A 72089-nucleotide genomic window follows, 5' to 3' on the forward strand; every position below is an offset into this window, starting at 1 on the left:
TTTAACAAAATATAACTCTGTTGATTAACTATAACAAAATCATCTTTATCTCTTTAGAAAAGATACGTCCATTTAATGTGCATGCATAGGTATTAATTTTTATTTTCTGGATTTTTTTCTTTTAAATTTTTATTTTTTCATCTATTGTATTAATTTCCTCCCCTCAGAGACACCACCCAAGTAAAAGAAGTTGGATCTCCTTTCCTGTCTTCTACACCAACTATTTCACAAAGAATTTATCTAACACTTCATGACTTTTCATTTCCTTACCCCAATTACGCTTCATCATACTATTTTATGATTCTTATTGTATTAACAGTGTTATATTAATAGTACATTAAAAGTGTACAGCTTTCTTATTTACCTAAATTCCATAATCACTTTTTACCTTTTTTTCACTTCAGAGATCTACCAGTTTACTTTTGATCTTTTATTTTCTTGTAGGAAAAGTCAAGTGATACAAAGTAGCCACCTATTCTCATTACCAGTACTTTCTTTCCTCCTTTAAGTACTTTCCTCCCATAGTACCCCCCATCATTGAACATGTCATATATTCACTCAACTGATTTATTGCTTATCTCATTTCATTAAAATGTCCTATGGATATTACCTCCATAGGAGACAGATGTAATCTCTTTTGTTTATTGCCGTGTTCCTTTAGCCTAGAACAATGTAAGAAACAGAAAGGATGACCAGCAATTAGTTTGCATTGAATTGACTAACAAATACAATGGATACTGAGTGAATATTAAATTTACAGTGCATAATTTAGGGAATAATTATTTCAAAGACTGTGGGGGAAAGATGATTCTTTCAAATGCTCTGCTTAAATAAAGAACATGTAAGCTTCGCACTTCTAAGTTTTTTGTATTAAGTTCCAGATAAATTATATGATTATACTAAAATACTATCCTAACTTTTTCAGCCACACAGCTACAAAAAATTTAAATTTCAGTGTACCCATCACCTGAGCACTGGACGTTGTAACCAATGGGTAGTCTTTTATCCATCACCCCCTCCCACACTTCTGCCCACCCGCTGAGTCCCCAAAGTCCATTAGATCATTCATATGCTTTTGCATCCTCATAGCTTAGCTCCCACTTACAAGTGAGAACACATGATATTTGCTTTTCCATTCCTGAGTTACTTCACATGATACAGAATATACAAAATTTATTATCTTTGTACACTTCTTGTTTAAACATTGGGAATTGATTGAAAAAACGAGCGAGTGGGTTTTGAAGGTTTAGACTTATTTGTTCATTCAGTGAGCATTAATTGAGTGTTTATTATGTCCTATACCCTATTCTAGATGTTGAAGAAAATATAGCTCCTATTTCCTGAAATGTATCTTGTAATGAAGAGTCTCCCTTGCTAGCAGAATTATTCCTTCTCCTTTTCGAAGATTCTTTACCAAACTTTTCTAACAAAATAACCTCACAATAGGAAAGTAATATTACTCATGTCACATGTTCACTGTCTGTTATTTCTCTAAACTAAACCAGATTTGAGAGCATTCTTTGTGGATCAACTACAGTGTTAAACCTGGGAACTGAAAAGGTGCACATAGAAGTATGCAATTGCAGTAAAATGTATAATTTAGGAAAAAATAAAGAGAAATATATCTGTGAATGGCTTCTGAAAACTGTAAAGAATTAGGGTTGGACATGATTGTTGTTTGGGTTGAATTTGAGTAAGAGCGCATTTGCCTGATCTGCATTTTATGTGCTAGGTTAAGCAGATGGGAATGTTTATCATCACCCTTCTTGATTAGCTGACACATTTGGGATCAGTAGTGGGTCATGAAAACTAAATTTAATATGTCAGAAATTCCTAATCAAATGTATTTTAAAAATTCAAAAATATAGAGAAATAAAAATTTTGAGTAGAATTAACAGGCTTAAGACACTCACTATGAACTACGTCCTCTGAAGAACCCAGAGGTGAATTTATTCACCAAATCATTAAGAAATCTACCGCAGAGGAACATTGTGGTCTTCAAAAATTGTTTATTGATTAATTGTTCTCTGTAGGGAGATACTTCAGTTAAGTAATCTTTCTGATTTCAACTGAAATCCATGAACCCCAGGATAGCAAAAGCTGAGAAAATATTTCACAAAACGTTGCAGGCATATAAACTTGCTTCTCAAGTGCCTCAGATGGAACTGCTACCATCTTTTTTAGAGTAACTATATACTAGACAACCAGAATACTCACATTAACATGATAGAAAATATTAGAAACTGGCTCTGAGGTAATCATGAAATCCTAGTAAACTAACCACCTCTGTGGTTCACTGCTCAGAGTGGAACTACTTTGTCAGGTGATACATATTATTCCCTGGGAGTCTTTTAATCTCACCTAAAATTATTTTCTTGGTTTTAAATATATATTTATAACAACATCTGACAGAATTCTCGTATCAGTTTTAATCATTGTATGATCATTAGAGCATAAGAGGCCAAACTGAAGCATCTTTCTTTCAAAATAATAAATCAAAGTCAATACTCTCATATGGAGAATCATAGAGATTAGTGTTACCATCAGACATAAAATATGACTCTCTGTTTTTACTCTGAATAAGTAGGTTGACTTTGAGGGAAATATTATATCCTGTAATACATATCCTATCATAGGATAAATTTGGAATTGCCAATTCCAAATTTAACGATTTTTTTTCCTGATGTCTTCTTTGCCAGAGTAAATCAACCCAGCACTAGAATTTGATAAACAACTATTAAGCTGTCAAATGTGGGGTATTTTCCCCCTTAACTCCATGACTGGAGAACACTGGAAGAAGAAGGCTGAGAGAACGTTATGTGTATTTCCATCACATTGAGGTTTAGCCAACCCTTGGCTCCACGACATAAACATAGAATAAAAGGGCTTTAACTGTCTAGCATTACACAGGCTACTATGGCACACATTTTAAAAATATGTCTTCCTGCTTCTAGGACTAAAAGTATCTATTGGAGGAAGAAGGTAGGAGATTAATTTCATAAAAATTAGATTTATGTTATTTCAGTAAAATTTCTGTTGATCTAGTGTAGGTAACTATAATTCACTTTTGCTAACCAAATTTTCCTTCTACTAATAATAATGAGGGTGATGATGGTAGGCAGTCAGCATTCATCTGCACCTTTAAAACACACCAGACACTGTCCCAAGAGCATTTCAATAACTAATTTAATCCTACATTTAAAGTATGTACTTTATTAAGAAAGATTTTGTTAGTATGTGTAAATATTAAAGACAGTTTTACAGCCTCCCCAAATGTGCCTTTTTCTGCTGTGCAACAGAACAAGCCCTTTCATCGAAGTGCAATAAAGACTAGAGAGGATTAAAGATAGAGTTATCAGAAGCTGAAAGCTAACTGTTCATTGTTGTCTACTTTATCCAAAGACAACCACATTGAAATTTTCAGTCAAAGATGGTACCCTCGCTCTCACTCTTTTACTTTATTTTCTGTTAGCTTTTCAATTCTGCAGCTTTTATACTGGTCAGAACTTCTTTGAGTGATGACTGTGAATAGAATGCCAGCTTCTTATCAACAAACACTTACGAACTTCCAGCAGATGTTGCAAAAAGAGTCACTGATTTGTGCTACAATCAGCAGGGCAATTGTTTCATTTGGATTCTCTATGAAATCCAATGTATCCATTTTAGTTTGACTGACAGACATGAGTTTCTCTTCTGGTGAATTTTTCTGTACCATTCGAAATGCAAGCCTGATGGACAATGCTTTCACAAAAGACAAGAAATCATTTTTATCTTTCTCTCTCTAAAAATTGAAAGGAGCAATGTCTCTTGAATATTTATGTAAAATTCAAGGGGTTTGCATTCTTACCTGAATTTGGATCCATAGGAAAAATATATAGTCTATGCATATAAATCTGTTTCAGTCATTTTATTTTACAAAGCCTTGTTCTTATAACCATCATACTTAGTAATATCCAGTGAAAAAACTGTAGTGATTTCTTTGAAAATGTCAAATATGCTAAATATCAGAAATGCTTTATGCAAATAAGTATGAAACTGCCTATATAAAGCAATACAAGGACCCTCAACATTTGAAATTTATTAACAATTTATTCTGGTTTTATTTTCTCTTTTTAAATATTATATAAACAACTTTATTTGACCCATGCTTTGCCAGGAAGCAGTAAACCATGCTTCCTGAAAGTAAATATATCATAGAGTAAAATACTACAAAAATTGTAGAAATTAACTTAGAACATCCACACTTAAACAAGTAGTGCTTTCAAAATAGTCATTAGGCTATGGAAACACTTCAGCAAAAATCATTTTTATGAATATAGTCAGTTTGAGCACACTTCCTTTTAGACATTACTGGAGGAGTTTTTTTGCAGTATTATCTGATGACTATCTTCATCATTGTTGGAACTTAGTAAGTTTTATTTTTTTAAATGGAGTAATTTAGATGAATAATACCAATTTTATCAAATCAAACTGTAATATAAACAAATAGGATTGAAAATCCTATCTGTGCCGTGAAATGATTCCAAATGAGCTTCAAAATGAAGGTGACACATTTAAAAAAAAAGAAGAAGATTGTCTCACTCTTTCAAGAAACATAATTTGAAGAGGCCAGCTACTTCAATATATAAATTAATCTCATTAATACATTCAAGTTTCTGGAAGATGATGAATTATATGAAAATGATCATTACTGGAATACTTACTTCAAAATTCCTGTGATTTCTCATTGAAAACATTCCTTTATATATTTTTTAAAATTTTATTTTAATAGCTTTTGGGGAAACAGTGGTTTTTAGTTACATGAATAAGTTATTTTGTAGTGATTTCTGAGATTTTGTTTCACCCATCACCTGAGCACTGCACATTATAACCAATGTGTAGTCTTTTAACCATCTCTCCCCTCACACTTCTGCCCACTCCCTGAGTCTCCAAAGTCCATTAGATCATTCACATGCTTTTGCATCCTCATAGCTTAGCTCCCACTTACAAGTGAAAACACATGATATTTGGCTTTCCATTCCTGAGTTACTTCATATGATACAGAAAACTGACAGCTGTTTTAGTTAGAATATCTGGAGAAAAGGATTGTTACTTCATTTGCTTGGTCAGAGCAATACAACCAATAGGGTCTTAACAGAAAATAAATAATATAGTAAACATAAGTGATTAAAATAGTTCATACATTTTTTTCAGGAATCAGGGAAACCAGTAAAGGATGGTAAAGTATCTCAGTGCTAACAAATAAAAAAAAAAAAAAAAAGAAAAAGGTGTGGAAGTATTAGTTTGCTAGCAATGCCATAACAAATTATCACAGACCGAGTAGCAGAAACAACAGAATTATTTTCTCATGATTCTAGAGGCTGGAAGTCCATGATCAAGGTGACAGCAGGGCTGGTTTCTTTGAAGTTTCTCCTTTTGGCTTATAGATACTGTCTTCTCCAAGTACCTTCACATGGTATTTTCCCCTGTGCATGTCTCTGTCTTAATCTCCTTTTCTCATAAGGGCACCAGTCATGATAGATTAGAACCCACCCCAATAACCTCATTTAACTTGAATTACCTCTTTAAAGATGCTATCTCCAAAAACTGTTACCTTCTGAGGTACTGGGAGTTCGGACTTCAATATATGAAGAGTGAGAAAATCTGCAAAATTTAGTCCATCACAGGGAGTAATCACTGGAAACTACAGACAGCTAAAACTGTAGGAGAAAATTGCCTCACAGGAGTCTTGTGTAGAGGATATAGCCACCGCCAACATGTTTTACTCTTTCTCTCTCTTATTTTCTAGCTGGAGTGAAACAGATGTGACAGGGGAATCTAGTCATCACAGTTCATGAATGTCATACTCTCAGCAGATAGAACAAGGTGGAAAGGGGTAGAGAGAGCAGCAGCTGTAAAGAGACAACTCATTCACTACAGTCCATCTCTTTACCCTTTGTCGTTTGAATGAAAAACTCTCTCTCTCTCTCCATCACAGAAAAATCACAAGTTTTCATCAGCCATGATATTATGAAGAGTGATTTTAATACAGTTATATTCTCATTTGTAAATAGACGTAAACTCCAAATAATGTATATGAGTAAAGAAAGATTATAAAAAGAAATTTTAATTCACATAAAACACAGCTACTAGCATAGCATTTCTTAAATTCTCATGAAACTTAACCTTGCTAATCATAGCTTCCTTTTTATAGCATTCTTGTCATTTTCCTTCCACTGCCATCATGTTGGTTAGATAGAGTTCTTCTGGTGCAGTCATGGAAATCATCTTTTCTTCAACTTTAAAATATTTGATGACCTGTAATTATTGAGTGTTTAATGAGGGTAATTTTAGCTTTACAGAAAATATTTACAGGTAGTACAGAGAGATCCAATATACACTTACCTACTTTAATGTTATCATCTTACACACTATTGTACAGGTATCAAAAATAAAAATTAATTAATAGTATTAACTAAACTTGAAGTTTTATTTGGATCTAGAATTTTTTTACTAATGTCTCTTTTCTGTTTCAGAATCCAGTCACAAATGGTACATTGTATTTGCATTTAATTTTCATCTGTTTTAAATTTCCATTGTTCAATGACAAATGTTAAGCCTTTCCTTGCCTTTTAAAAGATTTTGACAGTTTTTAGAAGCTGTGGAAATACCCTCAATTTGGGTGTATATATATGTATTTTTTCTCATTACTGTGTTGGGTTATAGATTTTGAAGAAGAGGACTAGAATACATCAAAATGCTTTATCACTGATTATGTCGACCTTAATAATTTCAGTGTTTGTATGGTTTCCCCATTGTAAGTTACTATTTTCTCATTTCCATATTCTATTTTCTGAAGCAAGTCACTAATTCCAGCTCATTCTCAGGGAGGGGCAAATAAACTCCAACTCTTGGAATGGGGAGAAACACATTAATATATCATTTGAAAATATATTGTAAAAAAGTTTCTCTCATCGTCTTCATTTATTTATATATTAAATCATTTACTTTGACAATGTAAACCGATCAATATATACTTGTTTACTTTGGATTACAATTCCAACACCACATTTTCTACAGTGTTGTTCGAATTATTCTAACTTTGATCTCTGTGTGTTCTTTCAGATTGATCCGTGTGTCACTTTAACATATTTTCTTTATATTATTTTGTGAACATGTCCTTATTCTTTTTTTTTTCTTTTTTTTCTTTTTGGAGATGGAGTCTCATTCTGTCACTAGGCTGGAGTGTAGTGGCATGACCTTGGCTCACTGCAACCGCTGCCTCCCAGATTCAAGTGACTCTACTGCCTCAGCCTCTCAAGTAGCTGGGACTACAGGTGCACACCACCACACCGAGCTGATTTGTTTATTTTTAGTAGAGACATTGTTTCACCATGTTGGCCAGGCTGGTCTTGATCTCTGATTTCATGTTCCACCCACCTCGGCCTCCCAACACATCCTTATTTCATAGCACTCCATGATGCTCTGGGCTCATGCTGCATCTTTTTCTGTCTTATTCACCTAGTCAAATGCATTTAAGATCCATTGATGTTGATGGTATATGTACATGACTCAAGAGCTCATCTCTTGGATCACTGAATAGTATTTCATGGAATGGGGTGTGTATTTAACCCTCTGCTGAAGGACAAAGTTTCTCAAAGATGGGCAACTGAAGGGGCAGGGACTTGTGCTTCACTTTTGAGAAAGACATATTCCTGACATGACATACTCCTGACATGATATGACTCGCCAGGGTGGAGAGTTTGCGTCCCACAAGGATAGCATTCAATAGAGAATTCTAAAGTATTATAACTCAGTGGTTTTATATATATATATATATATATATATATATATATATATGTGTGTGTGTGTGTGTGTATATATATATATATATATATATATATATACGTAAAATAACGTAATGGCTAATCTAAACCATCTTTACAAAGCTAAAAGTATTCATCAGTATAAACACACACAGAAATGACACAGGTAATGAATTACCACTAAAATAATTTAAGAGCTATGGCAAATATTTTAAATATGTTCAAATAGTCAACATGTTCTTCAGAATGTAAGAGAATTATATTGTAGAGAGCCAAATGAGATGAGAGATTTTAGAGATAAAATTGACTATATCTGAAATGAAAATACGAGACTGATAGCAATTATGGACTAAAGCCTAATAAATTAGGGAACTCATAGAATATGCAATAGAAATGGTTAAAACTTTAGTGTAGAGAAAACAAAAGAGTTTTTAAAAAAGTAGCAACTCAGTTTCTTGTAGGTTGATATTACGCAATGCACCATACATATAATTGACATCCCCAAAAATTGGCACAAGAGAGAGAAAGAAAACAGTACTTTAGTATACTGACCAAACTCTTTCTACAGGTGAAAAGTAGTAACCAAGAGTTGAAATTCTTTTTAAATAAAAAAGGAAGGAAAACATAAAACAAAAAGAAACAAAACTCTCCAAGTAAGATAAACATAAAAGAAATGCAATTCTGTGGTAGCACATCATAATCATATTACTGACAAGAGTAATGAAAAGATACTCTTAAAACCAGCAAGAGATCAATAATATTAGCAAAGGAATGAGTATTACTGAGAACTGTTAACTAGGCAAATATTAAAGATTTTTCTCCGGCAACAAATAATTAAAAATTTAAAGCAAAAAATACTAGTTAGCTAAGGCCAGGCTTATTGAGCTCATTGAACCTGACCTTAGCTGTGCGTGTTTGTGTGTGTGTGTGTATGTGTGTGTAAAACACATGATAACAATAACACAAAGACTAGGAGGAGGAAATGCAAGCATACCTTAACAAGGTTCCTATACTATAGATCACATAATGTAGAACAGAATACCTTAACCACAGCATTATTGATATTTTAGAGCAAACAACACTTTTTCTTGGCATAGGAGGTTGGTGTCCCCTGTACGGAAAGAAACATAGCTACGTGCCTAGTTTCTACCAACTACATGACATCCTCCAGGTTGTGACAGCCAAAAATATTTCCAGATATTGCCAAATGTCTTGTTGTAGAGAAATACTGGCCTTCAGGTAGTATTATACACAATGGTGAATACTGAATGCTTTCCCCAAATTTCAAGAACAAAAGAAGGATATCTATTTTCATCAATATTGCACTAGAGGCTCTAGCCATGGCAATGAGGTAAGAATTTTTTTAAGGGCATTCAGTTTGTAAATGAAGAAATAATAATGTCTTGTTTGCAGATGGCATGATTACACAGAAAATACAATTGAATCTATGAAATAGCTACTGGAAATAATAGATCAGTTTATAAAGTTTGCAAAGATCAAGATCAATATAAAGAAAACAGTTGTATTTTCATATACTACCAAACAGATTGAATTTAAAAAGTAATTACTGAAAAAGTACAAATTTAGAAAACTTTTGGAGAAAATCTGATGAAACATATGTAAGATCTGTTCAGATAAAACTAAAAAAAAATTCTGTAAGAAATTAAAAAGCTATATAACTAGAGAAATACATTATATCATGGAGTTGAAAAATTCATTGTTAAGATACCAATTGTCCCAGAATTCCAGCAGGTATTTTTTTTTTTGTTGTTAGCAAGCTGTTTAAAAATTCATTTTAAAATACAAAAGATGAAAATATCCAAGTAATTGTGAGATGGAGCAACACTACCTGATTTCAAAATGCTACAATAATTAAGACAGTGCATTCAATAATGCACCAAACACAGACACATACAAATACATTAATGGAGGAGAACTCATCAATGGAGATCACATAAATCAATGGAGTAGAATCAAAATTACAGAAATAGAACCATGCATATATGGATAACTGGTTTTCAATGAAAGTACAGTAGAAAAAAAAAAAAAAAGAAAGGAGTCTCTTCAAGGAATTATGGTAATTGGTTATCCAAATAAACAAGAAAACCCAATTTATACCTGATACTATAAACAACATAAACTGAAGATGAACCACAGACCTAAAACTAATAAACTTTAAAAAAAAATACAGGCAAAAATATTTGCAACCTTAGGTAAAGCCAGATTTCTTAGAATTAATAACACATACCTGAACCATAAAACACAAAAATGATAAATTTGATTTTTTCAAAATTAAAAGTAGCTATTCTTTAAAAAATCACTGCTAAGGGAGTGAAAAAGACAAGCCAAAGACTGGGAGAAAATATTGAATCAGGTAAAGAATTGTATATAAAGTACTCCCCAAACTCAATTTTAAGGAAACAAGCAATCCTTGATGTATTATGAAAATGTTTTAACCACAAATAATACCAAGTAAAATATATGGTAAACAAATGGGAACATGAAAGATGTTCAATCTAATCAGTTATTAGGTAAGTGAAAATTAAAGTGAAAATGAACAAACACAGCATCTATTAGAATGGTTAATTTTTAAAAGACTGGTAAAGTCAAGTTTTAGAGAGAATGTTAAGAAACTTGTACTCCCATACAATACTAGTGTAAAATGCAAAATGTAGCATTCATCTTGAAAACTAGTTTTGCAGTTTCTTTAAAAGGTAAGTATTCATCTCCCATGTGATATAGTCATTCTACTCCTAAATATTTGTCCAAGATTAAAGAGAACACATGTCCACACAAAGATTTGAACATGAGTTTTTACAGCAACTTTATTTATAAATAGCCAAAATCTGAAAATAACTTGATGATATCAACTGGTGGACTCAAACTGGGAGGAGGAAATGCAAGATAAATAAAATTATGGTGTATTCATGTAATGAGATACTATTGAGCATGCATACAAAGGCATTATATAGAGATATAAAAGGTGTTGAAATACTGAGATTTGCAACAAAATAGATGAAACTCAAAGTATGCTGGGTAAAAGATGGCAGACATAGTGAATACATAACATATGAATGTTTTTATTTAATTATTACAATCATCAAGGCTCTCAGCATTTTAGTTAGCACATTTGGGGGGAAGTACTAGTGGTCATGTACATTTTAAATATAACTTCCCATATTATATCCACAGAATCCACAAATATATACAATATAGTATTTCCTACTTGTAGCAACCCTTTGAATTTCTTAACTTTTCATGATGCTTTTGTAGTTGACAGATATAGATGAATGATGCTGGGTTTTATAGAAACATGTTTCATTTCATATTCAATATTTTAATCATTAGATTACATATATATTAATTATGTATGTTTCTAAACACTGAAATTTATCAAAGTATGTACACAAATATAACAATACATAAATGTCCAAATGTTTATGCAGTTAATTAAAATTTTATTTTAAATTTACTTAAAGCAAACCATCAACAGATTTTTTTTCTAAAATAATGCTTTTATCTATATTCTGATCTCAACATAGAACTTTAGATAATGATTCTGTCATTCCATTAAATTACCTTACCTTATTCTGAAAAATGATAGATTTAACAAAATGATCACTATGGTATGATTCAACTGTCAATTTAAAACATATTCCTGGTTAGAAATTTTTCTAAAAAATATACACAACTATGTAATGTTCTAATATTTTCTTGTTATTTTATAATTTAAATTGAATATAGATTAACATATAATGTATATTATGTCTACATATCTCTATATAGATATGCATTTTTTTCTAACATGTACCTGAAATATATTTGACATTAGAAGATAATTAGTAAAAATAAGGTCCAGGACTAGAAAAAGTGCTTTTTGTGTACCATAAAATGTTCTTTCCAAGTGCAACCTATAGTTTTTTGTATTCAATTATTCCTAATTAATTAATTTTGTTTAATTATTACAATCATCAAGGCTCTCAGCATTTTAGTTAGCACATTTTGGGGGAAGTACTAGTGGTCATGTACATTTTAAATATAACTTCCCATATTATATCCACATAATCCACAAATATATACAATATAGTAAATGTTCTAGTTAATAAATTGCAAACTCTTTATCAGTGGTGATTCTGACATAAAATTTCTAGATTTATTCAAACTAAAATGAGGCCAGGAATGGTGGCTCCCGCATGTAAACACATTACTTTCAGAGGCCAAGGTGGGCAGATCACCTGAGGTCTGGAGTTCCAGACCAGCCTGGCCAAAATGGTGAAACCCTAGGTCTACCAAAAATACAAAAATTAGCTAGGCATGGGGGTGCATGCCTGTAATCTCAGCTACTTGGGAAGCTGAGGCAGGAGTATTGCTTGATATCGCTTGAACCTGGGAGGTAGAGGTTGCAGTATGCTGAGACCGTGCTACTGCGCTCTAGCCTGGATGACAGAGCGAGCGAGACTCCATCTTGGGGAAAAAAAAGTTGTGCTGTTTCTCTGTTAGTATCTCTCTACCACCCTAATAATCCTGACATCTTGGATTGTTTGTATACAACAGTAAAGTGTAACAAAATTCTAAGAGCTTTAGAAAGTCTTTAAGTTGTTCATAAAAAAGATAAGTGTATAAATTGTATGTTTCAAAGCAAAATGAATTAATTCTTAATTTTAAAACTGACACAATTTTTTTGAAGTATGGGCTGAAATTCAAGAACCCATGGATTTCAATTATGTGCTATAATTTCCCACTTCATGCTAAGTCAAGCATCATATTGTGACATTAAATATTTCACTAACTGAAATGCACGTTATAAATCCAGAAAGTTATTGAAAAGGTAAACAATAATACAAATAGCACAAACCATGAAATCTGTCTACTCAAAGGAATCTACAATAGAAACTTTATAATAAGTTGAAGCACAAGGAAACATCTTTCCATATTATTTGAATTCATTATATTTGATATACCTTATACTAGAGATGACTTATAAACATAATGTCAAATAAAATTACTTTTATAAAAACTGTATGAATTCAATGTTTCTATGCAATTTTAAAGATAATTCATTGTTAGTACCTATATCATACACTTTTGAAAAATTGCACAAGCTCTGTGTACCCATACAGAAGCACGCATACAATTCACTGCTTAATTATCTAAATGCTACAATATAAAGGATTTCTTGATAAAAATTAAAAATATAATGTTTGTATATGGCACCAGAAACTTAAATAGCATGACTGCTACATAAGATACATGTCACTGAAACAGTTCTAAAGTGAAATCCAAGTTTTCAAAATAAGAATCACTTTATTAGTTGTGGAAGTTTAGTTTTTCCAAGGTTCTATGAATTAATGAAGTAATAGGCTACACCCAAAGTTATATTTTTAACCATATTTCAGTATTTTATTCTTAGAGCAGACAATACAGCTTTCTAGAAATTATTTAATAATTATACAATATATGCCTTAATTGGCAACATTGAGTTTTCAATGAAGTTTTATTAAGCTTGTACTATTTATTTCTATATTCTATTTAAAAGTAGGTAAAGATAAATTGTATAACTTACAAAATAGTTTATGATGAATATGCAAAATAATTACAAACTCTTCACTATTCACATAAATTATTTTGTTCACCTAATAATATGTATAAAATAAGTAATGCTTTATTTATTTCTAAGATAATGGAATAATTTTATGCTTAGCTATGTGAGTATTTTTTCTGTAATTAAAAGCATCTTATAAAAATGAAAACACAAATGACAAAAAATGAAATAATAATTTTCAGATCTTCCAATGGCACCTATCTTTTTATATATTTCCCTTGAAGTGAAATAAAAAGACAATCAGCTTTGCTGATTAAACAATATGATTTGCAGAATATTCAGTCTTTAAGTTATGTCAATATGGGTTTTTTCTTATAAGTTACTCGTTGCTCAATAACACAGCATTTCAAAATGCTGTGGCTAAGACATATTTAATATTCTAGCTTTCGTTTTTATGGATTGCCAATGTAGTTTTGGTTAATCTGGGTTGTTTTTTAGTAGAAACTGGGTTTTCTCACTTATCTGTTCTCAGTTGCACATCAGTTGTTAACTTGGCATTCCTGATCTTGACTCATTTCTCTTCTATGACTGAGGGTGTGGCTGCAACCAGTTGGGTAATGTGAGGCTCAAGTTTACACAGTGTTCTTCTACAGCAGACTTAGACACATGGGAGAAAGGAATCCAGAGATACAGTGGAAGACTGCAAGGCTTGGAATGGGAACATCATCATTTCTGCTACATTATATTAGACAAAGGATATCACAAGGTATACCAGATTCAAGGGGAGGAGAAAAAAATATGCCACTTCTTAATGGGAGGAATGGCACGGTGACATTGTAAAGTGTATTCATAAGAAAGAAGCAAAATGGATGCCCTTTTTGCAACTTACGTCAGATGAAAATCAAACGTTTATATTAGTAAAGAAAATAGTTATAATTAGAACATATGGGAGAATACAACTTTTAGAAAACTTACCCTGTGTTTGTGAAAAAAAAATAAGCTTAAATTGAAAACAATGATTTGTTCTTAGATTTCTCTATAATTAATTAAACAATTAATGTGGCTATACACTGAAATCTATCCCAATCTCTACAGTGTTGTAACTCACACACCCATATGCATATACACACACCACTGGAAGTGCTGCTTTAAAATGCAGGTAAGCTTGCATGGTTGTTTAGTTATATTACGGGCACAGCTTAAGGTCTCACATTTTTGTTTTAATTGTGCTTTCCTGCTTTTCCCACTACATCTTTTTCTCTTGAAATTCAATGAATCTGATTAAATATTATATTTTATTTTTCCTTTACTTTTATTCCTATAAGTGGAAAATTGCTATTGAAGTTTTAGCTGGATATCTTTTATCTGTCAATTACTCATGAATAAATCACATAGTTAGGGAAAATATACATAGCAATAGGACATTAAAACCACATTTCTCAGCCCCCAAAAATAGGCTTCCTGATTTTATGCTGCTGTAAATTCCCTAAATATGTTCATTTCTAATTGACCTAATAGATTTTTAGTAGAATAATTGGGACTGGCATTTTATTTTTCTTGTGTTTCCATAAACCTGGAATTCTCAGGGATTGAAAGACTCTGAGCAACTTCTGTTTGTAAAGGCTTTGAGTGCATCAGAAAATGAAGAATTTAAAAAACAGGTGATACCAAAGTTAGGCTATTGTAGATGTCTTTCTATATAGCAAATAAGCATTTTTAACACAAAAATACAGTGCAACATACATACATAGTTATTCTAGCTGTGATTTCAGAATGTATAAAATTATGAATTTGTGGAGCACAGCGGCAGAGTAATTATTTAGAGTTTCAGTGTGAAGCCTCTTGATGAAGGGCTTCTTTCAATTCGGTTTACCTCTGTGGGTGGATATATAGTATAAGGGAGGGAGCTTGATCTAAGTCTGAACTCTAAGTCCCTTATAAATGTTTCTTTTGGCCTCTTTGTGATGGACACTGATTCCATCCATCTGTTTATGTTTTTTATCTTCTACCTAGACATGAAATGGGCATTTATTTGATGACTTTGCATGGTTTCTTGAAGGAAAATGTTGGAGGGATGTTTTCAGGGCCATCAAACCCATTTTAGTAAGGAAAGTCATTAGTTGAGCAAAATAAAACCTTCAAGAAATTTCAAAAGAAAGTTAAGAATAGCAGTCAATAATAATAATTGATGGCAAAGAAGAATAATTCTATCTTGACCTGCCTGGGGAAATTGGAGACTGTTTCCTCTAGTTGTTGACAGAAATTGCCTTAAAAAAAAGTGGCCCTCTATAGAATTTTGAAGTGAGAAAAACTCTTTATTAGGGGGTCTGTTTTTTAATTGACCTGGTCAGGCGCCATCTATCTCCAACTTTTCACAGAGCTCCAGGCTAGGAATGGCATCTAAGGTAAAATTGCTCCAAAGAAGAAAAAGACATTTCAGCTTCAGAATTTTGAAACTATAGTAGTTATGTATTTCTGCCTCACAATGTTTAGCCATAAACATTGCTGTTAATTATGGATTAAAAATCTCTGGATTAAAAAAATACATTTTCATAAATATCAGATACAAGTAACTTAAGCTAGCAGACAATAGATATATCTCTTAAAATTACAACTAAAAAATTCAGTCCTGTAGTTTCCTCACTATGAAGGATTGTAAAGATTGACTCTTAAGACCCAGAATTATATTCTCAGTGTGATGAAGAAGTTGTCATCGTGCATCTGATGTGGTTTTTATTTTTAACTGCATTAGGTACAAGTGAGGTTATTAGTTTCCGATTTGAGTAGAGGAAGGTGAATAGGAAAAATGAAGACATCAAATGATACAGCAAATTTTAGCTGATAGAGTTGGGGAGTAAACTTAATAGAGAAACATGGTTGGATTTGGGGTTTTACAGGGGTACAGTTATAATTTTGAAACAATTCAGTAAAATTGGTAAATTAAATATTGACTTTTTTCCCAATATGCTCCAGTTCCTTAAATGGTTTTTGTTTGTTACTAAAATAAGAGCACAATCTTTAATGCAGCCCCAGAGGTCCTTGATGATCTGTCTCTCACCAACTACTTCTATGTTAGCTTAACCATACTGATGCTTGTAAGTAGAAATACCTCGCTTCACTCACAACACAAATGATCTTGGACATATTCTTCAACAAAAGCATTGTACTTTCAATAGAGTGGCTTTACGAGCACTTCCAGTTTGTCGCACAGAATAACAAAAGATAGGTACTGAAGCATCATTATGTAATAAAAATTTTAAGTTTTATTTTTTTACTAGGGACATTCTTAATTGAAATCTGCATTTTTATTCTTTGGGAGTGAATAATAGAGAAAAGTAAAACACCTTCTACTACAATTTGGTGCCCTGTGTTTTTATTGTTGTTGTTTTGTTTTGACAAAGTCTTGCTCTGTTGCCCAGGCTGAAGTGCACTGCAACCTCTACCTCCCAGGTTCAAGCTATTCTTCTGCCTCAACTTCCCGAGTAGCTGAAATTAACAGGCACCAGCCACCACGCCAGGCTAATTTTTGTATTTTTAGTAGAGATGGGGTTTCACCATGTTGGTCAGGCTGGTCTGGAACTAACTTCTGACCTCAGGTGATACACCTGCCTCCGCCTCCCAAAGTGCTAGGATTACAGGTGTGAGCCGCCACACCCGGCCAGGTTTCCTGTTTTAACATATTCTAGGGTTCCAACAGTTTCCCATGATTGCCTTTGCATTATCATTGTAAATCTCAAGACAGTGAAATGCCATAATTTTGACTTCCCAAATTCCCTAAACAAAATCTCAGAGACCTTTCGGAGGTCCACAGATCACTGTCTCAGAATATCTGCATAAGGATAATTTTTACATGTTTACTGTTTCTGTTGCTCTACAATCTCCTAGCCTGTCCAAGAAATCTCAAACATATTTTCAGGTAAAAACTTATATTCATGCTAACAGAAATCTTCTCTGACACATCTGGTATCATCTTCATAGTACCAATGACTTTTCCTTTGAGATGCTCAAAATGCTTGGAATTTCCCATTAATTTATTATTTGTTTGAATTTTTCATCTTCTAAGAGACAATAGATCGTAAAAATCAAATAATTACAGCCCCAGGAAGTCCATGCATCAAATTACTGAGTTGGACAGTTTGTAGAATAAAAGTAAGCAGACTCATAATATCTAAGGGAGGAATGCATGATGCTCTTTTGAAGAACGTGCAAATTTTTCCCCTTTGTGGAATACAGACATGTTGAAAATTAAACTGAACATATCCTAGGACTCCAGTTTTGTCACCTGTGCCTCAATCTGAAATATTCTAAGGACATAGTCACTGACTTTGTATATATTTTGTTTTGCTTTGCCTTTCAAAAAATGTTATAGCAATACCTAGCACTGTGTCAGAAATATGTTGAACCTTCAGATAAGTTTAATTAATGAAAGAACACAGTTTTTGCTACCTGAAAAGTTATTAGAATATGAATACATAGAGAATTTGGTGTTTGAGAGGGTAAAATAGTGATTTCAGGCTCTTTAGTGGACTACTGATTGCGAATTGTAAGTGACTTTTGGGCTATGTGAGACATAAGTTAAAATCAGATGCAGAAAAGTGTCCTATGATGTATACACATGCAACACTACAGTGGAACCAAATTCATGGCTCAAAAATTATCAGGATGACAAGTGATAGCTGTGTATTTTCCCCGCCTCTATAGTAAATACACTTGATTCCAAGTGCTACAAATAGATGTTTCTGTAGAACTTGTTAAAGTGATTGTGGTTTTTCTTACATAGTCTTACTATAGTAAACAACACTGATTTAATTTTCAAATATTGAACCATTGTTGAATGCCCAGGATGAAAGCTAATCATTCAATATATACTGTTTTTATAATATTTTTAAATATGTGTTTTTAACTGACAACATAAAGTTATTTTTATAGTTATGGTGTACAACATGATGTTTTAAAATATGTATACAATGTGAAATGAATAAATTGCTAACCTAATTAACATATATGTTATCTCACATGCTTTCTTATAGCTATAACACTTAAAATCTACCCTTTTAAGAGTGTTCAAGTGTACAATATATTATTATTAATATCCACCATCCTTTACAATAGATCTCTTAAAATGCTTGTTCCTGGGCCGGGCGCGGTGGCTCACGCCTGTAATCCCAGCACTTTGGGAGGCCGAGGCAGGTGGATCATGAGGTCAAGAGATCGAGACCATCCTGGTCAACATAGTGAAACCTCGTCTCTACTAAAAATACAAAAAAATCAGCTGGGCATGGTGGCGCGTGCCTGTAATCCCAGCTACTCAGGAGGCTGAGGCAGGAGAATTGCCTGAACCCAGGAGGTAGAGGTTGTGGTGAGCCAAGATCGCGCCATTGCACTCCAGCCTGGGCAACAAGAGCAAAACTCCATCTCAAAAAAAAAAAAAAAAATTTTTTTTGCTCCTATCTAACCGAAATTTTGTAGCCTTTGACAAAAATCTGCCCAAACTCCCCTGACCCTAGACCCCAGAAACTACCATTCTACACTTTGCTTCTGAGTTCCACCTTTTAATATTTCACAAATAAGTGAAATCATGCTGTATTTGTCTTTCTGTTCCTGGCTTATTTCACTTAATATAATGTCATCTATGTTCATCTATTATGCCAGCAATGACAGAATTTCCTTCTTTATAATGCTAAATAGTATTCGATGTGTCTATACACCACATTGTATTTATCCATACTTAGATTCTTCGATTCACTCATACATTAATAGACACTTAGGTTAATTCCATTTCTTGGCTATTTTAAATAACGCTACAATGAACAAAGAAGTGCCGATATCTCTTTGACATTCTGATTTCAGTTCCTTTGACTATATTCCCAGATGTAGAATTGCTGATTCATAATGATGGTTCTATTTTTATTTTTTAAATAATCCTCTGTGCTGTTCTATGAAATAGCTGTACTAATTTTCATCCTTGCACATTTTCACCAACAATGAGAAAGGGTTTCCTTTTCTCCAGATAATTGCTAATACTTAATATCTTTGGTGTGTTTTTCCTTCAGAATACCATATGTTTGGCACTAACCAATTTGCTAGTGACTATGGCTATTTGGAGTGATTTCATTAGTTAATCTTCAGTCCTTTTTAAATAGCCATATTAACAGGTGTGAGATTATAATTCATTGTGGTTGTAATTTGCATTTCCCCGGTGATCAGTGACGTTGAGCATTTTTTCAAATACCTCTTGGCCACTGACATATCTTCTTTTGATAGTTGTGCCTATTTTGATAGGCACATTTTAAATCAGGTTATTTTTTTTCTTGCTAGTGAGTTGAGTTACTTGCATATTTTGAATATTAACCCCTTATCAGTTCAATGGTTTGTGAATAGTTTCCCCTATCCCATAGGTTGTTTCTTAATTACATTGGTTGTTTTTTATGCTGTGCGGGAGACCTCATTTTGCTATAATACCATTTGTGTATTTTGCTTTTTTACTTGTGTTTTTGGAGTAATGTCCAAAAATTTATTGCCCAAACCAGTTTTATAAAATTTTCTGTTTGTATTTTCTCCTCTGAGCTTTACAGTTCTAGGTTATATTTTAAGTATTTAAACCATTTTGAGATAATTTTTGTATATGGTGTGAGATAGGTGTATATTTCTATTCTTCTGCATGTAGATATGCAGTTTTCCCAACAGCATTTGTGAAAGAGATTGTTCTTTTCCACTTGTATGTTCTTGACATCATTGTCAAAAAATCAATGGGCAGTAAATACATGAACCTATTTCTGGGGCCTCTGTTCTGTTCCACTTGTCTGTGTGTCTCTTTCTATGCTAGTACCATGCTGTCTTGGTCACTATAGATTTGTGGTACATTTTGAATTCAGGTATTGTGATGCTTCCAGCTTTGTTTTTTTTGTTTGTTTGTTTGTTTTTGTTTTTGTTTTTTGCTCAAGATTGCTTTGGCTATTTGAAATCTAAATAAATAAATAAAACTAAAAATTTCAAAAAAACTTTTTTCATTTCTGTGAAAATATATTATTGCAGATTTAACAGGAATTACATTGGATGTGTTGATTTATTTAATAGTATAGACATTTTAACAATAGTAATTCTTCGAATGCATGAAAAGGGGCCATCATTCTATTTATTTGTATCTTCTTCAATTTATTTTATCAGTATTTCATAGTTTTCAGTGTACATATCTTTCACCTCCTTGGTTAAATTTACTTCTGAATGGGCTTTTGTCTTACAAGTATTGTAAACGGAATTAAAAAAAAAATTTTCAAGATAGTTCATTTGTAGTGTATAGAAATAGTACTGACGTTTGTATGTTGACTTTGTATTCTGCAACTTTAATAAATTTCTTTATTATATTTAACAGTTTTTTGTTGAAATCGTTAGAGTTTTCTATTTATAAGATCATGCCATCTGCAAACAAGGTCAATTTAACTTTTTCCTTTCCTATTTGGATGCTTGTATATCTTTCCCTTGCCTAATTGCTTTGTCTAGGACTCCCAGCACTATGTTAAATAGAAGTGGTGAGAGTGGACATCCTTGTCTTATCCATGATCTTACAGAAAAGGTTTTTGACTTTTCACCATTGAATATGATGTTATCTGTGGGCTTGTCATATATAACTGTTTTTGTGATAAGATACTATCCTTCTATCACTATGTTATTGAGAGTTTTTAGCATGAAAGAATGTTGAATTGTGTCAAATGCTTTTCTCATATCTATTAAGATGACGGATATAATTTTTATCTTTCAATCTGTTGTGGCATATTACTTTTATTAATTTGTATCTGTTGAATTATCCTTGCATCTCAAGAAAAAATGACACTTAATCATGATGAATGATCCTTTTAATGTGCTGCTTAATTTGATTTACTAGTATTTTTTGAGGATTGTTGCATCTATTTTTATTAGGGATATTGGCCTATAGTTTCTTTTTTTGTAGTGTCTTTGTCTAGCTTTGATATTAGGATAATGATAGACTAAGAATTAAAAGAGAAGACACAAATAAATAAAATCATAAATGAAAGCAAAGATATTATAACTGAAATCACAGAAGTACAAAAGATTCCAAGAGTCTAATGTGAACAATTATACACTGAAGGTTGGATAACTTGGAAGAAATAGATATATTCCTGGGAACGTACAACCAACCAAAACTGAATCGTGAAGACATAGAAGATCTGAACAGAGCAGTAATGTGTAAAAACATTGAATCAGTAATAAAAAGCCTCTCATCAAAGTACAGCCCAAAACATTCATATTGAATTTTAACAAACAATTAGAGAAGAACTAACACTATTTCTTCTCAAGATCTTCCAAAAAATTGTAGAGGAGAGAATAATAAAAACTCATTTTATCTTTATCTAATTTTTGCAATCAGTTTGCTTATATAATATTAGGAATTTTGTCTCCAGCTTCATAAAGTATGTTGATGTATGTTTTATTTTTCTAATCATTTCTTTGTCTGGTATTTTTATCAACGTAATGTTGACTTCATACAAGATTTGCAAAGTCCTCTTCCATTTATGGAAGAGATTACATGTAATGGTTATTTTTTCTTCTGAAATGCATCTTAAGTATTGTCCTGTAAAATTATCTGGGCCTGAAACTTTATATTTTGTAAATTTTATATTTGGTAACGTTATATTTTGGTAATGCTTTTAACTTTAAATTCAAGACTATTTGTGTTATCTATCTTTTCTTGTGTGAGCTTCAGTAGTCTCCTTTATTTTAAGAATGATTACATTTCATCTGAGTTTTGAAATGTGTTACATAACATGGCTTGTGGTGTCCCACTTTTATTCTTGTAGTAGTTTTGGAATCCGTAGTAATATTCCTTGTTTAATTTTGATGCTGGTCATATCTCTCTGCCTTTATTTGGCTTCTAGATCTTTTACTTATTGTCTTTTACCCAAAAAACAAAAACAAAAAAGGTTATGTTTTATTTGAGTGTATATTTAATATTTCATTTTTAAAAAATTCTCCAGAGGAATGATCTGGGAAAAAATTTGGAAATATGTAAATAGGTAATGAACAATAATAAATAATAACATAACAAAAGTTGTATAGACTTTTTGTATAGTTTTTAAAATGCTTTTTAAGTGTGTGTTTTCATTTTCTACAAAATGCTTTATATTTATTTATACGATCAAATACCAACAGGTCAGTAATACCAATAAGAAAAGAAAACTACAAACTTTAAGGTGTGAGCTCACAGAAGCATTGCCAGAACCTGAAACTCCATGAATTTATAGTAATACTTTCGATTCAATGTGTCTTTCTCTGAAAGAGCAAATGTTACCCAATAAGCAGAAATAGGTTTAGGACAAACTATACATGGGATTGCATTCTAATTAACTACACAGAAGATTAAAATATAGTCATGAGAAACATAGTTGGTCAAAACTGAGAATACAATTAATTGTGAGCCAAAATAATACAATATAAAAATGCAAAAAGGCATCACTTTATAATTAGTTGCAATAATGGCTGTGGAGGCTATACTTCATGTACTTTCCCCCCAGAAACCTCCCCAGGTTCTCTTGGTAAGGATCTGAGAAAGATCTCCTAGCAATGCTGACAAGGAATGGGGAAAAATTAGTCATTATGAAGCCCTTAAGATATTTCTTTAACACGTCTACTGTCCAGGAGGAAAGACATAACGAAAGAACAATACTAAATATTTATTCCCAGTGGGAAGATACGTGCTTCTCACTTCAACACCTTTAGCCTTTCTGCCTCGCCTAAGAAAGGAAAAAAAAAAAAAAATCAAAACCAAAGTACAAAGCATGGTCAATAGGGAAGAGAGTGCTAAAGAAACTGACAGGGAATTTGGCCAGAGAAGGGAGTAGAGGTAACAATAACAACAATAATTAATTAATTGATTTAAAAAATGTATACCCAAATAGAGGACAAGAAACACTTGTAAAGGCCGTGTTCCCAAAACACAGCTCCAGTTAGAGACTGAGATTTAATTAGAGGATTACAGAACATATCCCTTGCTAAACTCCACCAACACTAACAAAAGCCAGTTTAATTACACTGGATTACAGAAGAAATAGCTGTTAGACAAAGACTCCTGCTAAGGAGCAGTATAAAGGGAAACCCCAAAGGCAAGACTGGAGACAAAAACAGGCACACTCGCAAAATTTAAATTCTTTCCTAACTACAGCTACAATAAACATAAAATACAGTCCACACTTAGCCAGATTAACTTATGCAAGTCCTTACACTAGGGGCCTATTTACCACAATTCATATTACCTGATACAACATGTCCAGCTGACAACAGAAAATTACAAGGCATACCACAGGCCAAAAAAAAAAAAAAAAAAAAAAAAAAAAAAAAAAAAAAAAAAAAAAAAAAAAAAAAAAAAAAAAAAGGAAAGAATAGCATTTTGAATAGGCAAGCAAGTATTAACACCAAAATATAAAATATACATTTTGTATTTATAGAAAAGATATTTAAAATGATGTGCTCAATATATTAAGAGATCTAATGGAAAACATTTTTTCTGTATTATAATTTGTAATGGAATATTTATTTTTCTTACATTAATTGCGCAGAGAGATAACAGCTATAAGGGGGAAAACAAACATCAAAAGAAAATCCTGAAATCAAAAGTACTGAAATGGAAATTAAGAATGCTATTAATGAGTCTGTTATGGCTTGATTATTTCTGTCCCCTTTAAAATCCGTTTTAAAATTTAATTACCAACGCAACAGTATTTAAGAGGTAGTACATTAGTGGGTTATTTCTATATGTGGGTTCCATCCTCATGAATGAGACTTGTAACCAAAAAGAGCTGAAGATATCTTTCTGGGTGTTTTTTTCCTTTTCACCCTTCTGTCATGTGAAGAAACAGTGTTCATCCTCTCTGGAGGACACAGCAACAAGGTGATATCTTTGAAGTGCAGACTTAGCTCTTACTAGACGTCGAAACTACTAGTGCCTTAGTCTTAACTTTCAGTTTCTAGAATTGTGAGAAAACAAATTTCTATTCCTGATACATTACCTAGTCTCAAGTATTTTGTTTCAACAGCACCAAAAACTAAGACGAAGCTCATGAAGACTTTCAAGAAAACTGAGGAAAGAATTAGTGAGTTTGAATGTAGGTTAATATAACCTGAAACTCAAATGGAACAAATGAATGAAGACACAGATCAGGACATCCAAGAACTGTGGAATAATATCAAAGTTATATTTATAATTAAATACCAGGAAAAGAAGAGAATAAGAATAAAGCAGAAGACATATTTAAATCAATAATGATTGAGAACTCTCCAAAATTAATGAGACATCAAACCACACATCCGGGATGCTGAGAAAATGCTAGCAAGATGAATATAAAATCCATACATGCACATACACATACACAGACACTCACATGTATCTAAGCATAAAATCATCAAGCTGCAAAAATTTTTTGAAAATGGGGGAAAATCTTAAAGAAATTTGAGTACATCTTAGCTATAGAGAAGCGAGGATAAGAATGACAGTGGACCTCTCATTAGAAATCATGCAACCAAATAAAGAATGGAGTAACATTTTTAAATGTTGGGAGAAAAAAACTGCCAACATAGAATAACATACCTAGCAAAATTATCCTTCAAAAGTGAAGGAGCGCTAAAGGCTTTTTCAGCTGAACAACAACTGAAGGAATTCATTACTGGAAGATCCACCCTGTAAAAAATATTAATAGAAATTCTTTAGGTTAAAAAAGTAATATATAGGGGACACTTGGATTGATGTGTAATTTTTAAAGTTTTTCTTATCTTAATTGATCTAAAAGATAAGTATTGACAGCAATAATAGCAACAATAATTGATTCATCATTGCTCAGAGATGTTAGATAAATGGCAGTAAAATCCTCAAGCCTGTAATCCCATTACTTTGGGCGGCCGAGATGGTTGGACCACTTGAGGTCAGGAGTTTGTGACCAGCCTGGCCAACATGGTGAAACCTCATCTCTACTAATAATAAAAAATTTAGCTGGGCATGGTGGCAGGCACCTATAATCCCAGCTACCTGGGAGGCTAAGGCAGGAAAGTTATTTGAACCCAGGAGGTAGAGTTTGCAGTGAGCCAAGGTTGTGCCACTGTACTCCAGCCTGAACAACAGAGCAGACTCCATCTCAAAATAAATAAATAAGTGGCAGTAAATTCACAATAAATAAGACAGATGTACTAGTAAATTCTGCTATGAGGTATGCACACTACATGCACCGTGATAAATTTTTATTTGATATTGTATTTGGATTATTTAAACATATATGTTGTAAACCCTAGGGCAACCACTTAAAACTTTTGTGTTAAGTATAAATCACACACAGAAATAATAATGATAGAAAGTAAATTTAACTAGTATAATATGTTCAATTAAAATTAGAGAAAATAGAAAAAGAGGAGGTAAAAGAAAGAACAAATGTAATGATGATTGAAATTAATGTAAAACTCTCATGTATCCTGGGACAATTTTGAATTAATACAAATACATATATCAGAAAAATGTTTATTCTCAATAGATTGATTAAATAATAATTAAATAACTTTAGTATTAAATTGAAGCTGTTTAAATAAAAATGTTTTATAATGTTTAAAAATAAATTTTTTGCAAAATAATGACTATCCCTACAAATAAGGATGTTTATAAAATTAAAAAACAAATTTAACAAATTTCTTTAAACATTATTTAAGAAAAACATGATAAATACCTACAGGCATGAGTGAGTCAGATCTAGTTGTAGATGGATCTAAAAATTGTATTTTATTCAGTCCTATATGTAAACACCGTTAGGTATTCCAAGCCATTGTGGTATTTAGAGACGCACATCAGTTCAATGTTCACACATAACAAAATGCAACTTGCTGAAACAAATTATGACTTTGATGAAGCCACATTTTTTGCTAACACTTAATATTGCTTACTTTTGTTTTACTTTTGTTATGAAGTTTCTCCCTCTGTCATCCAGGCTAGAATGCAGTGGCATAAACATGGCTCACTGCTGCCGCTACCTCCTCAGCTCAAGTGATTCTCCTGTCTCAGCCCATGTAGCTGAAACCACAGGCTTGCACCACCATGTCCAGCTAATTATTTGATTTTTTTGTAATGATGGGATATCACTATGCTGTACAGGCTGGTCTCAAACTCTTGGGCTCAAACAATCCTCTCACTTCTGCATCACAAACTGCTAATACAGGAATGAGCCACCCTGCCTGGCTTATTGCTTATTTTTAACTTTTTTTTTCTCCTTAAAAGGATTTGTTGAACGCTATTCAGTGGAAGTCTCTGATAATTGTACAACCTGTAAGCCTGAGGGAGGTGGTAAATTCCTCATCCAACTTTGTCAAACAGACCTCTAAGGAAATTGATAGAGAAAATATTGAGCCTTTGCCATCATGCCTCAGAAAGAAATAATGGAGAAATCATGCTCACCTAGCATTTAGTTGGAGAGAAAAATATAGTATTAATATTGAAGTTTTTCTCAGAACAGGGATGGATGCTTTTCTTCAAGGCAAGAGGCAGCCGTGTTAAGTTAAAGGGAGCTAGGATGCATTAGAAGTAGGAAATACATGACGTCCCTCCAAATAATGAAGGGCATGTGGTTCTCCCCTTCCACATTTCAGCATGTCTGAATAATTTCTTACAGCTGTTCCTGCCTTATGAGCCATTAGGTTTAGAAAGCAATGAGAAAATAACAGAAAATAGCAAACTGCTGATTCATAAGCCACGTTTCTCAAAACTCAAGAATTTTTTTTTGAACATTCACTTGGTAACCTGTTTAAATCCTTGTCTGTCTTCCAAATGTGTGACAACAGAAAGCAAATGTGGTCTACCAGTCAACCTTATTTAACATTCTGTGGGGTCAAATACAAAAGTATTTGCTGATACAAAGTATTAATATGATTATTATCAATATATTGATATAGTATTTCTGTATTGACATATTGATATTACATCTCTTTAAAGATGGTAGAATGAAGCCTTGGTGATAAAAGATATGGGATTGGATCCCAATTCTGAAAAAGTTCATTCTATCATGTGTCTTATCATTCACTGCCTCATTTTATAGTAATGGAGTGAAAGGCAAACTCTTAAAATTATCTTGCTTTAAGAAGAACATTAGAAGATAAGTAACAAATTTACAAATAAAATATTTTTTAAAAAAATTAACACAGATCTAGTTTGTCTAGTTCTTTTCATCATCACATCAGGGTGTTGATTTTAGATCTTTCCTCGTTTCTCTTGTGGGCATTAAGTGCTATAAATTTCCTTCTACACACTGATTTAAATGTCCCAGATATTGTGGTACATTGTGTCTTCGTTCCCATTGGTTTCAAAGAATGTATTTATTTCTGTCTTCATTTCATTATTTATCCAGTACTCATTCAGGAGCAGGTTGTTCAGTTTCCATGTAGTTGTGCAATTTTCAGTGATTTTCTTAATTGTGAGCTCTCATTTGATTGCACTGTGGTCTGAGAGACTGTTTCACATTTGCTGAGGAGTGTTTTACTTCCAATTATGTCAATTTTAGAATAAGTGTGATGTGGTGCTGAGAAAAATGTATATTCTGTGGATTTGGGATGAAGAGTTCTGTAGATGTCCATTAGGTCCACATACATAGGCTCAAAATACAGGGATGGAAAAAGATTTACCAATCACATGAAGAAAAAAAAAAAAAAAAGCAACTGTTGTAATAATAGCCTCTGATAAAGCAGACTTTAAACAAACAAAACTTTTAGTTTAAATTCTGCTTTATCAGAGACTAGGATTACAACAAAAAAGAGACAAAGAAGGGCATTACATAATGGTAAAGAGATCAAAGCAACAAGAAGAGCTAACTATTCTAAATACATATGCACTCAATACAGGAACACCCAGATACATAAAGCAACTTATTAATGACCTACAAAAAGACTTATACTCCCACACAATAATAGTGGGAGACTTTAACACCTCACTGTCAATATTAGACAGATCAACGAGACAGAAAATTAACAAGGATATCCAGGACTTGAACTCAGATCTGGACCAAGTGGACCTAATAGACACTTACAGAACTCTCCACTCCAAATCCACAGAATATACATTCTTCTCAGTACCACATTGCACTCATTCTAAAATTGACCACATAATTGAAAGTAAATCACTCCTCAGCAAATGCAAAAGAACAGAAATCATAACCAACAATCTCTCAGACCACAGTGCAATCAAATTGGAACTCAGGATTAAGAAACTCACTCAAAACCACACAACTACATGGAGACTGAACAACCTGCTCCTGAATGCTATCTCCATCAAGCTACCATTGACTTTCTTCACAGAATTGGAAAAAAGCCACCTTAAACTTCATATGGAACCAAAAAAGAACTTACATAGTCAAGACAATCCTAAGCGGAAAAAAAAAAAAAAGCTGGAGACATCATGCTACCTGACTTCAAATTATACTACAAGGCTACAGTAATCAGAGCAGCATGATACTGGTACCAAAACAGAGATATAGACCAATGGAACAGAACAGATCTCCTCAAAAATCAAGCCACACATCTACGACCATCTGATCTTTGACGAACCTGACAAAAACAAGCAATGGAGAAAGGATTCCCTATTTAATAAATGGTGTTGGGAAAATTGGCTAGCCATATGAAGAGAGTTGAAACTGGATCTCTTCCTTACACCTTATACAAAAATTAACTCCAGACAGTTTAAGAATTTAATATAAGACCTAACACCACGAAAACCTAGGAAATATCATTCAGGACATAGGCATGGGCAAGGACTTCATGACTAAAACACCGAAAGCAATGGCAACAAATCCAAGACAGACAAATGGATCTAATTAAACTAAAGACTTTCGGCACAGCAGAAGAAACTGTCATTAGAGTGAATGAGCAACCAACAGAATGGGAAAACATTTTTGCAATCTACCCATCTGACAAAGGGCTAATATCCAGAATCTACAAAGAACTTAAACAAATTTACAAAAAAAAAAAAAAAAACCATCAAAAAATGGGCAAGGGATGTGAACAGAACTTCTCAAAAGAAGACATTTATGCAGCCAACAAACGTATAAAAAAAGCTCATACTCACTGGTCATTAGAGAAATGCAAATCAAAACCACATTGAGATACCATCTCACACCAGTTACAATGGCAATCATTAAAACGTCAGGAGACAACAGATGCTGGAAAGGATGTGGAGAAATAGGAACACTTCTACACTGTTCATGGGAGTGTAAATTAGTTCAACCATTGTGGAAGACAGTGTGGCAATTCCTCAACAAAGTAATTTACAGATTCAACGCTATCCCCATCAAACTACCAATGACCTGCTTCACAGAACTGGAAAAAAACACCTTAAACTTCATATAGGCCTGCATAGCCAAGTCAATTCTAAGCAAAAAGAACAAAGCAGGAGGCATCACACTACCAGACTTCAAACTATAGTACAAGGCTACGGTAATCAAAGCAGCATGATACTGGTACCAAAACAGAGATATAGACCAATGGAACAGAACAGAGGCCTCGGAAGCAACACAACATATCTATAACCATCTGATCTTTGATAAACCTGACAAAAACAAGCAATGGGGAAAGGATTCCCTGTTTAATAAATGGTGTTGGAAAAACTGACTAGCCATGTGCAGAAAGCAGAAGCTGGATTCCCTCCTGATACCTTACACTAAAATTAACTCCAGATGGATTAAAGACTTAAACATAAGACCTAACACCATAAAAACCCTAGAAGAAAATCTCAGCAAAACCATTCAGGACATAGGCGTAGACAAGGACTTCATGACCAAAACACCAAAAGCATTGGTAACAAAAGCCAAAATAGACAAATGGGACCTAATCAAACTCCACAGCTTCCGCACGGCAAAAGAAACAGTCATTAGCGTGAATCGGCAACCAACAGAATGGGAAAAAATTTTTGCAGTCTACCCATCTGACAAAGTGCTGATATCCAGAATCTACAAAGAACTAAAACAGATTTACAAGAAAAAAACAAACGAGCCCATTCAAAAGTGGACAAAGGATATGAACAGACACTTTACAAAAGGATATAGAAATAGAAATATCATTTGACCCAGCAATCCCATTACTGGTCATACACCCAGAGGATTTTAAATCATCCTGTTATAATGACACATGTACATATGTGGCACTGTTCACAATAGCAAAGACTTGGAACAAACCCAAATGTCCATCAATGATAGACTGATAAAGAAAATGTGGCACATATACACCATGGAATACTATGCAGCCATAAAAAAAGATGAGTTCATGTCCTTTGCAGGGACATGGATGAAGCTGGAAACCATCATTCTCAGCAAACTGACACAAGAACAGAAAACCAAACACCGCATGTTCTCACTCATAAGTGGGTGATGAACAATGAGAAGACATGGACACAGGGAGGGGAACATCACACAGTTGGGTCTGTTGGGGAGGCGGGGGGCTAGGGAAGGGATAGCTGGGGTAGGTGAACAGTGGAGGGATAGCATTAGGAGAAATACACAATGTAAATAATGATGGGGTGATGGATGCAGCAAACCACTATGGCACGTGTATACCTGTGTAACAAATCTGCACGTTCTGCACATGTACCCCAGAAATTAAAGTATAATTCTAAAAAATTAAAAAATTAACACAGATTAGTTTATTATTACTGGTTAAATTATTTGATATTAAAATGTGACTACAATTTTAAATCTAAATCAAATTACTGTATTAATTTGATATATGTTAACACCTACATAACTGTAACAGACATAATATTTTGAAAATATAAGCTACTAACCATAGTGCCTAAGAACCCTCTAGCTTTATAAAGAAGATTAACAACCAAGACATAGTACACAACCATCACGAGGTCACATATCTTGGCCTGGATTTTCTCATTTAGCTATCAGGATAACATGAGCGCTATATAGTCACTCTTCTAGCTCTATGAGCAGCTTTAGAAATAAAGGAGACAAAACTTTAGATAAAGTGTACGGTAGTCCTCTCTTATCCACAGTTTCATTTTCTGGATTTTCAGTTACCGGAGGTCAACCACAGTTAGAAAATACTGAATGGGAAGTTCCAAAAATAAGCAATGGATAAATTTTAAATTGTTCAGTGTTCTAAGTATTATGAGGAAATCTCAGTCAGCCCTGCTCAGAACATGAATTCTCTCTTTGTGCAGCATCTCCACTCTGCCTGCCCATTAGCCACTCAGTAGCCCTCTTGGTTGGTTATCAGATCCACTGTCCCAGAATCAAGTACGTGTGTTAAAGGAACCCATATTTTACTTAATAATGGCCCCAAAGCACAAGAATAATGATACTGGCAGTTGAGATGTGAAACTACAAAGCGGTTAAAGAGAAAGTATAAAGTGATTCCTTTAGGTGAAAAGGTGAAAGTTCTCCATTTAATAAGAAAAAATGTATACTGAGCTTGCTAAAATTTGCCCTAAGAACAAATCTTCTATCCATGAAATTGTGAAGGAGAAAAAAATTTGTGCTAGTTCTGCTGTTGCACCTCAAACTGCAAATGTTATGGTCATGGTGCATGTTACATGCTCAGTTAAAAAGGCTTCAATTTGTGGGTGAAAGACATGAACAGAAATGTATTCTGATAGAAGGCAGTCAGGTTCATTCTACCATCCCCAACACTGTCACTCACTACAGATTTTGGAACATATTTCAAGTGGATAAGGAAAGACCATTCTATTATTTTTTATTTCTGTTCCCTATTTTCCCAATAAGATGTTTACCATTTTTTATTTACTTTATCAATGAGACATTTTTAAATATACTATTCAGAGACAAGGTCTACCTATTGTCCAGGCTCGAATGCAGTAGCGCAATCACAGCTTACTTTAACCTGGAATTCCTGGGTTTAAGCAGAGGTAACATTTTAAGATTAATTTATGTGAGACAAATTAATTTGACATAAAGTATCCCCATTTTAGATTTTTAAAAATACAGACATGCATCACATAATGATGCCTCTGTCAAATATGTGCTGGATATACATTTATTTTGCTATAATTAGAGTTACCCTATACAGTTATAACATTTTTTAGTCTTAATACTGTATTTTTACTGAACTTTTTCTGTGTTTAGATATGTTTAGATACCGAATCTGAATGCTGTCAATTAAAACACCATGTCTTCCACTCACAAATCTAATGCCTTTTCCATTTTAATGTGCACTTATCATGCACTGTGGCTGTAACTTTTGCAGTTTGTTGTACAACAGCAGAACTTGCACACATTTTTTTCTTTTTTTTTTTCACACCATCATGGATAGATTTGTTCTTACAATAGGTTTTAGCAACATGGCATACATCTTTTTTTTTTTTTTTTTCTTGTTAAGTAAAGAACTTTCAGCTTGACATGACAGCACATGCTTGTAATCCTAGCACTTTGGGGGGCTGATGTGGGTGGATTGCCTGAGTCCAGGAGTTGGAGACCAGCCTGGGCAACATGGCAAAACCCCATCTCTACAGAAAATTAGCTGGGCCAGAAAGTGCACTACTGTAGTCCCAGATACCCCAGAGGCTGAGGCAGGACAATCATTTGAGCCTGGGAGATTGAGGCTGCAATGAGCTGTGAATGAACCACTACACTCCGGCCTGGGTGACAAAGCAAGACCCTGCCTCAGAAAAGGAAAGAAAAGAAACAAACAAAAAACAACTTTCCACTTTTTGCTTAGGGAGAACACTTTATAGCTTCTCTTTATTATGTCTTTTTTGCCAGCATCATGACTCTTGTGTTTGGGTTTCTAAATGGCTAACAGAAGGGAGCATCTGCAGTATGGAATCTCTGGAGAAAGGGATGATTCATGTCTCAGGACAGAGTTGGAAAACACTAGATTTCATCACTCTACTGAGCATGGTACACAATTTGTAAATTATGAGTTGTTTACTTCTGGAATTTTTTATTTAATGTTTTCAGAACACAGTTAACCACAGGTAACTGAAACAGTACAAAGTGAAATCATGGTTAAGGGAAACAACTGTAGAGCAAATGGCTGCTAATTCCCCACAACTATGAAAGGATTATCTCACAATTAAACTGTAGCAACAGAAAGTTTATGATTGCATACTTCTTGCGACAGTAAAAATTTGGAAGCAAACATAACCTCCACAATAGAGAAGTTGATTATACTTTGCCATGCAGTTATTGCCAAAGTATAGATAAAACTTCTTAAAGCTGCAAAATGTTTTCTATTGGTATCTATTGTTTAAATGATAATGTGTAGTGTGTGTACATTGTTTTTGTCTGGACATAGTCTGGGGAACAGTATCATGTGGGGCAAAGACCTGGATGGAGAAGAGCTTTTCATTTAAATACCCTTATAAATTTTCTACATTTTGAAATGAAAAGGAGTACCTAGACATAAATTGTGTTATTTTTCTATTTCTGCATACAAAATTACCACAGATTTGATGATGTCTTTAACAGCTTTTCACACACATAGAACAACCCAATCACTGTTTGACAGAATAAACAGAAGGTATATCTACACTAGAGAGCAAGAATTTGAGGCCATAGCAGATTTTTGCCAAGCACAAAATTCTGATCTTTTTGTTTCTCTTTCTCCCTGTCTCTCTTTCATTGATAAAATTTTTAAAAAGGCAAATGTGACTCTCCATGTCATATTTGCTAAAAATATATACAATGGATAAAAATGTATTTGTTAATGCTAAGTATTGTGTGTACATATCATGCACATGTATAAACACACTGAAGGTCTATATGGATAAATGAAAAGCTTTCATGGGATGATTCAGAGTGGGAACAGGACATGATGACTAGGCATAGTATTTGAATTATTTTTGTTGTTAAAAAATGATGATAAAGGCAGTCAGTGTTAATTGTATATTAAAATTAAAGAGAAAAAGCAAGTTAAAAAAGAAAATAATTCTAAATATCTCAATGACTCCATGGTTTATTTTAAAGCATTGGGCAAAGTATTTCAGCTTATTTTACTTGGGAAAATCATTAAGGAAGTTTAAAAGAAGAAAATTATTTCCATTATTAATAGCACACATTTCACTTTCTATGTCTCTATAAAAAAGTGGTAGAAAATGAAGCTGTGACATAAGTTTGTGCTGAAGTGCCAGTTAATGGAATAGACCACCTAATTTTTACACACAGCTATTAATGGGGTTTATCCTTATCCTGATGCTGCTACTCATATTTGGCAGACTGCCTTGAATAGAAACATGCTTTCACTGTGATTTTTTTTTTTTTTTTTTTTTTTTTTTTGCCAATCAGTTCCCCTAAAGCAAATGTGCTAATAGTACTATTCCCATTCTAGAGAAGAAAATCTTAACCACAAAAGATTAAGTTGTTCAGGAACATATAGATGGTAAGGAGCAGGGCAAACACACTCTACAGAGCCTGTGCTCTTCACAGCTAGGCTAGTTTGGCTCTCCTGCCCATGTGATGCATCCACATAATGATGGAACAGGGACGAGTTTGTGCTTCAGAAAGAGCCAGTGCTCCAGCAATGAAACAGTCAATAGAACTACATACCGTGACATGGATTTTTCTTACAAATACAATGCTGAATGAAAGAAGCTAGGCACAGGGTGTTTGCCATGTGATTCCAAGATTAGTACATGATGTAAAAGCAAGAGCATTAGCTCTGAGTGTGAAACAGGAAGGGGACATAATGGGACTTTCGAGGGTTTGATTTTTAGCTAGTTACACATCTGTGTGCATTCAATGGAAAGTCAAATATTTGTGAACTTTTCTATGTTTATGTTATACTTGAATTAAAAATATATTTAACAAAAGGGGAAAGTACATTTTCCTCCATCTGATCATAGAAAGCATGTTTTTTCTTTTGTTTTGTTTTTCTTTACTGGCTTTTAGAAAATCGAAGCTACCATTAATAGTCTCTGACACTGAGTACATGTATCATCATCTTTTGTATATCTATTTTTTATTCAATTCCACTTCGTCTAATTATACTTTTTGTCTTCCTTCTGTCTGTTTCTGTGAATAGAAATTGAAAAACCAAAATGTTCTGAAAGGATCAGTAGTCAGATATTATATATAAATATTGCCTATTAATAAGTAATTAGACAATCTTCATGAATAACTTTTTTCCTTTTTGAGTTTTCTTGACATAGATCCACGTATTCTGGTATAAGCAGAAACATAATCTGCTTATAATAATAAGCATAAACATAAACTGAAAAAACATAAATTAGGTTTTATATTTTCTTTATTTGACATCTCACATATCAATCTTAACAATGAATACTGAGAGACATGAAATAATTAGACCTTGTTTCTATGAATAGAACCTTGGATACAGGATCCCTATTCCAGGCATTTCTTTTAAATCTTATCCTTAAAATTCTCAAAACACTTTATCTGACCTCTTATTCATAGTATTGTTGAAATATTTTTATCCATTTGCCATGGGGCAATGAGTTCAAAGACTGGGTTATTTCTAAAAGATTATAGTGTCTGGAAATTACTTGATTTTCAATATATGCCTGGTGTCTACACTGCTACCCCTGCTCTCAAATGTAAAGTATCTTTGCATTACTGAGACGTCTCTGCAAAACCTTGGGACCCACATTCTTTAAGAATTCTGGTACGGCATCCCATTATAGTAATATATTATAGTGGCATCAGGCACTTTACAAATGAGAAAGTGGATGGATGGATGACGTTTCTGGTAAGACCACGTTATTTACAGTTCTATGACTTTCAGCCACCTTCTCTTCTATTTTCTTAGTATCATAGTCTATTATCAGTAGTGTTTGTAATATCACTAAGTATCTTCTGGAAATATTTCAAAACACTCACTACAACCTAATAGTATCAAAATAATGAAAGACCACAATAACAGGAATTCAAGTCTCAAAATTTATCATTTTTCCCAACAAGAAAGAGGACTTAAATGACCTGCTACATAGTTTATGCCATTCTCCCATTAGCTAAATTGCCAAAATATCGTATGCAATCTAGTGTTCAGTCTGACAAGAAAATGTAGATTATCAATTCGATAAGAAAATGTAGATTATCAATTGCTTCTAAAACAGAGCACTAGGGCTTCAACTAGATTAAGAAATGTTACTATTTGTCAAAAATTATAGAGAAACCATTATTTTACATTACAGACTTCAATGTTTTGAAAACCAATAGTGGACATTATCTTTTGACATTTATAGAAAATATGTAACTCTGTATAAATCTTTTTAAACACTCTATGCCAGATATAGATGACAGCACAGAATGCTTGGCTCTACTTGAAGTAAATACTCTAGGATATTTATGGCAACCTTACTATTTGAAAAAAAAGTTTCTGTTGTGGTGGAGGGGAGCAGGGACAGAATCAAATACTCTAGGGAATGGAAGATTTAAAAAATTAATTCTGATTTTTGTTCATTTCACTTAATGGGATGGGGGTAAGGTGACAAGAATTGGTATGCATTATTTTAGAGCTCTGTAGGGAAATTTGAATTTATATACTATTGAACAGTTTCTGTCACTGTAGATAGACATTACTTTAAATTATTTACTTCATAGTAGATAAATATGCAGACAACTTAACATTCGCTTTTGAACACTTACTAAAACTAGCACTAGTCAGTAATCTTTGTAAAACAGGTAACTATTAACTCTGTTTTTTCTTGTCTGAAGCTATCAATAAAAATTGTACCTATCTTATGTGGTTATTATGATATCTAATGAGTTAATACAGTGTTTGTAAAAATGCCAAACATGCTGCTCATAAATATTAAAACCTCATAAGTAAAACCTATTATTATGACTAGCTCAGGAACCACTGTTCTAGTTCAGTAAAATATATTTGTAGAGCATTCAAATTATAGACAGTGTAGATGAATGGCCATTGTATTTTCACAATAATGGCTCATGATCAGAAATCAAAAACAAAAATCAAAAAGGTGAATCTGGTTTCATATTTTGATAGACCTATTTTGTTGGAAAAATAAACACTTTCTTCACTTTCAGTCCTTAGAACCCACCTGGCCCTCCACTGGTACCGCTGTCTGAGGAAAAAATGGAGTGGAGTGGGTGTCGGGGGTTGATGTTTTCTTCAGCTTGGCCTTTATCACACTGAGTGACAAAGCCTGACCTTTCCTTTGCATGTTAGGTGTTTTCTTAACAAACCACCCAACGACTGGCAGCTCAGCTCTTTCCCGCTCAGCAGAACTCCTGACAAATATAATACTCCAGGAAATGGTGTTAGATGACTCAAGAAGTGGTACTAGGGATGATGAACGCTGATATTAAAGTACATCTAAAAGCTTGAACAATATGTTTCATTAAAGAAAATTAGAGAAAAGCATTACTTCTAAATGTGTGAGTTTAAATATGTATGTATTTATATAAATCTGTTTGTGTCCTTGAAAATTTTTTCAAGGTTTTTACATCTTCTTAGTTGGAAAAACAGATTACATATTTGAGGTTGATTTGTTTTTCATTTTAATGTGCTCTTCTGTTCTCCTGTGTGCAGAAGTAGTTAAATAATAAAAGAGTCACAAGGAAAACAACTAGGAAATGTTTTTATTTTATCTTTAAAAAGATAAGCAAGGACCTCAATTCTCATAATCTCTCTGATCAATAATTTATCACTTTTATTGTGAGAGGTGTCATCCAACAGGAAGGTGATCAAGAGAACATGGGTCCTAAATTTTCAAAAGCCAACTTTCTAGAGGGAAAGGAACCAAAACTCAGGCATATATGTAATTCGGTGCAATATACATATAAACAAGGCCTGGCACGGTTGCTTATGCCTGTAATCCCAGCACTTTGAGAGGCCGAGGCGGGTGGATCACAAGGTCAGGAGTTCGAGACAAGTCTGGCCAATATGTTGAAATCTCCTCTTTACTAAAAATTCAAAAATTATCTGGGGGTGGTGGTGTAAACCTGTAGTCCCAGCTACTCGGGAGGGTGAGGCAGAAGATCGCTTGAACCGTGGAAGTGAAGATTGCAGGGAGCCAAGATCAAGTCACTGCACTCCAGCCTGGGTGACAAAGCAAGACTCCGTCTCAAAAATAAAAATAAAAAAATAAAAATAAACAAGTGCTGTGGGAAAACAGATACAAGGACACTTAGATTGTGACAATTTGTGTCAGAAATTGCTTTTCAAAGGAACTAACATTAGACTGGGGCCATGAAAGGTGCATGGAAGTTCACCAGTAGTCAGGTAGGAAAATAAGCAAAGGAATTTCTGGTCGAAGGCAGAATACAAATCTGTAGAAATTCAGTGAACACACACACACATATAAATATAATCTTTCTTTTTGTCGACTTTCCTTTCTTTACATTTTTAAAATTTCTATCACCCATTCCTTCACGAAATGTCTAAACTTTACCAATTCAAACTTTGCTGTATTTAACTGATAAAAAGTGGTACTGTTGGAGTGCCATGGAACAGAGGAAGTGATATCACAGAAGGCATAACAGAGCAAACCAAAACAAGGCCTTGGATGTTAGAGTACGCATATTGGAATGGTATCGAATTTGTGTGTTGAGCAAGGATTACCTGGACTCTGTATGGAAAATATATTCCAAAAGAGGAAGAATGGAAGTAGGTGGTTCCTACTTCTACCTAGGAGAGGCTACCATAGTAGTTTACATCAAAAGTTAAAATGATGAGGTTTTGGAATAAAATGGTGGCAACAGTGATGGTAAAGTATTTTAATTTGTAATACGTATTGAAAATCAAGCCCATGGTACATGAAGATAGATTGGTTTTTCAGGTGTGAACAAAGGAGAGGAATTGAAATTGATTCCACATTTCTGAGGTGAACAACTGGAATATGTGTTTTTTTATTTCTCAAATGGAGAATGCCTGGGGAAGAGCAGAATCTAAGGCATTCTGAGAGAATGGAACTCTGAATTACAGAGGGAGAGTAACAAGAAAAGAATTTATAATTAGGCCTATCGTATAAGTAATCTATCACAACAAGCTGAGAAATTTTGGTGACATGAAGGATTTTTAATTACTGAAATGCTAAAATCAGAATAATGTTTTAGAATGCTATCTAAAATAGGGTCATGTTAGCAGAAAGACACAAGATGGGAAGATAGAGGATATGAAGTAAAACAATGCTAAGACTTGTCCTATGGTAGAGGCAGGCAATGGTGTAGAGAACAGAGATTTGTTTATTTAATTTTACTAAGAAATTGCTATATACAATCCCTGTGCTGTGCAGTACCAGGTTGAATGAGTTGACTGCAATATGGTTCTTCCACTCAAAAAAAAAAAAAAAAAAAAAAAAAACCAAAAAAAAAACCAGGCTTTTAAAATTCATTTGAAATCTTAAATAAATGATTATTATGTTTATGGTTTGTTAGTCTAGTGTCTTAATAACAGATATGGTGGTTTTTCATAAGTTGAAATTCCTTTTCAAAGCAAAATTTACCTATTATTCTGCACAATTGACAAGTAATAGTTAATAATAATATATATGATTACATATATGTGCACATATAATGATACTTTAGTAGGAAAAATCACTCATTCAAAATTAATACATCAAAAGGAAATGAATATCAGGCATCTCAGATTACTAAAGTATATCTAAATGAAGAATTGAAATAGGCCAGGCGTGGTGGCGTACACCTGTGGTCCCAGTTACTTGGGAGGCTGTGATGGGAGGATTGCTTTAGCACAGGAGGTCAAGGCTAAGGTGAGCTATAATTGAGCCACTGTTCTCTAACTTGGACAACAGAGTAAGGCCCACTCTTAAGAAAATAAAAAAAATAAAATAAGGAAAAAAAGAATTGAAATAAAGACAAGGATCCAGAAATCTTGAATTTCTTTTCAATGTCCAGAAATGTATAAAAAGTGAGAGTTAAATATATGAGCAGACAACATTGTCTGACAGCTTGGATGAGAAGGTAACACAAAGGGTTGTGTGAGAATCTTTGACTGATAAAAAAACAGTATCTAATATTCACTCTAGTTTTCTTAACACACTAATCTTGTTTTCATACCAGGTGCTTAATGAATATTAGGTAAACAAACCTGGTAGATCAAAACTATTTTCCTTTTCAAAGTGAGCTTTATACAACTTAATTCCATTTTTATATTAATATAATAGATCTAAAGTATTTGATTTATCTTTAATGCACACAATAGCTTAAAATTAGATTTTGCTGATTTTTTTATAAACAAAGTTACATGAATTTCAAAGTGGGATGGCATCAAATGTAGAAAAAAAAGTGACAACATGGACAATAATATAAATAGTTGATTTATTAGACTTCTTTGCCAATCATTATGCCAATTGTTTTACACAGATTCCTTTATTTAACCTCATATCTACTCTAGGAAATAAACACTGTTTTTATTCCCATTTTGCAGAAAAAGCTGATGGGAGTCTGAGTAACTATGAAATATGATACGAATGTTTAACAAAGCATTATTTTAGTTCTGTCACTTACCCTCCAGATAACTGCACAATAGGGTTTTCAACAATTCTGAGGATAGATTGTCTCCTGAGACATCTGTGAATCTAGGTCATAGAATGTGCAGAATCCCTGACACAAATTGGTAAGAAATCAATTATTTCACAATATACTTTAAAGAAGAAAGCTCTCACAAAAGTGCTAGAAAAGGAGGGAGGAAAAAAAAAATCTTGTCATTTCTTATGTTCTCGACTTTCTTAAGTTCATTGCCCTTGAGAAATACCATGCTATTTCATTCATTTGAAGCACAATATGCATTTGATGAAGTACTTAGACAAGTAGTTTTTCCTCAACATTCAAGCTTCTATCTTTCATTGGATTAAAATTAAAACTATGCTTGTTTTCTTTAACTTAGGGTGACTAGCCAGTCAAAATTTGAATAAAAAATGTATGCATATGATCACAAGTTGTAATTAAAGTCTCAGAAATGCCAATATTGGTTGGTTGTTTCGTTAGAAAAGTTACATAACTGTTCTTTAAAAGGATTTATTTCTGTTAAGAATTTCTTTTCTTTTTTTTATTTTTTATTTTTTTCCTTTTTTTGAGACAGAGTCTCCCTCTGTCACCCAGGTTGGAATACCGTGACACAGTCTCAGCTCTTCGCAAACTTTGCCTCCTGGGCTCAAGCAAATCTGGCACCTCAGCTTCCTAAGTAGCTGAGATTACAGGTGGCCACCACCAAGCCTGGCTAATTTTGATATTTTTAATGGAGACAGGGTTTCACCCTGTTGGCCAGGCTTGCCTCGATCTCTTGGCCTCAGCCTCCCAAAGGGCTGGGATTACAGGTGTGAGCCACCACGCTGGTCTTTGTTAATAATTTCAACATTTTTGAAAAGCTATACATTGTAAATTATGGTTTTGTTCTATTTTGAGGTTTTTGGCATGACCGTTTCTTTTCAATGTCCAAATTACTCATTCAGCAAATTGCATTTTGGAAACACAAAAACTGTCTCAGTGTCTGCATCATTTATAAATACCAAAGCCACAAAAAATGCACAATGTATTGATAAAAAATGCACAATGTCTTAGTATATTGTACAGTATGCCCCAGGCTTTTAGAAAAGCTATTGGTGCCAACATACTCCTTTAAATGCAAACAAGGTAAACGTGCATTTCAGATAGATAGTATTTTGTGGCCTTTGTAGCATGGAATTTACTCATAAAGACAATAGAGTCTCCATCAACTTCTCAACACTGAACAGTTCCACAAATATTAAATCTAAATATTTCAAAATATGGAATAACAATCATTACATTTCTAGATATTTTTACATAACTTTTCATTTCAAGGCAGAGGGTCAAGGAGTTTGAGACTTCAATTAATTAAAAAGTATTTTGATGTACGCTTGGCTACAGTCTCTTAGCAACAGTATAAAATGTAAATTAGATTAAGAAGGAAAAATAAGAAGATACATATACTTACAGATGACTATTGAAAGATATAGAAGGTATTATAGTATTCATAATTCCAATAGTCTAGAAATCAAACAGAAAGTACACAGTCTGACAAAGACATCATGGATGAGTCCATCATCCAGCAGGAAGGTGACATTGGATGATACTTTGACATAGTAATTGTATAAATGAAAATATATTTTAAGTTAATTTGGTGAGAATTCGAACAATTTTTCAGTTTACTTGAGCTTACACATAATGTCATTAAACCATGTTCTTTCTTATCTAAACGTATTGCCATATGCTGAGATCATTCCACTCTTTGCATAGTTAAGACTCTATTATGTACTGGCATAAAATCTTATATTTCTTCTTTATGTCATTTTTTACAACTGTATTTAATATTATTTGGAAATTTTTTAATTTTTTTTTCAGGCTAGGCTCTGTGTTCAATGTGAACAGCGCTTGTGTTGCTACTTGGTAACTGTGCCCTTGATGTCTGACATATAATAGATAATGCACAGTTACTATACAGTGTTCTAGGTAGAGGTAGGGGGAGTTAGAAGTAGCCAAAAGAAATTACAAATCAAATTGTCAAGTAGGTCACAACCTGAGTTTTACAGGAATACATGAAAACATGTTAAATATTAAAATGTGCTTCCATTTCCAGTTGTGATTTTACATAGGTAAGCTGGAGTTAGAGAGATGTGGTAACTTTTTAATAGTCTAGAGATGCAAGAAATATTTTGATTAGATATCTATAAGGATGTTAAATTTCAACTGCTATTCTAGTAAATCGTAATGATTGTCATGAGGACATTCTCCATTTATATTCATGAATATAAACATTTCAGAGCTATAGTTAACTCTGAGATTTGATTAAAACTCTAGATCCCCTCCAGCAGAAAACAAAACAAACATTTTATAAAAGCACAAAGGTTTATTTCTTATATTTCACTTCATGAACTCCTTGAATCTTTGTGATGGATTTCAACTTAAAACCGTTATTTTGCAGTGCAAGGAACTATTTTTATACTGTTTACAATTGTTGTAACTGTAGTATACAAGGCAAATAGTTTCATTTTTATTTTTCCTGATATTTAAGGGTCTGATTGAATTAAAGTGTTTCATTATTTACTTGATGACTATATCTTTTGATTCATTTAACCATATAGTGACCAAATTTCTCATCTCTTTGAACGATTTTTAGATGTCAATAATAATCTATGTAGACTGGATCAGAACTATATCATACAAATAGTACACTGGTGATTTGGGTAATCCCAAGTTAAACTGTAAGTATGTTCATAACTAAAGTGAGTTTTCAATGGGCCTTGTAGTTGCTTAAAGACAGCTCTTTAAATATGTGCCCTGGGTTTAATAACAGTGCACAGCAGGCCTTTCTTCCATGGAACATAAAGAGCTTCATATATGCTATCAAAGGTAGGAATGTGGACGTGTAAACAACTTTCCACTCGGTCGGGATGCCATCCAACTATGGAAAGATCATCTCTTCCATAATAAAATCTTCCGAGGGTGAGACTAAAAGAGGGCAGAGGGAGAAAAATTATTTCTTTATGAGGATATTTTCTTTATTCTTTGTTGTAATCTTCCAAATAAGAACAATAAAATAGATAACTTTTTATTAGGGAGATAATTGCTAAATGGCTCAAAAATAGATATACAAATGAAACTAGAGAAGTTCTTACACTAAATCAATGTAAAGGCTCTATTGTCCTAGCTTTTTTTTTTAGAAGGGAAGGATTACTGTAGGTTTTATAACACTATCTTTAAAGAACTACATTTACTATAAATACAAACAATTTTCCATGTCTTAGTTCCACATCTGTAACACTAAGGTAAGAAAAGATTCTTATTCACATTACTGTTGTTGTTGTTGTTGTTTTGTTTTTGTTTCTTTGCTTGTTTGTTTGTTTTGGAACAGGATCTTGCTCTGTCACCCAAGCTGGAGTATAGTGTCATGATCTTGGCTCACTGAAATCTCTGATTCCTGGGTCCAAGCCATTATCCTGCCTCAGTCTCCTAAGTAGCTGGGACTGCAGACATGCACCACCAGGCCTGGCTATTTTTTGAATTTTTAGCAAAGATACAGTTTTACCATGTTGGTCAGGCTGTTCTTGAGCTCCTAACCTCAAGTGATCTGCCTGCCTCGATCTTTCAAAGTACTGGGATTACAGGTGTGAGCTACCACGCCCAGCCAACATTATTTCTATGAGGAGTTAATGAGCCATAACCACTATTCCTGGAACATCACTATGTATTTCAGTATTAAATTCAATGAATTCAATGTGATTATTTTTAAAATGCAAGTATTGATGTTGCAATATGACACACTGCACGCATTAATACATGCAATGGCAGAAATTACTTAAATCATTTTGATAATTATGCATTTTCTTTGGAAGTGAGAGGGTAAATTATTTATAATTTGTGCCAATTATTTATAACATGATTTTTTAAAAAAGTCTAGTGTATTTCATGTCAATTTATATAACCGATTTTCAAAAAATGCTAATTTTATATAGTATCGATTTCAAAATGATTTGTCATTTATACATATAAAATGTAAAGAATTTTCAAATTTTGAGTTAGTACTGAAATGATATTGATGCAGTATATTTTCTTGACCGCTTTGTGAGATTCATGACAGGGGTGCCCCATGTACTTAGCCTGTTGTGCTTGACCCTTTGAGTGAGGGAGCACATGAGGGAATGAGTGTGGTAACTAGACAGTTGCTTCTGTGCCAGCAGGAGAAAACTCCATTTGCTCAGGCCAGCCACACCCTACCCCTCATGGGAAGGAGCGCGTAGGCAAGTGAATAAGGGAGCCAGCCAGCTGCTTTGGCACCAGCAGGAGCAAACTGCCTGCAGGCCCTGTGGCGGTATCCAGGTTGTGGTGCCTGCAATCCCAAGGCCCCAGAGGTTGTGTTACAATGCTTTCCTAGCTCTACCATCTGCGGACAGCAGTGTGCTATCAGCTCAGTGGGCCCCTTGACTTTGCGTGTGGCGGCTGCCCTCCCCCAGTGAGGGCAAAGGGCCAATGTGACAGCCTTTTTGGGTACTCACCCATGGTGGGTCCCAAATTGTCCAGTTCTCAAGAAGAATGAAGTCATGTGAACAAATTGAAGCATGGTGAATGTGGAGAATTGTATTGAGCCATGAAAGTGCTCTCATTGAAGAGGAGAGCTGAAAAGGGGACAGGAGAGACAGGCCACTCTCCTCTGAAGTCAAGTTGCCTCTCTCCCTTCCAAAGTCAAATTGCCCTTCTCCTACATCCAGCCCCTCATCTCTAAAGTCAAGTTGCCTCTACCAATACCCAGACACTTATCATCATCAGCTGAATCTGAGGTCTTTATAGGCTTGGGATGGTAGGGCAGGGCAGGTGGTAGGTAGTTTTGGAAAAGACAACATTCAATTGGTAAAAAGACATTATTCTGAAATAACCAACTAGGACAGAGTGGACAAACAAGAATAGAAGTTCTCACTTTGAGCTGCGTGTTTCAGGTCACTTTTGGCTTGAAGATGAGGCATCCCCAGGGACCTGCCTTGAAGGCCTAGAATTTCTCTGCCTCTTGCCTCTATCAATATCAAGCCTGATGTTTTCTCAATGGCAAATCTAGAACAAAGTTATTAATGTATTTACTTAGATTCTCAAAGATAAGTAGCTTTTAGTGGTATCATTTTGGAATTCAGAACCAAGAAAAAAAAATGTTCTACTCCTCTTTAAATGTCTAGAAAATGAGGTCTTTTCTATGAGAAAAATTTAACATTCTTTTTTTTTCCATCCTGACAACAGCATCTTACAAATCAGTGCCAAATGATGCACAAAAATCCCTAGGCATCTTAAAGAGGGAAAAATTATGTAGGTAAACAGATAAATCTTTAGAACATTTGTCTTTATGGGAGCAACTCCTGCTGTTGGTCTCTAACCTGTAGGACATTAGTCTTCTCTAAATTGCCGGTGGTGTCCCACAGCTCAATGATAAATAGAAATCGCAAGAAAAAAAAAATAGCACATTCTTCCACAGAAAATGTCCAGACAGACATGGGCTTTTAAGAAAAATGCATAAATAAAATAGATTATTTTCCACTGTGGCACATTTCACCCGATTGGTTCTTCCACCCAATTTTCTTTTTTTGAGTTGTAAAAAAAAAAAAAAAAGAAGAAATAACTTCAAGTAAGACATTAGGTAAAAGTGTACGCTAACATGATTGTTTATATTTAAATTGAACAAGAAGGAAGATTCCACGTCAGAGCGCATTCATCATATGTAATGAATGATTTATCACCAAAGGCTGCTTTTCATTTTCAAATTAATTTTAATAAAATGGTGTAACTGTGGGAAGTAATAAGCTTTAGTTGTTATCCAATTAACATATGTGGGGAAAAACTATTTACAACAACTTTCTTTTTATGAAATACTTTCAGATTTATTTTTGGTTGCATTGTGAAATCTTTAGTTAGAAATATTTCTCACGTTTTCTAAAAATTATCGACATGCTTGGATAGACACTTCAGCATATTTTACTCTCAGCTTTTGCCATACATACCAAAAAACATTACACAAGAAACAAATTTGAAATTCGGATAGCAGGGGGGTGGCATGAAGCGCAGAGGTGAGAAAAAAAAAAAACAGCTCTATAAATTGTCTTCACAAATTACAATAGTCACCACACATGAGATCCTAGTAAAGTGACAACTCTCATCAACTGTTCCCATTTTTCTCCTCAGGACATATGCAACGTGAGGTGGCATCCCTTTCGTCTTCTTCCCATGGCTTTTAAATGAGTCATTGCTTGCTTATTTCACACTCTGACGCATAGTTCCTGATTGACTTCATGTACCTGCTTATGAGCACTTGCTGTGACTGCCCTTTGGAGCCAGATGTTCCCTAAGTTACCATTTACTTTTTACAAATGAGTTGTAAATGGCAATAGTTAATCAAACTAAGGCATTTATTGTTGCTAACAACACATCACTGTTTACAAGTTAATACTATTGGTCTTTCTCTTGGAGAACATAGTTATATTTAAAAGCAGTAGCTCTATGATAGAGTGGGTGGAGATGTGAACACTTTTAGAAGTCTACTTTTATGCAAATTTGTATGTGGTTGTATTGTTTGTTTACATAGGTATGTTGAGGGAGACTGATTGAGAGAGAGAGAAACACGGAGAAATGGAGAGAAAATAAAGAGAAAATTAGAGCATCAATAAATATATGGCAGTGTCTAGTACCTAAAATCATATTTTATTAGTCTTCTCTAGCTAAACCAAAAAACACCCAGAACACTCCTGTAGCTTAACAAGTGGAATTCCTTGCTTCTTATGCAAAGGGATACCGTACAATATGGCAGAAAACGGTATGTCTCAGTAAAAGTGTTTTAGAAAAGACATCCTATATGATTTGTGCTTCTAGTGGGTGATTTTACTAATGATTTGAGAAAGTAAGGTTTTGCTCTAAATTGGATTTTGTCAGAAAGCAAAGAAAACAGTACAATTGGCTGTCTTAATTAATCTTATCTAGAAGGAAGGAAGACTAGAATAAAGGTAAAGCTACAAATGGTAAAGAAGCAGGAATCACTCATATTATCCAGCAAGGGGATAAACTTGGTTATATTTTGTGGTTTTAATGTTTTCTTTTCTGGGCTCACACATGACTACATTATCTTGATTTTGCCTTAATCCTTCATAGCCACAACGTGGCCTTATCTGATACTGATATTCTGGGCAATAGTTTATGTTCAACAGGAGAACACCAAGGCCTTACTGTGAGTGCTGTGACAGGTCAAAGCAAAACCAAGTCTTGGCTGATATGATCAGGACAACTCTTGAATGTAAGGGGCTCCTCTTCTCTTTCTTATAGTTAAGAAATATTTTCTGAGCACCTATCATGTGAAATAAGATGCATTAGGCTAAAAATTAAGACTACATAAAGACAGAAAAAAAATCAATGAAAATATTGATAAGCCGATGGAACTTACATTATCATTCTACCTTAAAATCAACAGTTCAAATTAATAAAGTGCTATTTTTAAATTTATGAAGGTGTATGATCTTAATGAACCCATTCCAATTTTGATTAAAGATTTAACATTTAACTTATTGAATACTCCTGAAATAGCAACCAACACTCTATCCACAAAAAGTATCAATTATGATTAATTTTCAAAATGTAAATTGTATATTAAAACATGTATTTATCCATATGACATTTGAAATTAAATTTAAAGTTACTTCTTTAATAATAAAAATGGCCAAATTTTTAAGATTTTTGTTACAAGCATCATCACACAATAAAGTTAATCCATTATACATATATTTAAAGAAGTAAATGCCCTTACAAGATGTACTAGAATAATCCAATTAACCTCTATTAATTTACTATCAATTCTGATTTTCACATTTTATTTAAAACCTGTTAAAGTACTGGGTGACATTTGAAGATAACAGACCATAAATATGAATTGTTTCTACTATTTTTCAAGTGGAATAAAGATAACTCGATCTAATATCGAAATTGCTGCATTGATTTCTTGCTCTAGTGGAAATCCATAAATTATCTAACATTCTGTCTTAGGGAAATTTTTAAAAATTGATCATAATAATCCTCCTTCCAGTCAAATATGTTTTTGGTAAGGATTAATTGCGATAAACCATATATCAGACTGTACAATCCAACAATTTTCTCTTAATGTCCCCCTAGCATACCATAGTCCTCGCACTCCTTAAAGTGAGAGTGTATTGTGTATGCTGACACAAATTAGGTGTTAAATAAGTGTTTATTGATTAAAACAATGAACATAATAAAATAATTTATATAAAATAAAACAGAATTTTTTTTATTACTACAGTTCAAAAGGCATACTAGGAAAAGAAAAATATCCAGTATTTTGATTACCTAAGTATTGAAGTCTGTTTTTCTCTCAAATTTTCAACTAACCTGGATGACATTAAACCAAACTTATTTTCCCACCAATTAACATTACATAGAAAATTGACTGATGGCCGGGCGCAGTGGCTCAAGCCTGTAATCCCAGCACTTTGGGAGGCCGAGGCGGGTGGATCACGAGGTCAAGAGATCGAGACCATCCTGGTCAACACGGTGAAATCCCGTCTCTACTAAAAATACAAAAAATCAGCTGGGCATGGTGGCACGTGCCTGTAATCCCAGCTACTCAGGAGGCTGAGGCAGGAGAATTGCCTGAGCCCAGGAGGCGGAGGTTGCGGTGAGCCGAGATCGCGCCATTGCACTCCAGCCTGGGTAACAAGAGCGAAACTCCGTCTCAAAAAAAAAAAAAAAAAAAAAAAAAGAAAATTGACTGATACAGTATAAACCAATTTAAAAGGATCAAAGGCAATGCAAAACGCTTAAGATTTGCGTAAAGTCTGATTATATTTTATAATCATAACATTAAAGGGGGCAGGCATTTTCACTCCTTGCACAGCAAAATATACCACTGAAAAAATTATTGAAATTGAGAGGTGTATCAACAACACCTTAGAAGAAAAGAAAAAAGAGAGTGAATAAGGGATATTAACAAAGAAAGATCAACACATATGTCAGAGGAAAAAGGTATATTAAAAAAGCAAAAAAGGAATCAGAAAATGTGATCACGGTTAAGAGAGAGAATATGAAAGATACAAGATTTTAAAAGCTAGTGGCTGAGAATTTTCTGAAACAGAGAGGAAACATTAAGTTCCAGATTCATGAACCCTATGAACATAAATAAAGTACATACTATAAAAATAACAGCCAAGTACATTGTAATAAAATTGCTTCAAACCAAAGACAAAGAGAAAATATTAAACATACTCAGAGAGCAAAGGCACATTTACTTCAAAGTATCAAAATAAGATTTACAGGCTGGGCCCGGTGGATCAAGCCTGCAACCAGCACTTTAGGAGGCCAAGGGGAGCAGATCACCTGAGGTCAGGAGTGTAAGACCAGCCTGGTGAACATGCTGAAACCCCATCTACTAAAAATACAAAAATTAGCGAGATGTGATGGTAGGAACCTGTAATTCCAGCTACTCGGGAGGCTGAGGCAGGGGGATCACTTGAACCCAGAAGGTGAAGGTTGCAGTGAGTCAAGATTGTGCCATCGGACTGCAGCCTGGGTGACAAGAGCAAAACTCTTGTATCAAAAATAAATAAATAAATAAATAAGATTCGCAGTCAGTATCACATATACATAAAAATGGAATCCGGAAGACAATGGCGTCTTAATTTATATTTTAGTATTAGAGTACTTACATACATGATGATGAAAGTTTAGTGTTGTTTTTCCGCTGATAATTAATGAAATGCAAGAATGTCTTCTCTCATCACTTCTATGCAGCATTGTAGTGGAGGTTATAGCCAACATAATAAGACAGGGAAAAAAGAAAAGAAAGGAAAAAGAAAAGGAAAGGAAAAGCATCCAAATGGAAAAGAGAAACATAAAACTGTCTTTATTCAAAAACTGCCTTGTTTATGTAGAAAACCTGAAGAATCTTTTAAAAAACTACAGCTAATAAGTGAGTTTAGCAAGCGTTCTGTATGCAAGATCAATATACAAAATAAATTTGAGTAACAGCAAGAAGTATTAGAAATTTAAAATAATGTTTAAAAACTATTTGATAGCACACAAACATGAAATATTTAGGAATGAATATATTATGAATATAACTGTTAAGACTTTTAAAACTTATATTTTGGTGGCAGAACCACTCATTTCTGTTAGGCATATACCTAGAAATTGAATTCCTGTGTCATATTGTCTACATATTGAGGTTGAGAAGACACTGCCAAATACATTTTTAAAGTAGTTACATAGTTACATATATTTAGATACTCACTAGCAGCATCTGAGAATCCTAGTTATTCAATATCTTTACCAGCACTTGGTTTTAGCTATTCTATTAATGGTATTACCCTGGAAGTAGAATGATATCTCATTAGAGAATCAATTCACATTTCCCCAATGAGTAAAGATTTTGAGCAGTTTTTCATTGGCTACCAACCTTTGCAATTGTCTCTTTTGAGAAGCATCTATGTGTTGACGTTTTACTGTTGATTTTTTTAAATAATAATTTTACATAAAAGGAAAGGCCATTCTATTATTGAGTGGACTTATTAGCATGTATGACATATTGAAGCCCAAGTACAGTGGATGGGTAATGATTGTAGATAAATATGTTAACTGGATAATCACAATAACACAATCTTTTCATCTGACTTTTCAGGTGATAAGTATATAAAAAGCAAAGCCTTTAATTTGAAAGGTTCATAGCTGGTGCTGCAGGACTGCCTCTGTGACAAATAGGTGCTGGGAAATGGACACAAGACAGGATTGTCAGGCATAATTAATGGTATTTGTGTGCCAGCTGAGTCATAAGTATTCCCAGATTCTTGCCAATTATTTGAATTAGGTTGGATAAAGACGGGAAAATTAATAACACAATTAAATAGCCTTAATTCTTTCCCTTTTTATTTTCCACTCTAGATCCTTGTATTTCTATGCTTTCAATTTCATCATCAACTTCTGTCTGAGAATAAATCAGTTTATGCCCAAGAATATTAATCTGGTATATATTTTGTCTGACATCCAAACGTTATTTTCCAGGGGAAGCTTCAGTGAATAAGTTAGTAAAATATATAAAATACTGTTTATGCTGAAGAGCTCTTTTTGTAAATGAGATTATAGAACACTCATATTATTGCTAAATTAAATTAATTAAAGCCTATCATCCTTATGCTAGTTCAATCATTTATTTAATGCACACAGTATATCTGATTTATGGATTATAATATATTTCCCTAAATGAAGATGCTTATGATTAATATCTGTCATTTTGGAATAGGACAAAATATTTAGTTCTAATATGAAATATGTCTGTAAAATGAGAAAAGTGATTCTACAAATCACAGAGTCCAGGTCACTTATAGTCAATATTTTTTAATAAAAATAGGAAATAAAATACCACTTGATTTTATAATCTGACTAATAGGAATATATTATGAGGGAAGACTTGCAAGGCACACAGATATCATTATTTATCATATAAACTTAAATGATAACAGTATCTAACAAAGGTATGATAGATAATTTATATTGTATACAGAATATGCAATTTTAAATATCACTAAAATTAATAGCATTTGAATATATGTTAAATGTATTTAAGGATAAAGAATATTTTAATTACAGAAAAATATACAAGAATGTTTTTGCTAGTTTGTTAATTAATATATTTATTAACAGGTAAGAAATATGTATATTATAGTGACATGCCTTATGTGCTGGTATTATCAATGATAACTATTTTATTCATTGTATATTACATTTTTTTGAAGTAAATATGATTTACTTTAATCATCAAAACAGTATGGCAGTAAACATAATCTGCAATTTTCCTTCTGATGATTTTTTCTTTTTTGTTTTTAATATAATTTATTTTACTTTAAGTTTATATTTTTCTACTTTTTTTGTATTTGCAAGCCCACAACCAACATCATAGGTTTAAATATTTTACTTTTTTATTTTTTAATTTTTTCCCTCAACTTTTAAGTTCCAGGGTAAATGTGCAGGATGTGCAGGTTTGTTACATAGGCAAATGTGTGCCATGGTGGTTTGCTGCATAGATCATTTCATCACCTAGGTATTAGCCCAGCATCCATTAGCTAGTCTTCCTGTTGCTCTCCCTGACCCTCTCCCTCACCCCCCTGACAGGCCACAGTGTGTGTTCTTCCCCTCAATGTGTCCATGTGTTCTCATTATTCAGCTCCCAGTTAACAGTGAGAATATGTGGTATTTGATGTTCTGCTTCTACATGAGTTTGCTGAGAATAACAGCTTCCAGCTCCATCCATGTTCCCCTCAAAGGACATAATCTCATTCCTTTTTGTGGCTGCATAATATTCCATGGTGTATATGTACCATATTTTCTTTATGCAGTCTATCATTGATGAGCATTTGGTTAATTCCATTTCTTTGCATCTTATTTTGTCCAATTTAAATGTTCAATTTATGTTGCGAATAGTACTGTACTGAACATACAGGTGCATTTTATAATAGAATTATTTACATTTGTTTCAGTATATACCCATTTATGGGATTGCTGGGTCAAATGGTATTTCTGCCTCTAGGTTTTTGAGGAGTTACCATGCTGTCTTCCACAATGGTTGAATTAATTTACACTACCACCAACAGTGTAAATGCATTCCATTTTTTTCCACAACCTTGCCAGCACTTCTTGTTTTGTTGACCTTTTATTTATAGCCATTGGTGTGAAATGGTATCTAGTCGCGGTTTTAATTTACATTTCTCTAATGACCCGTGATATTGAGCTTTTTTTCACCCCATATTTTCATCCGTGATACTGTGCTTTATTGACCCCATGTATGTCTTTTTTTGAGAAGCGTCTGTTCATGTCTTTTGACAATTTTTTAATGAGGTGTTTTTTTCTCTTGTAAATTTATTTAAGTTCCTTGTAGATTCTGGATATTAGAGCTTTGCCAGATGGAGATTGCAAAATTTTTCTCCCATTCTATAGGTTGCCTGTTCCTTTTTCTGTGCAGAAGCTCTTTAGTTAAATTAGATCCCATTTGTCAATTTTTGCTTCTGTTGCAATTGTTTTTGGTGTTTTGATCATGAAATCTTTGCACATGCCTATGTCCTAAATGATATTGCCTAGATTTTCTTCTAGGTTTTTTACAGTTTGGGGTTTTACAGTTCAGTCTTTAATCCATCTTAAGATAATTTTTGGGTAAGGTGTAAGGAAGGGATCAAGTTTCAATTTTCTGCGTATGGTTAGTCACTTCTCACAGCACCGTTTATTAAATAGAGAATCATTTCCCCTTTGCTTGTTTTGTCAGGTGTTTTGAAGATCAGATGGTTGTAGGTGTGTGGTCTTATTTCTGAGTTCTCTATTCTGTTCCATTTGTCTATGTGTTTGTTTTTGTACCAGTACCATGCTCTTTTGGTTACTGTAGCCTTGTAGTACAGCTTGAAGTGAGGTAAGGTAATGCCTCCAGCTTTGTTCTTTTTCTTATGGTTGTCTTGGCAATTCAGTCTCTTTTTTCGTTCCATATGAATTTTAAAATAGCTTTTTTTCCCCTGATTTTGTGGAAGACATTATTGGTAATTTAATGGGAATGGCATTAAATCTACAAATTACTTTAGGCAGTATGGCCATTTTCACAACATTGATTCTTCCTATCCATGAGCATGAAATGTTTTTCCATTTGTCTTTGTTCTATTTGAGTTCCTGAAGCAGTGGTTTGCCGTTCTCCTTGAAGAAGTCCTCCTTGATTTTCAATCCTGTTAAATATTTAGTGTTTTTTTTCTCCTATCTCTATTTCATTTTGTCCAATTTAAATGTCATTAAATTTCAAATGTCCAATATGAAAGTGATGCTGTCTACCATAAAATAAAAATATAACAATTAAAACACTAGGGATACTCTAAGAATAAAATGTAATTCTTGTCATTAAAGAAAGCTTCTACCTTAAACAAAGGCATGTAAATGAATAATCATATATCAGATATGATAAGTGGTAGAATAGTGTATGATTGTGTGTACCATGAACAAGTGTTATAGAAGCATAAGCTTCCCCTTTAGCTCTAGGAACATAGTGAGATATATCTATAAATAAGAGATGATATTTGAAATGCCTCTTGATTGATAAATATTAATTTACCAGGTAAAGAAAAAATCAAAGGACATTGCTGGCAAAGCCAGCAAGGTAAGCTGAGGCAAGAGAAAGTATAACATGCTCAGGGAACTGTGAGAATAAGTAGTAGAATAAGAATGTATTTAAAAAAGAGAGACATATTTGACTCTTTAAATGTATATATACATATACGTTCATAATTATATGTGCGTACATAGAAAATGAGATAAAGGTTTTGAAATGAACTTCTAGATGTATTACTGAACGAGAAAAACGAAAAGCAGAAACATATACACAATATAATTTTATTTGTATAAGAATAAAGTGATATATGGCCATATATACATCTATGAATAGATGTGTATATAAGAAAATAAAGTGTAGGATGCGTGCATATCAGCACAATAACTCTGATTGGACATAGAGAAGAGAAAGAAAGCCAGCATTAAAATAAGACTCATTACAAAATGCATTTGTGATAAAAGATACATATGAAATAATTCCAAGTTCTTAAAAATTATAAAAGAGTCATAAAAAGTTAATAATTTTCACTTTATCCTTTTAATAAATTAAAGAAAAAAATTAAATCTATTCTGTGCTGACTCAATACCAGAAAAATAGAGCTAATGAATATCTTAGAGGTTGGAAGCATTATTTCTTTACACCTACTTATCTCTTTCTATGCATCCACTCAATAAACCCATTTAGAATATCTGTCATTTTTTAAAGAGTTGGCTACTTTTCTTTTATATAAGAAAAATATCAACGAAGGACTTCTCTTTGTTTTTGCTTGATAAAATTAAATTCGAGGCCAGGAGCAGTGCTTCAGGCCTGTAATCACAGCACTTTGGGAGGCCAAGGAATGCAGATTACCAGGTCAGGAGTTCCAGGCCAGCCTGACCAACATGGTGAAACCTGTCTCTACTGAAAACTAAAAAAAAAAAAAAAAAATAGCCAGTTTTGGTGGCACATGCCTGTAATCCCAGCTACTCGGGCGGCTGAGGCAGGAGAATAGCTTAAACCTAGGAGGGGAGGTTGCAGTGAGCCGAAATCATGTCACTGCACTCCAGCCTGGGTGACAGAGTGAGACTTCACCTCAAAAAAAAAAAAAAAATTAAATTGGTATTTACCTAGTTAAATTTTTGCATTTTCTACCAGTCTTTTTCTTTACATTAAAAAAATCAAATTTATTTTAGATACAGAGAGTACATGTGAAGATTTGTTACATGAGTATACTGCATGAGGCTGAGGTTTGGAATATGAATCCACTCTTCCTGGTAGTGAGCATAAAACCCAGTAGACATTTATTTATTTATCTTTTTAAAAATTATACTTGAAGTTCTGGGATACATGTGCAGAACGTGCAGGTTTGTTACATAGGTATACATGTGCCATGGTGATTTGCTGCACCCATCAAACCATTTTCTACATTAGTTATTTCTCCTAATGCTAACCCTCCCCTACCCCCCACCCCTTGCTATTCCTCCCCTACCTATCACCCCCTGCTATCATTTCCTTACCCCCCACCCCCTGCTATCCCTCCCCAATCCCCATCCCCAGAAAGGCCCTGGTGTGTGATATTCCCTTCTCTGTGTCCATGTGTTCTCATTGTTCAACTCCCACTTTCAAGTGAGAATATGTGGTGTTTTGGTTTCTGTTTCTGTGTAAGTTTGCTGAGAATGATGGTTTCCATCTTCATTCATGTCCCTACAAAGGACATAAACTCATACTTTTTATGGCTGCACAGTACGCCATATATATGTCACATTTTTTTTTGCCCAGTCTATCATTGATGGGTATTTGTGTTTGTTCTAAGTCTTTGCTATTGTGAATAGTGCTGCAGTAAACATAAGTGTGCATGTGTCTTTATTGTAGAATGACTTATATTCCTTTTAGTATATACTCAGTAACGAGATTGCTGGGCCAAGTGTTATCTCCAGTTTTAGATCCTTGAGGAATCACCACACTGTCTTTCACAATGGTTGAACTGATTTGGATTCCCACAAACAGTGTGAAAGTGTTCCTAAGGATCTACATCTTCCCCAGCATCTATTGTTTCCTCACTTTTTAATGATCGCCATTCTAACGGATGTGAGATGGTATCTCACTGTGGTTTTGATTTGCATTTCTCTAATGGCCAGTGATGATGAGCTTTTTTCTTTTTCATGTTTGTTGGTTGCATAAATGTCTTTTTTTGATAAATGTCTGTTCATATCTTTTGCCCACTTTTTGATGGATTGGTTTTTATTTTGTAAATTTGCTTAAGTTCCTTGTAGATTCTGGACATTAGCCCTTTGTCAGATGAATAGATTGCAAAAATTTTTTCCCATTCTGTAGGTTTCTTGTTCACTCTACTGATAGTTTCTTTTGCTGTGCAGAAACTCTTTAGTTTAATTAGATCCATTTGTCAATTTTGGTGTTTGTTGCCATTGCTTTTGGTGTTTTAGTTATGAAGTCCTTGCCCATGCCTATGTCCTGAATGGTATTGCCTAGGTTTTTCTCTAGGGTTTTTATGGTTTTAGGTCACTAACTCCATACTTCCGGTGTGATCCAGCTGCCTCCACCTCCAAAAGTGCTGGGATTACAGATGTGAGTCACCACATCCTGCCAAGGACAGCTTTTTGTGTGTGTGTGTGTGTGGACAGCCCAGTGCCTACATAGATTACAAATGCTTATCCAAAATCTGTGATCCAAAATTTGTTAAAAATCAAATTTTTTATTATTTGTACATTGATGAATGATAGAAATGGATGGGGAAGCTATTTATAGTCTTTATACAAGCTTATGAATATTCATATACTTCAGTACATAAATATTTATATTGATTGTGGAGTGCTCCCCTAAACCAAATTGGATATATTAAACACTATATGGTGCATCAATATATTATGTGCCAAAAATCTGATACATCCTGAATTGCAAACAAATCTGATCTCAAGGGTTTCTGACCCCAAGGCATCAAGGACACACATACAACCATTTCTTCCCCAGAAATAGCCTACACTGACTACCATTTTTAACACTTTTGTTTATATTTTGATAACACTTTTGCTGACCCATTGATTTCTGCACACTCTGCTGAGAAATAGATGTAACCAAATCTGATTTACATATTTGTGAATCGCATTTGGGAAAAACAGTAGGCGATCACATAGTGGCCTTGACATTTAAAGTCCTACAGGACAAGACAATGCCAGATAGTAAGAAGCAAAAGATGAGGGAGACTTGTCACCGTGAAATCTACAGAGCAACACTAGTTACATAGGGGATCTGAAATTAAGGTTTCCTTTCAGGCTCACTAACAACATAAATTACAGCTATGGTTCTTTATAATGAGTTTAGCTAATAACCATTGGGTCAGATATGCATCTGCATTTCATCCAAAGGCTAACATTAATTTTCAGTGATAATTCTGTGTAAAGTGAAAAAGAGGAGTTGCATTTTTCTAGCTGTCCATTAATTTGCAATGACCACCAAGTGTTTTAAAACCGCTGCTTAAGAATTCATTTAAAAGTCAGGCTCCTACCCAGTGTGTATAAGTGGGTGGGATGGTTGCTGGAGTGGGTTTGTTAACTCTTCCAGTTAATAAAATACAAGCAAGTCACTATCACCTGTCAACTGAGTGACCTTGGACATATTATCAAATCACTCCGGTACTTCCATCTCCTATATGTAAAATTAGTATAAATATATCTTTTTATGAAATACAAGAAATTAATATAAAAGGTTCTCTTATCAGGCATGATATTCCAAGGGGTTAGACAATACCTCCGAGAAGTTGAGGACAAAAAGAATTCCATTTTGGTCAATACTAAATTCTTTATTACATATTTTTTATATATATATACACACATAGAATTTAAATATCGCGCTTTTATTTGACAGTGTACGCGTTATGATAAATTATTAAATACTAAGCATACTCTAGTCCAGTTAAAAAACAGAACATTGCCAGCACACTAGACACCCAACTGACACCCTCTAAAGAGCACTTTTGCTTTTCTCTCCAAAGAACCACTGACCTATGTGATTAAAGACAACTTCAAAGCTATATTTGCATATCTATTTCTTTTGGAAATCCAATTATGTTCTATTAATGATAAGCTCAAAAATATTGCAAAAAGCTGCAATTGATGAAAATAATAGAAATTTTAAAAAGTCAAAACATACTCTGAAATTAGTTAAAATGACTCCAAATTATTGTATATTTTACATGAGGTAAGAGATGTACTTTCTATTTTATATATCTAATTGCTTTCTGATATCATTTTAGATATCTAATTTTCAGAAATCTAATTACTTTGAGATAGTAAGCATTTTTTACTAATAAATGTCAAATGAAAAGACAGTCTCATAAAAGAAAACAGTATTTATAATAATCATCTCAATAATTGTTTTTATGTTGAAAATCAAAAGTCTGAGAAGTGTTTAATCCCTATATCAAGCTTTCAATAACACACTTCTGTAAAAAAATACATTTTTACTAATTAAACATTATTTTCCTTATAAAATATCTTTAAATGTGATATTCACTTTTATAAGGTTATCATTTTTTAGAAATAATGATGTATAAAATATTTAAATGTTCAGAATCAAAAGAAATAAAATAGAGAAATTTAATTGAAAAATGAAGGAATAAGAGGCTTCATGAGGCATCTAGCCAGGAATAAGACATATCAAGGTATACTAATAAGATTAATTATTCAGCAAATATGTTGAGCCAAGCTAGTTTTCCAGGAAGAGTTAATCTAATTCTGGGTTAGGCTAAAAGGTGTATGTCAAGAACTCTGAAGGTTCCGAAATGATTGTCTATTTAGAAATCCCCATCATCTCAGCCCAAAATCTCCTGAAACTGATAAGCAACTTCAGCAAAGTCTCAGGATACAAAATCAATGTGCAGAAATCACAAGCATTTCTATATACTAGTAACAGACAAGCAGAGAGCCAAATCAAAAGTGAACTCTCATTCACAATTGCTACAAAGAGAATAAAATACCTAGAAATACAACAAACGAAGGATGTAAAGGACCTCTTTAAGCAGGACAACAAACTACTACTCAATGGAGTAAAAGAGGACACAAACAGATGGAGAAACATCCTATACTCATAGTTAGGAAAAATCAACATCATGAAAATGGCCATACTGCCCAAAGTAATTTGTAGATTCAATGCTATTCCCATCAAGCTACCAATGACCTTCTTCACAGAGCTGGAAAAAAACACTTCAAACTTCATATGGAACCAAAAGAGAGCCTGCATAGCCAAAACAATCCTAAGCAAAGCTGGAGGCATCACGCTTACTGACGACTTAAAACTATACTACAAGGCCACAGTAATCAAAACAGGATGATACCAGTTCCAAAACAGAGACATAGACCAATGGAACAGAACAGAGGCCTCAGAAGCAACACCATACATCTACAATCATCTGATCTTTGACAAACCCAAGAAAAACAAGCAATGGGGAAAGGATTCCCTGTTTAATAAATGGTGTTGGGAAAACTGGCTAGCCATGTGCAGAAAGCAGAAACTGGACCCCTTCCTGACATCTCACATTAAAATTAACTCCAAATGGATTAAAGATCTAAACATAAGACCTAACACCATAAAAACCCTAGAAGAAAGCTTAGCAAAACCATTCAGGACATAGGCATAGGCAAGACTTCATGGCTAAAACATCAAAAGCAATGGCAGAAAAAGCGAAAATAGACAAATGGGATCTAATTAAATTTCAGAGCTTCTGTACAGCAAAGGAAACAATCAGTAGAGTGAACCGGTAACCAACAGAATGGGAACAAAAATTTGCAATCTACCCATCTGACAAAGGGCTAATATCCAGAATCTACAAAGAACTAAAACTGGTTTACAAGAAAAAAACAAACAAGCCCATTCAAAAGTGGGCAAAGGATATGAACAGACACTTTACAAAAGAAGACATATATGAGGCCAACAAACATATGAAAAAATGGTCATCATCACTGGTTATTAGAGAAATGAAAATCAAAACTACATTGAGATACCATCTCACACCAGTTAGAATGGTGATCATTAAAAAGTCTGGAGACAACAGATGCTGGAGAGGATGTGGAGAAATAGGAACACTTTTATGCTGTTGGTGGGAGTGTAAATTAGTTCAACCATTGTGGAAGACAGTGTGGTGATTCCTCAAGGACCTAGAAATAGAAACACCATTTGACCCAGAAATTCCATTCTTGGGTATATACCCCCAAAATTATAAATTGTTATATTATAAAGACACATTCACATGTATGTTCATTGTGGAACTGTTTACAATAGCAAAGACCTGGAACCAACACAGATGTCCATCATTGATAGGCTGGATAAAGAAAATGTGGCACATATACACCATGGAATACTATGCAGCCATAAAAACCGATGAGTTTGTGTCCTTCATAGGGATATGGATGAATCTGGAAACCATCATTCTCAGCAAACTGACACAAGAACAGGAAACCAAACACCGTACGTTATCACCCAAAGGCGGATGTTGAATAATTAGAACATGTGGACACAGGGAGGGGAGCATCACACACTGTAGTCAGTAGTGGGGAGGCTGGGGGAGGGACAGCGGGGGGGGGGGGGGTGGGGAGGGGTAATGAGGGGAAAAAAACCAGACATAGGTGATGGGGGGATGAAGGCAGCAAACCACCTTGCCATGTGTGTACCTATGCAAGCATGATCTGCACATGTACCCCAGAACCTAAATTACAATTTATAAAAAGATGATTAAAAAAAATAACAAGTCAGACTGTCACAGTTCTGTAGTTTCTGGCAGAAGGAATAAGACTCCTAGGTCAAATATAAAGAACTTTATTACTTACAGCACAGCAAACAGCATGAGCTTCATGTTCACACTGTTTTTTCACTGCCCCCAAAGTCCCTTGGAGACGATACAGAGGCAGCCATACAGATGCTGTGTGGGCAGTGATCGTGTGTCATTGCTGTGGAAATTTGAATTTAGGAAACCTCCTTTTTCTTTTTAAAGAAGGTTGCTAGGCCACCTGTCCTGCCATTGCCCTGGCTATTTCCTATACAATCATCTTCAGAAAGATCATCTGGATCAAAGGAAGTGAAGAAACGTCATGATAGATTGTCACTCAAAAGTATGGAACATGGTGATTTTTCAGTTTGAAAACCACAAAATTAGCATGGTTTACTATCTTACTTAAAGATAGTCAGTTATTTACAAGCCAAGAAAATAAGTTAAGATGTTTCAGTAATTTCTAAAACCATTATTATAAATAAATGTTTGAAATTATTGATAGAAGCTATTTAATTGATAGAAAATATTGATAGAAATTATTTTTGTAAACCAAATACATTTTCACATTATTATGGCTACCGAAAAACAACACGTAAGTTTAAATAGCTTTGTTATAACATCATTGAATTCCTATACTTTTCCTCTAAGCAATGTCTTTAGTGATACTTCTGGTGATATTTTGTGCCTAAGATATATATATGCAATTTGCTAAAAGAAAAAAAAAGAGCCTCACCAGCCAGCCAAAGTTTATACATGAATGTATACATACATTCACACTCACTCATTCACATACACATATAATTTACAGATTGGGGAAATGATAAACACATTTTACTTAAGTGCATTTGTTTTTTTTTTTTAGTTACTGAATAAGGGTAAAACTAGAGAAAACATTTTTTTCATGAAGTATTTTTTAAAATCATTTAAATGAATGCATATTTAAAGTAGAGGCATCTCATTAAATGGTAAGATATTTCTGTGTTATAAATGCATAATTAATATTCTAATTAAAACAATCTTTAATTGTGTCTAAGGGCATTGAATCACATGTCACTGGTCATACTGTTCTTATGCTAAATTACAGGCTGGAAAATTACAACCCATAGCCTGAGTCTAGCCTGGCACCTATTTTTGTGAACTCCAAAATGAAGAATATTTTTTATAGCTTTAAGGCTCAAAATAAAAACAGTAATGGCATGCAAAAATTATAGGACATTCAAATGTCAATGTCCATGTTTTATAGGGACACAGCCCTGGTTTTCTTGTTGTCTCTTTGGGCTTAAGGAGGGTTTCATTGTTTTTCATAGTGTCTGTAGCTGCTACGTTCGATGGCCATCTTGAATAGCTGTTACAGAAACGTGGTCCTCACAGCCTAAAGTGTTCACTACCTGGATCTTTACAAAAGAAGTTCGCCTATCACAGCCTTAGGGGAAAAAAAAGAACTAACTACGGAAAAAAAAAGAAACATAAAGATCTGTTCTTGTGTAAGTATAGGAAGTGTTACATTGACTTTGGAGTAAAGAATCTTTGGTAACAATTTCTCACAGAACTAATCACAGCTAAATACATGACCAAAGAGAGATGCAAATGAATCTACTCATTCACCCAAAATAACAAATGAAAAGTAACCCACTGGAAATATAGCAACTATGCAAAAGTTTCCTAAACTTAAAATTTTTAAAAACCTCAAATAAATTAACAATAATCATAATAGAGTCAGGTTTAGTGCTAGAAATATTAGACTTCATGGTTTATTGAGATGAGAAATGAAAACTATTGAATAGGAGGTCTAGACTTCAGTCTCAGCTTCTCTCAAAAACATACAGTACAAATGAAATGAACAGTAGAAGTGAGAAATACAAATTTTTTAAAAAATGTTTTAAAATCAATCACAGCCCATTCCTTCATAAACTACTGTATTTTCAATTGCCTCCAGAAATTGAATATAAAATATAGTGAGAGATCTTTTTATAATTCTACTTAGAAATTATATCCACAATTGATTCAAGAAATTTTCAAATTGCTGGAAAAGAGGAAAAATTTACAAATTATTGTTAATAAATAAGTTATTAGTAAACAGCTTTATCTTCAAGCAAAAATGGATTAGTGAGAGTTTTATAGGTTATGAAATTGTAGGTGAAAATAATATAAAAAATGAATATCTGATGTGAAATTCACATATAGGGAATATGTGGTATAATGAACAATAAGGAGTCATTTTTCTTTTTTGAGCGGGTATTGGAAATCAACTAGTTCAGCTAACATCACTTTAGAGACAGAGAAACTGGAGATTATAAATACAAGTGCAAGATTGGGATGCAGTACTTTTGACTTTTATTTTTGCTTCACAAGCTGCCATGAAATTTGAAAAACATTTTGAATTGCTTCTATTTGGTAAAATCCCTTAATTCATAATACAACAATTTACAGTTATTTCTTTATCAGTATTTTTCCAGCTACTTCAATTTCCACTTTATCAATGAAAGTGCATCCACTTAAGTAGATAAATATTAAAATAAAATAAATATGCTACCTAATTATTGCATTATCTCTCTCTTTACAAATAAATAAAATGTGTGTCCGTAGTATTTCCTCGATTGAATTCTTTTTTTTTTTTTTTTTTTTTTTTTTGAGGTGGAGTCACTCTTTGTTGCCCAGGCTAGAGTGTAATGACCTGATTTTGACTCACCACAACCTCTGCCTCCCAGGTTCAAGAAATTCTCCTGCCTCAGCCTCCCGAGTAGCTGAGACTACAGGCACCTGCCACCATGCCCAACTAATTTTTGTATTTTTAGTAGAGATGAGGTTTCACTACGTTGGCCAAGCTGGTCTGAAACTTCTGACCTTGTGATTTGCCCACGTCGGCCTCCCAAAGTGCTGGGAGTACCCGCTTGCACCCAGCCCCCTCTGACTGAATTCTTTGGTGTCATTTCTCATGTTTAAATTCTTCAAGCTTGTGACTGCTATTTTTTAATACAGTATGTTGTATATGGCATAAAATATTCAAAGAAGAACCTAAACTATAAAATTAAATGATAGGGAATAGCACATGACTGATTGATGTAGCACAGAGTAAAGTATAATTTTAGATATTTATATTTATTTTAAAAATAAAATTTCCAATTAATAAGTAAGCTCAGTTTATTAGTAGACACAGAAAGTAAAAAGGCAGAACCAAATTCTTAGCTTCTTGTTCATAGTACTACATTAAAATGAGAAAATAAAAAGGCTGAATATTATTTAGTTAAAGACATTAATGTAATATTATCAGTCATACTGAAAATTACTAAGGGAGAGAAATAATAGAATGATGCCTTGGGCATCAAAGTGTTATCCTGGGTGAAATGACTTGAATGATTACATTTGCTATCAAGTTTTAAAACTTTAAATAGCTTTTCAGTGTCAAAATTTCAAAATAATGTGTGTATGATGAGTCATTTGATGCAATGTATTTACAAATGTATTCTGCAATGAAGTCATATGTTAATCATAAAATGTTGTTCAGAACCGAATGGGAAAAAATAAGGACTGATTTGTTTCTATGATGTTCTCATATTCAATATTCTTGAAATGTTGAAATATTAGGACTTTAGATTCTATGAAGCCATTAGGTGTCTACAATTTCCTAATTGTTTAGTGTCCTCATCACTGTACGGTATGTGTGTGTAAGTTGTGTCTGTGCATATGTTAAGTCAACTACTCAGTGGAAGCTACTTTCACTATTAGATTCCATTCCACTTGGCTTAAATTTATTTCACATAACAAAAGAAGATATGTTATGAAAATTCAGAGTGATAAAATAACTAGTCTACCACATAGTGCAGTTATGGATTGGCCTTTCAAAATTTTTCTTAGACATGATAGTTTTTAACTTATGGGAGATATAAAATATTGTAATTACCATGTAGCAAGGTAAAACATATTCTCTACTCAGCCAAAGCATGCCTTTAATGAAGTTAGGAGTATACATACTCAAACATAAAATTTGCACATATAATGAAAGGGGCAAGATAGTTGTGGTCTAGGTGAAAATAGACTAATGAAATGTGTATATGAAAATGATGTGCCAACTTTTTAAAGAAGGGATTAGTCAGGACTCTTGTCTATCCAAGGCATAGTGTCTATTTTGTGTTCAAAGGCCATAATTATTTCAAAACTAGGCATTGGAGGAAACCAGATAATTAGTCTAGTACAGCTGCTGTAAAACACTACTGGCACAGACATTGATCTCATTAAAAATTTGGCAAAGTATCTTATAAGCAATACTCCTGGGAAAATGAAACAATTTAAACACCTAAGTAATTTTTTTAGAAACTAAGAAAGTGTACATGGAGGACTTCCAATTTTGCTGCTGAATATAAAAGGCAACGTAAAAAGTAACATCATTACTTGTTTTGTTGGCACAGAGTAAAGTATAATTTTATATATTTGTATTTATTTTAAAAATAAAATTTCCAATTAATAAATAAGCTCAGTTTATTAGTAGACACAGAAAGTAAAAAGGCAGAACCAAATTCTTAGTTCTGCCTTTTTTATTAAAAATTATCTTATATTTAGTTTGTTCAGAATTGCACTGTTCTATTCAGTTCAGAATATATTTCTTTGAACTTTTTTCCTGAGTTTTTGTTAGTTTTGTTTATATTCTTTTTAATCTACGTGCTTATTTTCAAATTTCAATTTTGTTTCTTTAAAAATAACTTACTATAAAATATGTCTACCAAACGTGTAAAATACACATATAGTTTAAAGAATAACAATAAAATAAATACTTGGATACACACTAACAAACTTAAAAAATGGAATGTTCATGAAGATTTAAGGTCCTCTATGTGCTTAGATTACATCTTCTTCTCTCCACCCTAGATTCGGGATCACCCTAGTGATCCTGGTTTTGTGATTTATATTTTGCTTTGCTTTCTAGTTTTAGTCCATATGTAAATGGCTACAAATACATATTATTTTGTTTTGCCTATTTTTAATACCAATAGTGCACAATTTTACAATTTTCAGCAAAGCAAAATTTTGTTTATCTGCAGCATCGTATTTTTCTGTAATTTGTATAATATTGTCTCTTAAGTTTCATCTGCTTGTAACTCCATCCATGCTGAAAATTGTAGCTGAAAATAACACATTTTTCCATGCTGTAGAGTATTCAACTGCAAAAATATTCCCATAATCTATTTATTTACTCCTCATATTACTCATGATGTATTCATTTCTCTATTAAGGGATACTAGTATTTTTGATCTTCCAAAAGAAGACATTTGGATTTATCTACTTTTTCTCTTTTTGTTCCTTTAGGGTTATTCTGTTATAATTGTTACAACTTCTTAAAATGAAAGCCTAGCTAATTAATTTTAGGTGTTTCTATATGTAAAATAAATACTTACATAAATACATATAAGCATACATATATACAAATGCACACTCAAACATACGTACATGTGTCTGTGCGTGTGTGTGTGTTCAATTGCATTTTACCTACAATCCCCAAATTTGAAATTTAGCATTTGTCATAGTTATTATTTTTCCAAATATTTTCTAAGTCTCACGATGCTTTATTGAATGATACATGACATATGTTTAGTGAGGTTTTAATTTCTCAAACATATTGTTTTTTGGGAGAGTGGGTTTTCTGCCTTTACTGATGTACAACTTATTTTATTGTGGTCAGCTTGTGAAAAGGTCATAACAGACCTTTAACTTTTATTAAGGCTTAATCAAAGACTTAGTAGTTCATGGATATTTTTTAAGGTTCTTAATTTATTTTTATTATAGTAAAGTTCACATAACATAAAATTTACCATTTTAACAATTCTTTAGACTATGGTTTGGTGGCATCAAATACATTTACACTGCTGTGCAACTATTATCAAGGTTAATTTTTTAAAGTTCCTTAATGTCACAACTGTTACCTACATTGTAAAATGTATCCCTGAGAACATCCTGGCTAATTCTGTTCAAATTGTTTAATTTTTGTTGTTGCTGTTGCTGGTTTTGTTTTGTTTTGTTTTAAATGGAGTCTCATTCTGTCACCCAGGCTACAGTGCAGTGGTTTAAGCTTGGCTTAGATACAACCTCTGCCTCCGGGGCTCAAGTGATTCTCATACCTCAGCCCCAGAAGTAGGTTTGACTATAGGCTTGGGCCACCACACCTGGTTAATTTTTGTATTTTTTGTACAGATGGGGTTTCTCCATGTTGCCCCGGCTGGTCTGGAACTCCTGAGTTCAAATGATCCACCTGCCTCAGCCTCCCAAAGTACTAGAATTGGTGACAGGCGTGAGTCACTGTACCCAGCCCAAATTGTTTAATTGTTATGGGTTGTTACATTTAGTTGATCTATCAATTATTAAAAGAAATGTATTAAATTGTGCAAAATTTGTTAACCTCTCCATTAACTTCTGTTAATTTTTGTTTAATAAAAATCATGACTATTTGTATCACAGAAACTGTCACTGATATTTGCCTGGGTCAGCAGTAGAGGACCATATATTAAACCTCAATATTAAAACGTATAAAATTAACAAATAAACTCTTATACAAAAAAATTTCCAAACTTCTCTCTTGACAAATTATTACATTCTTAAAGAACTGGAAAGGCAGAGAAAATTTTAAAATTCTTGGATTTCATGAAGTTTCTTTCTGGGAAGAGGGCCTATGAGGAGGGTCAGATCAGACCCTGAAGTCTAGTCTCTGTCCCCCTTCTCTATCTTTTCGCCACGAGCTCCATGACACTGGCTGTTCACTCGTGTAGACAGCACAGCTTTGGCTGTGTTTCACCCTTGCTTCCATCATGGTGAGTTCTCCAGAAGATTGAATTACTCAAGAGGCCACTGGGCCTTGGAATATGACTTAGAGAAGACATAACCAGTAGGTAGGTGGTTGTGAGTGTGGACATGAACTACGTTTGAGTGCAGCCTCTTGGCCCAGTGGACTCTTCCCCTAATAGGGACAAGGTCATTGTAGAGAAGGAAAGACAGGTCCTCCAATGTGCATGCCTGAGGCTTGCTTCCCTTCTTAAGTAAGTCTAAGCATATTACTGATTTGGGGTATTATACAAGTTCAGAAATGCATATCATCTTGATAAGTCAAACATTTGAATTTTATAATGAAAACTTTATTCCGTGTAATAGTTTTGCCTTTATTTATATTGTGTGTCATACCTAAAGCTATATAAGGTTTTATTAAAGATTAAACATTACTCAATCTATCTTTTCTCATCCATTCTGTATCCTTATGTTTACGATGTTTCTTATGCAAGAAGGATTTTATTAGATGTTTTTTGTAACATAGCTAGGCAATTCTGCCCATTTATATTTATTATGATTATGGTTATTTGTAGATTTAACTCTAACAATGTGTTATGGAATCATATTTGTTACTACACCCCTTTATAAAAATTTTACTTCTTTCTTATTTGGCTTCTTTTGGATTCATGGATTTTTAAATGGTTTTCATTTTCATTTTTCTTTTCTTGTGTGCACATTATACAGCTTACATGTATTGATTTGTTTTCACAGTTTTGTCACACATTAAATAAAGTCTAATGTTTTCAAACTCTTTACCTGCTTGTGGGGGATGGGAGTGTGGTTCCCAGGTCAATGAAGTTCTGTTCCCAGGAGGATTATAGCTGCCTCTGCTGTGTCATGCATGTTGCTGGTGAAGTTGGGAAAGGTCAGCAGTTACAGGCCACACCCAGTTCCCATGCAAACCAAAAGGCTGGTTTCACTTCCATGATGACCCCAACAGCGCTGAGTTTATTTCCAAGCAGTGGGTGAGCAGGGCTGAGAACTTGCTCTGGGATACCAGCCTCCTGGCTGAGAAAGCAAGCAGATCTTTCAAGTTTCATACCTCCCTGCCTGCCTGCGTCTGCACTACAGATTCACCTCCTCCCCCAAGTTCTGCCTGAGAAACTTTGCATTCAGTTGGAATTGTTACCAAGTTCAGCTAAAGGTTTCTTTCTCCCTGCGGTCTTTTCCCAGTTCTCTGTCAGCCCTCCCCAAGGACCTCAGTGAGACAAGGTCAGAAATGGCTTCCCTGGGGACCCAGAGAGCCCAAAGTTCTCTTCCTGTTGCTTCCTCTTCTCCTGTATTTAGCTCAGCTCTCTAAATTATCTCAGCTTCAGGTAATGTCAAATCCTTCTCTGGTGATCTGGACCTTCAGGTTCCACGATGAAGGTGTGTGTTTGGGGTAGACGAGCCCCCTTTCTCACTTTCACACTTTGGGCACTCACAGTATTTAGGCTGCCTTTTGGGTCCTGCAGGAGCAATACGCTTCCTTCAAATGGTCTGTGGATTCTCTAGGCTTTCCTGATATGTTCCTGTAGCCATTCTTAAAGCAAAAGTTCTTGACAAACTAATTTTTTAACTAATATGAGCTTGGATCATTTAGAAATGTGAGGAATCAGCACTAAACAAAACAATACCTATAATTTTTATATTTGCATCCCACTAAGGGGAGACAGCAAAAAAAAAGTAAATATGTAAACGATATCTTAGGTTATAAGTGTGAGGTAGAAAAGTTTAACAGAAAAAGAGGATAAGGAGTGGGTAGCAGGCTGCTATTGTGCATGTGATACTCATGGCAGATTGCCCCAGGAAGCTGACATTGAAACAGAGTGCTGAAAGAAGGGAGCCAGGCATGCGGAGAGATGGCAAGGAAAATTCTGAGAAAAAGCAGAAAGAAAATTTCTCCAGCTTTTATTAGGTTGGTCCAAAAGTAATTGCGGTTCTTGCCATTAAAAGAAATATCACTACTTCCCTTAAGAAGAAAGAATGGGGAAAACCCAGGGTTTAGGGATAGGGGAGGCAGGTCTGTACACCAGCTCCAAAAATGTGACCTTAGAGCTCTGCCATGAAGAGTCTGCAGCTTTAGTCACTCAGTATGATTGTATCCCGTGAGGACAGGCAGCCTGAGGTAGAGGTATGCCCCACTGCAGAAGCTCAGAAAAAAATGGCAGAGTTTTGACAATGAAGCTGTTTGTGTATTTTGTTAATAGGCCAGGTGCTGTTAGCCCAGTGTCTTCACCATCCTCTTGGTATCTTGTCAAAGAACTGATGATACACAATTTTAGTGGGTCCGTGAGACTATGTAAGTGGTGGGGGGAGTCAGGCTGCAGTGGCTGAGGCAGTGTCTGCTATGTAGAATGCAGCTTGAGGGCAAAGAGCCGCTGAGCACACCTCAGTTCGAGTTCCTCTGCAGGTGCAGATAATGATGAGCCTATACTTGTGAGAAATGGCCGAGGGATTGGTATCTTCACTGTTGACAAGATCACAAGAGCACCAAGACAATGTGCTCTGCCTCCAGTCTAGTAAAATCTGAGTAGAAGAGGTGGCAGAATTTTTTTTTAAAGAAAGATAAGTATGTGGAATGATCAAATTATAGAAGAAATGGAGTGGACTCTAAAATTATGCATCTTTTGCATAGATGTGCATAAAGATTAATTACATCATTCAAATTATGACTTCAGGTGAGAATTCTGAAAGTCAAGATCTCAAAAATCTGGCATTAAATCATAAATGTAATAATGGCCACATTTTAGCAGAAAGCAGTAAATAAATCATTCAGATTTCTTTGTGAAATAATATATGACCAACACCAAAATGAAGAAATGGACATAGTATATTCAAAGTAATCACCGCTTCTTTTTCTCATTTTAACAGCCACTATTAGGATGATGGTCACCGAACAGATTTTAAGCATTAGACACTGAAGGGAATGTTCAACCTGGATGATCACAGCAAGGACATTTTAATTATTTTTTTTTTTTTTAGTTAGAGTGGAATATAATGTTTCCTTGATCTTGTTGCTAAATTTCTGAACAAAGTTGAAGGGATAGAAAACACCAATAACAAATTCCAGAGAAATTCGTGTTAGATGTTATGGATTCGTATATGACACTTGCTTATTTTTGAAAATTTATTTATTATACTTTAAGTTCTGGGGTACATGTGCAGATCGCGCAGGTTTGTTGCATAGGTATACACATGCCATGGTGGTGGTTTGCTGCATCCATCACCCCGTCATCTACATTAGGTATTTCTCCTAATGCCATCCCTCCCCAACCCCCACAACCCCTGCTATTCCTCCCTTAGTCCCCCACCCCGCAGGCCCTGGTATGTGATGTTCCCCTCCCTGTGTCCGTGTGCTCTCATTGTTCAACACCCACTTATGAGTGAGAACATGTGGACACTTGCTTTTTAATAGGCTTTCCAGAGTACACAGGGCACAGAAAAAATAAAAAGAGTGATGCAGAAAGCCTGAGACTGACAGGTTAAACTTGCTGCAAGGTAGAGACTATATTTTAACAACCTCAATTCTCAATTACCCCAAGGAACCAGATTTCAGTTCCAATTTTGGAATTAGTAATAGTGTTACTCAGCACATTCCATTATAACCTCAAGGATCATCACTTCATTGACTTGA

General features: G+C 33.9%; 2 long non-coding RNA genes and 1 other non-coding gene across 3 annotated transcripts in view; 2 read left to right on the top strand and 1 right to left on the bottom strand.

Annotated features, from left to right (window-relative positions):
- Positions 1-3601, top strand: part of LOC116565114 — a 14635-nt gene extending 11034 nt beyond the window's left edge. Inside the window, exons 2-3 of the long non-coding RNA XR_004275268.1 lie at positions 3119-3121; positions 3591-3601. This is a non-coding gene — a long non-coding RNA (uncharacterized LOC116565114). The remainder of the gene's footprint in view (positions 1-3118; positions 3122-3590) is intronic.
- Positions 3602-19394: 15793 nt separating this feature from the next.
- LOC116565329 lies at positions 19395-19467 on the bottom strand. The gene has a single exon (XR_004275388.1). It is a non-coding gene; the product is annotated as a small nucleolar RNA SNORD65 (small nucleolar RNA).
- A 10948-nt stretch (positions 19468-30415) lies between these two features.
- On the top strand, positions 30416-43518 carry LOC116565115. The gene is made up of 3 exons (XR_004275269.1): positions 30416-30503; positions 34933-34939; positions 43507-43518. It is a non-coding gene; the product is annotated as an uncharacterized LOC116565115 (long non-coding RNA).
- Positions 43519-72089: the final 28571 nt, after the last annotated feature.

Source organism: Sapajus apella, unplaced genomic scaffold, assembly GCF_009761245.1.
Source record: "Sapajus apella isolate SASKATOON/1434 unplaced genomic scaffold, GSC_monkey_1.0 scaffold39, whole genome shotgun sequence".
NCBI lineage: Eukaryota > Metazoa > Chordata > Mammalia > Primates > Cebidae > Sapajus > Sapajus apella.